Here is a 72089-nt window from a genome sequence, read left to right as displayed (position 1 = left end):
TCTGATGGTCCCCCTTTTCTCATTTCGTAAGCAGTTAGGATTCCATGTAGGTGTGACATGGTAAGGCTCTGTAGATTCTGTTTTTCTTCTATGGCAGAAACTTCTAATTCAAACTTAGAAGACAAAGATCTTAGAACCTTTTCAACCAAAACAACTTCTTTTATTTCTTCACCCAAATTTTTCATACAATTAACAATCTCATCTATACGTAGGAAATAGTTAGCCACACTTTCATCATTGTACATTCTGAGATTTTCATATTGAATTCTGAGAGTTTGTAGTTTTGCTTGTTTTACCTAATCATCTCCTTCATAGCTCAGAACGATCTTGTCCCATATTTCTTTTGTGGTTTTGAGCTGCATAACCTTGACAAATTCTGATTGAGATAGACTCCCTAATAGAGTATTGGTAGCCTTTGCATTTGTTTCATACTGCTTCTTACCAGCCATATCTGTAGGAGTTGCTGATGGAAATGTGTATCATGTTTCCATGATATCCCAGACTTCTGTACCAAAAGATTGAAGATATGCTGTGATTCTTACCTTCCAATAGACAAAGTTGTTCCCATCAAAAATTGGTGTCCTGATCGATGCTTCTTTCTCGTAATTGCTCATGATGATAGATCTTCCTTCAAGCGATCAAGCTTCTTCTGAAGGACCTGCTCTGATACCAATTGTTGGAAATAATACTGAGAGGGGGGGGGTGAATCAGTATTATCTAATCAATAATTTTTTTTATTTCCATATTCAGATTCATATACACTACTTCAATTAAGTAAAACAGCGTGTATACGCAACTGTGTATAATGCAACTAGCGTATATGCAGTAAACTTATAAATCAGTTAGTTGCTTCTTAATGAGTGCATCAGAACATTATTTAACCATATGATTAGTAAACAGGAGTAGTAAAGCAGAGCAAATCATCACACATAATCAACACACATGAACACCAAGATGTAAGGTGGAAACCGAATGTGGGTGAAAACCACCTACTGCAATTTGTCTCTATCTTCTTTTAAATTAGAAACTTGCTTTTACAATGATTCTATACTGGTGTAGTCTTATACTAGTACGCAAGCTGCTACCTGTAGAAGGCTACAACCTTCTTTCGTTCTCCAGCTTCTCCTGGAAAGGAACTACAAACCCCTTTGCTCTTGTACTAGCTGAGGTACTAGTACGTAGGCGCTGACCTACAGAAGGCTACAACCTTCTCTTTTCTTCCAGGGACCACGTTTCATAAATTTTCATACTGGATCCATGAATATCAATCAAACATCAAGTATATATGCATTAACCAAACTCCTTTGTACAAACAAATACTAAATCAACCAATAACTTCTCAGAATGCTGTAACTAGAAAACAACACCAGTAACCAAACACCAATTCTGAACCCAGAACACTGCAGCAATAAACAGAAGCAGCTAAAACATATTTCATGAGATATACGCTACTTCAATATGTGGAAACTGCGTGCATACGCTTCTATATCAAGGCCATCCTGTGTATACGCTGTTTTGAGTTAGTGAACCAGCGTGTATACGCACCTCTGCTCTGCTGAACCTACGTACAGATCTATAAAAGATAATTTATCCTTTTTACTTATTCAGACATTAGTTATACCTAGATTATCATATTTATAGATCACATCATGTGCCAAATATAACAGATAAAAAATTACACAAAGATACTTCTCTTCAAACCGCCTTAAGATCTTGACCCATCAATAGAACTTATCCTTCTCCTTGTGCTCAGGTTCCTCCTTGATTTAGATCTTGTTATGTACCATAACCCAATGACAGTATTCTAGATCTTTTCTCTTCATAAGATATTCAATGCTTCAGTTGATTCCCTTGCCAACTGATCTCCTTTCCTTTTTATAGACTTAGGCCTTACTCAAACCATGGTCCAAAACCATAGAGATCCAATACTAGGGACTCAATACCTGGGTTCAACACTTTGGATGCAATACCAAGGACCAAAACCATAGGTTCAAATATGTCGGACTAAATACCATGGACCAACCATAAGTTTTCCCACATGTACGCGCTTTTCTTTGCATGAAAGTGCGTGCATACGTATACGCACCTTTTGATCGGTACACCTGTGTGTATACACGATTTTGTTAAGAGGAACTTGCGTATACCTCATTTTCTTTCATTTTGAGAGCCTGAACTGTGATCTGCCCTTTGAGTGAGTTGCCATCAAGGACAACACCTGTGCCATAGTGCCAAACCTGTGTCATAATGCCAACAATCTCCCCCTTTGGACTTGATGGCAACCCCAAGTCACTCAAAATCATTCTCCCCCTTTGACATCAAGGGCAAAGGGTTATGCTCCCCCTGAATACATGCTGAAATCTCTGCTCTGCTGTGCTGTCCAAGCTCCCCCTGACTGTAGGCAAGGTCTGCAAGAAGATGTTCTACAAAAGAAACATGACTTTATACATTATAAATGACCTTCCTATCACCAAAGACTCATACATACATCCATCTCCCAACCAAGTGGGGACTGACTCATCTACCCAACCAAGTGGGGATACATCAAGAATTTACACATGATAACAACAAGAACATTACTTCATCCATCCCAGGCATAGTGGGGAAACCAAGATAGGCCATTACATGGCCTTGAAAAGAAAAGAAATACATGACATAGAGACAAAATATCTACAGCAAGACTAGCATCTGTCAATCATCAATCATCATAACCCTCAATCATCATTCAGACCAGCAACCATGCTCTTCCTCATGCACTTGTTCCACCTGAAATTAAAACAACTGTGAATGTAAACCAAGATCTTCTAAGATAATGCCAACAATGCATTATTAGAAGAGTATATGCTCCCCCTGAACCTGTGCCAGATGGTTTCTTCCAGACCTATATCAGACTCTTTTCATCCTGAAGCTGGCCCACTGTTTTTCTTTAAAACAACATATACGCGATTGTATCCTCATAAACTGGCGTATGTACGCAGATCCTCTTCATGAAATTCACGTACAACCACTTTTTTCAGCAGCAAGATGATGCATCAACTACCCCTAGCTTCTGTCTGAGGTATTCAAATGTCTCCCTGGGCAGTGGTTTGGTGAGTATGTCAGCAACTTGTTCCTTAGAGGGAACATACTCCAATTTAACCTTTTGTTCAAGCACTTGTTCAAGGAGAAAATGATACTTGATAGGTATGTGCTTAGTCTTTGAATGCATGACAGGATTCTTTGAAATATTGATTGCACTTGTATTATCACAAAAAATGGAGATAGGTGGAGTACAAGTGATTTGTAGGTTTTGCAATGTTTGCATCATCCAAAGGAGTTGTGTGCAGCAAGATGCAGCAGCTACATATTCTGCTTCAGCTATAGATAATGCAATTGAACTCTGTTTCTTGCTGAACCAAGATACTAATCTAGGACCCATGAAGAATGCACCACCACTAGTGCTTTTTCTGTCATCCACGCTTCATCAACTCTAACTTGCTGTGATACCGTTGTTATGGAAATATATATAGATACATTGAATCTTGAGAAAGCCACCTAACTCAAGGAACAATGCCACCTAACTCAAAGGAACAATGGACCCTCCATGTTACCATGAAATGAAAAATACACACCTCACATGTGTATCTAGTAGATTCAACAACCAACCTAACCGACTCACAATATTTTATATTTATTATACATTTTAGAGTTTTTGGCCGCACATTATTTTCTAAATTTTGTTTTTGTTTTTGTTTTTTTATTAATTTTTTATTATATATGGATTCACTACTCTGAGAAAACACATTTCAATTATGAAAAATTAACAATTTAAACTATATTGAAATATAAATAAATTAAACCAAAAATATATTTAGAAAATATTTCCAAAATTTATATTATTATTATTATTATTATTATTCAATTTTAAAGTCACAGCGAAAGAAGATACCAAATTGATTTGATCTATAAGGTCAATGCGGAAATGAATGGTTCTTTGTTTTCATCCCAGTTACAATCACTGTAACATTCATCTGTCATTCCAGGAATTGGAGGAAGATTGTGTCTGGATTTGTTGGTTAAGTAATAAACAAAAAAACCAAAATATTTATCCCATTAAAGCGAAAGTTTAAAGGGAAGTTGCCCATTAAAGCAGTTGTCCACACGAAACAAATTGTATGTGTCAGCACAGTTTCATATCTCGTAGTCTAACGAGGCGGAGGAGTTGTCCGAAAAGTTATGGAAATTCTGGTCATATTTAGAGAAAAATCCTCAAGGACTTTTGTAAATCCAAGTTATAGTTGTTAAACTTCAAAATTTTAGGTGTCTTAGATGTTTTTGATGGTGCTGAATCCATTTCCACCATCAAAAACACGATTCAAACACTGCATCTACAAGATTTTTTGAATTTTTTTACTGGGTTCGGGCCACTTTTAATCATCCAGGCAATTCTTCTGCCTCGTTAGACGACTCCGTTTCATATTATTAAGAACTCCAGAAAAGAGAGAAGCACCGAGTAAGATTGTCTGTTTCATATTAATAGCTCCAGAAAGAGAGAGACAGTGATGAAGATTGTGTCTGGATTTGTTACTTAACTAACAAACAAAAAGAATCCAAAATATTTCTTCCATTCATTGAACGTCAAGGGTTAAGCTTCAATAGTTTAGAGTGTGTTAAGATTTTTCTACTTAATTTAAATATTAAAATTACCGTATTGGTGATATATAATAAATTTAATTTTAAGTTTATTTTATTATTAAAAATAATCCTAACAAATAGATATTTACTTTTGCAAAATGATTTTTTTAATTTATAAATATAAACTAAATCATATTGTAAAATTTTAAGAAGAATTTGTTTATTTATTCTTTTTAACATGATGGGTAATATAGGAATAGAAACAAAAATATAGGTTACATTCCATATATTCTAATAAAAACAATTCACTTTATTTAATTATGATGAACCGAAATCCTTAAAAAGGATTAATGTATCTTTTTCCATAATGAGCATTTTGGGTGCTTGTGTCATCCTCATCCTCATTCTTTGTATATACCTTTTTCCGAAGTTGAGTTTGGATGTGGTGACTCCTGTATTTGTACAAACTGTGATTTTCGGTAGAAATAAAGGAAGAAATTTTCTGAGCTTTCTAAGTCTTTAAATGGCCTAGTAACAAAAGTGATTTGGTTTGATTAGTTTGGGTTCAATCTGGCGAGCCGCTTGGTTGAGGTAAGGCATTTGTTGGGTGTGCTTGTAGGAGTAGAGCAAATGCGTTGTTTGTTGATTCCATGGCAGTGGTGGTGGACACCCTCGTGTGACTAGAGCCATTGATCTCCAAGGAAAAATTGTCATCGTTGAAGACTCATCCAATCTAAGGCCATTAGGCTCTGGGGATGGGGTCATCCAAGCCCTTGTTTCGCGTATGATGGCACAACGAGGACCATGTCCCACAACCAGTCACAAGTCATCAAACGACAAAAAGGTTGGCTTGGCTAGGAATTTGATGGCGCCTAATGGGTTTTGGAGCATCAATCCTTGGTGTTGGATTCAAGTTGTTGATTGGAGGTATTAGGGAGATGAGCGTTGTGTTAGAGGGAAATCAAATAAGGAAGCGAAGCATTGGGCCTTTAGGAGGAATCGTAATAGTTGGATTATCGAGGGAGATTTAACCAACCTTAAAAGGTGAAGCTTTATGTTTTGGGGGAGTTAGTGGGTGGAGGAGAGACACCAGGGAGAAATTAGTGAGGTGGAAGGGGGTTCGGTTTCTCAACTGCAACAAGTGCTAAAGATGAAATCGTGGAAGAACGATAATTCACTCCTCAAGTTATATTTAATAAAATTATTTTATTTCCTCCTAGATCCATTTCCTTAATAATTTCATTACCCTCGACATAAACTCTTCTAGTCGATCACCACTCCTCTAGTTGGTAGAAAAGGATCCTTCCAAACATAGCAAGAAATGGGTCAAGAGGAAAGTTGAAAAGCCCAGTCTTATTTTGGGTGAAAACATTAAGCTAAATTGCATTTTAAAAATGGAAAATATTGTAGTTTTTTGTCGTTTTGAAAGCAAATGCATGATGATGGTCGTCATGGGGTCTTGGAAAACCAAGTTGTTTTTCCTATACTTGGTTATACCCCTCGTTTTTTGATTCTCTTGAAGGGTTGGATGGGCTGGATCATTGCGTCTAGGGAGGACACCAAAAAACTTCTTCAATATCACTGGTAGTGCGGCTCTCAAGCTTTATACCTTAAAAAATGGACAATATATTTCAATGAAATGATGAAGAAGCTATCTGTGGTTTTGATTTGGGTTTCTCTTCTAGGTCTCCCTCTCCTTTTCTAGTCTATATACGTTTTTTGGGAGATTGGTAATATTCTAGTTTTTTTCTATAAAGGAGACACTTCCTATTAGATCTCAAGAGATATAGCTATGGCCAAGATCCTACTTGGGCTAAATCTACCCTTTGGTCTCCTGAACACTATAACTATTCAGTTTGGAAAACTAGTTCATAGGCAAACTTTCGATTATGAAGGTATTCCTTTCAAATGTGGTCACTGTCAATCATATGGAAACTTGAGAGGGGATTGATTGTTGGGAAAGAAAAACAAGAAATGGGTTTAAAAATATCAATAGGGGGTGGAGAGGGCTTATCCTTAGGCTCAACTACTGCAAGTGGTAGAATTGAGAGTGTTAGGAGCTACGAAGCTTTGAGGAGATTTTGTGGGGGGTAAGAGGAGAAGAGAGAAGACCTATACTACAAAAACATTATATATAATGGCACATCATGGACGTGCTAGAAGATGAGGGGAATGAAGAGAGGTAGACCTGGCTATAATGGAAATGTTGAGAGGGATATCAGACAGGCTTGAAGTTATAGAGACATCACAACGTAGGGGGGTCCATGATGAAGATATTAGTGATGATGAAAAAGAAGTTGAAGCAACAGAAGGAAGAAATCAACCTAAAATTAAACATAGGGATGAAAGGTTCATTCAAGCAATAACTAGAGTAAACACTAGACCCCGCTTTGATCCTCCAACCTATAATGGAAACTTGAATCCAAATGAATTACTATATTGGATCTTTGATATGGATAAATACTTTGACTTTGAAGATATAGAAGAAGACAAAAAGGTAAAGTATGCATATACAAAGTTGAAAGGTCATGCATCCTTGTGGTGGGATCATGTGCAGGTTGATAGAGAATGTGTTGAAAATGGCAACAAGAAATGCTAAAAATAGAGATGCTAAAAATAGCAGTTCGGGTACCAATGTTGGACATAGCAACAAGGAATGAAAAATGGAAGTGCTAAAAATAGCATTGATATAAATAGCATTTCGGGATAGATTCCAATTTTAGTTAGTCCCTGAACTAAAATTGAGAAGTAAAATTCCAATTTGATCTTAGCGGCTGTTTGTAAAGTATGTATAAATTATTTGGTGTTATTATGCCTTTGATCACTGTTTCTCCTATATCAAGCTCACGAATAATACATCCATTTGATCGAAACATTACCTCATTTCCTTGATAACACATTTGACTGACACTTAATAGATTATGCTTTAAACCATCAACATACATAACATTCCCAGCTTTGACCTTTTCTTTCAAAAGAACAGAAACTTTACCTTTTATGAATGCAGGGGTGTCATTTCCAAATGAGACCTTCTTTTCCTTTTCTAAGGCACTATATGATTCAAGTTTTTCTTTATCACCCATCATATGTTTCGAGCATCCACTGTTAATGTACGACTGATTTTCCTGCCCTTCCACATATAAGGCTATGCCACATCTTTCTTGTTGCGGTTCTTTCTTCCTCCATGTTTTGGGGATCAATGAAGCTTGCTCCTTCTGAATTGTTTGCCAAAACCTACTCCCGCATTCAGAATCTTCATGACCAAAGTTGTTACAGATAGAACATTCTATTTCATTTTCAAGAGCAGAAAAGTTATTGTAGGTTCTTTTCATGATTCCAGTCACACTCCTTTGATTTCATGCTTCTCTGGTCATGATGTTCTTGTAGGCGACACATTGAGCTGCTTTATGTCCAAAGTTATGACAAGAAAAACATTGGCCATTGAATAAATTCCTGCGATCATCAAACCTTCCATTTAGACAATTGTAATAGCCATTTGTTCTTGAGGAAAATTGAGAATGATTTACCTGTGGTTTGTTGTAGCTTCTGTTCATCCTTGAAGTAGATTGCCCTCGATTTACTTGGTGATTTCTGTTCATTCTTGAAGTAAATTGTCCCTGATTTACCTGGCGATCTTCATTGTGCCTTTGCTATCGATTGTCAACCTGTTCACTTCTCCTTGCATCTTCAAGATAACTTTTGGAGGTAGATGGCTTCTGTGCTTGAGATGTTTCTTTAGTATACCCAAGACCTGCCTTGATTAGAGGGGAACGCTGCACTTTGATAATCTCATCTAAAGTTTCAGATCCTTTAGAAAATCTAAGATTAAGAGCTTTTGTTTTCTCAATGTCCTTTCTAAGTCCCACAATTTCACATTCTAACTTTTCATTGTGTTTCTCCATTTCAGCAAGTTGAAATGTTAGAGTGTCCATAATCATATTCTTTTCTTCTAAGGAAATTTTGAGTTTAGAAATTTCTTCATAAAGACCTTATTCATCTATGGCATCCAAAAAATCATCATCTTCAAAAGCCATCAAAAGTCTATAATCATTACCTTGTTCATCTTCATCACTATTTGAAAGTCCATCACTGTCTTCATGTGTGTAATAGCTCTTCTTACTTACATTCTATTTTCTGTTCCATCTAACTAGTTCCTTACCTTTGTCAAGCTTATCTTTATGAGGACACTTGGCAGCATAGTGACCGACTCTTCCACAAGAAAAACATTTGAAAGGTAGCTTACCTCTGAATCTTCCAGAACCCCGTTGAAGGTTCTTGACAAAATTTGATTCTTCCTCTTCTTCCGACATATGTCCCGAGTCATTGTAATCTCCTTTTCCTGAGGCTTTGAATGTGGCTTCTCTCTTGTCTGATGGTCCCCCTTTTCTCATTTCGTAAGCGGTTAGGATTCCGTGTAGCTGTGACATGGTAAGGCTCTATAGATTCTGTTTTTCTTCTATGGCAGAAACTTTTGATTCAAACTTAGAAGACAAAGATCTTAGAACCTTTTCAACCAAAACAACTTCTTTTATTTCTTCACCCAATTTTTTCATACAATTAACAATCTCATCTATACGTAGGAAATAGTTAGCCACACTTTCATCATTGTACATTCTGAGATTTTCATATTGAATTCTGAGAGTTTGTAGTTTTGCTCGTTTTACCTGATCATCTCCTTCATAGCTCAAAACGATCTTGTCCCATATTTCTTTTGCGGTTTTGAGCTGCATAACCTTGACGAATTCTGATTGAGATAGACTCCCTAATAGAGTATTGATAGCCTTTGCATTTGTTTCATACTGCTTCTTACCATCCGTATTTGTAGGAGTTGCTGATGGAAATGTGTATCCTGTTTCCATGATATCCCAGACTTCTGTACCAAAAGATTGAAGATATGTTGTGATTCTTACCTTCCAATAGACGAAGTTGCTCCCATAAAAAATTGGTGGCTTGATCGATGCTTCTTTCTCATAATTGCTCATGATGATAGATCTTCCTTCAAGTGATCAAGCTTCTTCTGAAGGACCTGCTCTGATACCAATTGTTGGAAATAATACTGAGAGGGGGGGTGAATCAGTATTATCTAATCAATAATTTTTTTTTATTTCCATATTCAGATTCATATACGCTACTTCAGTTAAGTAAAACACCGTGTATAGGCAACTGTGTATAATGCAACCAGCGTATATGCAGTAAACTTATAAATTAGTTAGTTGCTTCTTAATGAGTGCATCAGAACATTATTTAACCATATGATCAATAAACAGGAGCAGTAAAGCAGAGAAAATCATCACACATAATCAACACACATGAACACCAAGATATAAGGTGGAAACCCAATGTGGGTGAAAACCACCTACTGCAATTTGTCTCTATCTTTTTTTAAATTAGAAACTTCCTTCTACAATGATTCTGTACTGGTGTAGTTTTATACCAGTACGCAAGCTTCTACCTGCAGAAGGCTACAACCTTTTCTCATTCTCTAGCTTCTCCTGGAAAGGAGCTACAACCCCCTTTGCTCTTGTACTAGCTGAGGTACTAGTACGTAGGTGCTGACCTACAGAAGGCTACAACCTTCTCTTTTCTTCTAGGGACCACGTTTCATAAATTTTCAGATTGGATCCATGAATATCAATCAAACATCAAGTATATCTACATTAACCAAACTCCTTTGTAAAAAAAATACTAAATCAACCAATAACTTCTCAGAATGCTATAACCAGAAAACAATACCAGTAACCAAACACCAATTCTGAACCCAGAACACTGCAGCAATAAATAGAAGCAACTAAAACATATTTCATGAGATATATGGTACTTCAGTATGTGGAACCTGCGCACATACACTTCTGTATCAAGGCCATCCTGTGTATACGTTGTTTTAGGTTAGTGAACTAGCATGTATACGCGCCTCTGCTCCGCTGAACCTGCGTGAGTATAGATCTATAAAAGATAATTTATCCTTTTTGCTTATTCAGACATTAGTTATACCCAGATTATCATATTTATAGATCATGTCATGCGCCAAATATAACAGATCAAAAATTACACAAAGATACTTCTCTTCAAACCGCCTTAAGATCTTGACCCATCAATAGAACTTATCCTTCTCCTTGCGCTCAGGTTCCTCCTTGATTCAGATCTAGTTATGCACCATAACCCAGTGACAGTATTATAGATCTTTTCTCTTCATAAGATATTCAATGCTTCAGTTGATTCCCTTGCCAAATGATCTCCTTCCCTTTTTATAGACTTAGGCCTTAGTCAAACCATGGTCCAAAACCATAGAGATCCAGTATTAGGGACTCAATACATGGGTTCAACACTTTGGATGCAATACCAAGGACCAAAACCATAGGTTCAAATATGTCGGACTAAATATCATGGACCAACCATAAGTTTTCCCACATGTACGCACTTTTGTTTGCATGAAAGTGCGTGCATACTTATACGCGCCTTTTGATCGGTACACCCGTGTGTATACGTGATTTTGTTAAGAGGAACTTGCATATACCTCATTTTCTTTCATTCTGAGAGCCTGAACTGTGATCTGCCCTTTGAGTGAGTTGCCATCAAGGACAACAATGTGCATTTTTTCCCAGCACTATCCTCCATGATTGTTTTGCGCATTTCTGAGGGACATTGACTGCTGGCCCAGAAAATTGTGCAATGCAGTCCTTGAGCCTGCAGTCGCTCCTAGTTGGAATTGCGCATTGTGCAATCCCAACAGACATCAATCAGTCTGGATTGTGAATTGTGCAAGTTTAGTAGCTAGTCTTGCCTCCCAAACAACCTAGACTGCCTTTTGCGCAGTTCTGGAAGCCAGTCACCTAGCCTCCCAGAAGAAATTACACAAACTTGCCCATCAGTTTCCTAGGTATGTGTTGTGTCATTCCGGAAATTTGCTTTGGTTTTTGCTAACAACTTTCTTGCCATGCATGTTGCTTGTCTCTAGATATTTAAGGTGTTCATCTGTCTCAATGGCTTCCAAGAGAACAGGATTATTGGACACTGATGGAAATGCAGCTGGAGCAGCAGTTGAGCGAGTGTCCTCTAGTCTACCAATCTATGAAGATTCAAAGCTGTATCTAGACAAGGACATCAAACTGAAGTGGCAAGAGGTCAATGAAATATTTGCATCACTTTTGGGGAAGACCTCGAAGACCGTCATGTATACATAAACATTCAAAAGTCTAGCTTGTACCGAATTGCATGCAGATATCCCGCGTTCCCATTCACGGACATGATACACTGGATCGTCTCTCACACTAATCCCGAGACGATGACCATGAGTAGTGTCAGTGGGACGACGCTTGCGACCTTCTGGGCACGAGATTATGATGAGATGTATCAGATGTCAGAACTCGTGACTGTCATGAAGACTCCATTTAGATTACCCAACAATAGTGCTAACTCCAGAGACATTCTGAAGAGCTTGGTAAAGGAACCAACTCGATTCAGGTTGACATTGACACCTAACTAGATCTACAAGATGAAGATATTGAGGAAGGCGTACCAATTTTTGGTCATATTTGCATGTCGACTGTATGGCCAAGCCAACACAAAAACCTTCCCACAGAGTTGGGTGATCACACTTGACCAAATGGCTAGAGAAGGAAAACCATGCAATTGGTCTGGCATATTGGCTCATCAGCTGAAGGAACAAATAACGAAGGCTCGATAGTCACCTGAAGGTATGCATGCAGAGATTTACATGTCTGCCTATATCTTAGATGTAGTTTGTGCCCGATAGGAGTTCCCAGGCTTGGAGTGGGCATGGTCACCAACGGAGACTGCTGTGAACACGTATTTCAAGTTTTTGTCTGAATGCAACTTCAAAGAGGTAATCACATGTCTGTCCGATCATTTTGTCACCCCTGTGTACAAGATGATATTCGAAAAGGATCCACCCTACATGTCAAAGGAAGCAATGGAGGCATTGATAGGAATTGCAGATTGGTATGCCTCACCGTCTGACACTTTCATCTGAATGTTCAATGCAGAGAAGCCTCCGCATGTTCTGCTGAAGTTTGCCTTGGATGTAGTTGTCATGCAGGAAGTAGCATATCACATCTCGAAGAGATTGACAACTAGATTGCATCGGAAGAAGAAGGCATCTTGGCCCGCTCTTCCGTTGCAGATTGGGTTATATGAGATCTGGAGTATCAATCAAGCGGATGTGGAAGCAGAATTGATGAAGAAGTACCCATTCAACCTCTGAAGCTACAATCCATATGACCTACATTGCATTGTGAAAGATCACTAAACGAGAGTTCAATTCAACTAGATCCACGGGGCATGTAATTGGGCCGAGGACCCATGGAGATATTTCTACAGTTTCTCCAGACCCAATGAACCGATCGGTTTCGTTGTGGAGTGGTTATTGAAGAAACATGAAGCAACATCACGAAGAGCATGAGCATCAACAATAGCAGCAGTGGCAGCAGAGGTAGTAGAGGCAAGCATACCAGTGTGGGACAAAGGTAAGAGGAAGATTGTCAATCACATGGAGGAGGAGAAAAGCTACAAGTTTTGAGCAGATCCACTTGTAGAGATAACAACTATGGCTATAGAGGAAAAGAGGAAGTAGTGCGACAAGCGAATCATGTGAAGGTAGAGGGATAAGAAGAGAATGGAGGAAGCAAAGAAGTAGTTGCATGAGCCAAGGGAGCAATTCCGAAAGGAACAAGAGCTGCGCAAACAGGAGGGGGAAGCGCAATAACAACAAATACAATAGGGGCGCAACATGTGCAAACAGACAAAGCAATGCCCATATAAGTAGTTGATTCATCTGAACAATTGGCATTAAGTGAACATGGTGAACCATTGCAGGGGCAAGACTTCGCTCATGGGATAGAACAATCACTTCAATAGTTGGATGCAGACATGGAGCAACAGGAGTTGGAATGAGACACCTACCTCATGCCTCACCATAAAGAGGTCGACTCAGTCGCTTCAATGCATCCAGATGATGAGCAAGTCTCGAATGACAAAGGAGGCAATGAGATCCTTAGTGATCAGCTGGAAGAAGAGATGCACAACATCTTGTTCAATGAATCTCAACATAGAGTTGTGTATTCTCGTAGAGTATCAACTCCGGAGGATCAAACATATCCCATGCAAGTTGAAGAACCAGTGATCATACTGATGTGCGCAAACATCCAACAGCCTTCGCCGATGCAACCATAGTGTATGATGAAGCCATTAGCTCAAGTGTTCGCTACATAATAGCTAAGAATGTGCAAATGGCAAAGGAATTACAAACGAACAAGCAAGGAGGAGACTTGGTGACAATGTCCACCCGAGCTGAACTGAAGAAGGAAATACTAGATGAAGTATTGTCCCTTGACACAGTTATGCAAGCATTGTACTCCAAGTTTGGTACCGTGCACAAGGCAGTTGTCCATCTCAACGGATGACAACAATGATGTGGTAGAAGAACACGTATCTTGATGAACTTGCATGCTGCTGTTGATGACATGCAAACATGGATGATGAAGTACAAGGGAGCCCCACTTCACTTGCCTAAGATGATGAGGGCCAATGCGGTTGAGTTGAAGGCACATATCCGGAGTCAGATCCGAAATTATGAAGAGCTCCCACAGTTCATCACTAGCATACAGGCTTCCCATGCACGAGTATTCAAGAGTATGGATGTTGTGGTGCGCACACATGTGATCCCATCTATTGGGACTCTCACCCAGGCGAAGACAAAGAAACAGGTCCGACTAGAGCTTGACTCGTACTTCGACGAGTTGATGCGCATTGCCACCAACCCAGACTTGCCCATCAATGCAGACATCATGCACAAGTATGTAGCTAGTCTGGCCACATTGAAGACAATGATGCACATGCTTTCAAATGAGTTGGACAGAGGAACCCGAGCAGTGTACCCAGATGTTATGGAGGCAAGGGTCAAGTTTCGGACAGATGTCACTGCGGAACACACGTACACCATCAAGGACTACAGATCTTGGCATCAATATGTTACTGTTGATCAACATGAGGATGTTGAGGAGTTGGAATTCCATGGTTGTCTAAGTCATAGTGATGTCTAGCATGGCTTGCTAAAGCCATTATGTTCACATGGGTACATGTGCATTGTAATGTTAAGTCATGTCAAGTGTCAATAGTGGATGTAACAGTCATAGAGTAGGTGAAGATTCATGAGGGTAGTTGAATGGTCACAAAGAGGAATGTCAAGGGCCACCCCACCCTTTGCTATAAATAGTCCCTCATAACTCATTGTACAGGTTTTTGGTCAGCCAAGATTCCGATAAGACTATCTTGGAGATAGCTTGGACAGTATTGTAACGCGCCTTGGCTTCTCCACAACACGGAGCTAGTACATCTATTTGGAGGAGTAGGTACAAGTGGCTGTAACATTCCACTGTTGGGGCTAGCGGGTGTACATGGATGTATTGTATGACTAGAACTTACACTTCTTTATATAATAAGAGCCAACACGTTTCATGCATTTGTTGTATTGTATTCCAACTATCTTGTTTACTCGAAATGGCATATGTATTTGCTTTCTTACGCATGCATGTATGGATTGTTCTATATGAGCATGCATGAATCTTTCTGAAATGTGTTGATGGGTTTAACCATCACTTTGGATTCCCAGTTGACTTGCTTTCGAGATTGTGATGCATTTTTGCCCGTGTTTTCCCTTTCCATCCGAGTACTATCACAGGTTGCCAAGGGGCACACTCATCTCAACCCATAGGTGTTAGAACCTCTCATGCACCTTCCTTGACTCATCACAGTGGTCACACCCTTGCTACTAACAGAATTATCTTACTTGCCTCTATGTGAAATCGTGGTGAAGACATTACCATACGACCCACTACTAGGACTCCTACATCAAACAGTTTGAGGTCTAATTGGGACTTCTTATCGGGGATATCCCCTTGACATGTTGGCGGGTCCAACACCATCAACATTATGTTATGATGATAATAGCCATGATGGATGTGTCCCCTATGTTACCTACTTGCATTAATTCTAGTTCACAATGAACAATGATACGAATGACTAGGTGACGTTGATGATGCTATTATGACAATGACTAACACTGAGAAACCTTGTTACTGATGATTATTGAGTATGGAAAGAAACCACCAGAGGCACTCACATATGACGAGTTGACGACACCTAGTTTTATGAAAATTAATATTATTTTATCTTTGAAATTTTAAGTCAATTTTGAAACCTGCTATATATATTTATCTATATTCTAATGATATGTTAGTGGTTGCAGGCACAGATTAGTTCCTTGGCCAAATGACTCACATATGGGTGATGGGGTTGTACAATTGGATGGAATTGCATGGGAGGGGTGCGATAGTGTCCCTGATCTCACCCACTGGCACTCCCAACTTGACTTGGGTTGGAAAGGTTGAAACACCTTCGCCTTGAAAATCACACTGTCATGAGGGCAAGTCCTAAAGTTGGGTCGCTCATGAGGATTTTACTGGGGGGCGTGCATCAAGGCAGATTCCTTGATCCGCGACACCATTAGTCTCACTATAGTAGGAAACATAAGAGATGATAGTGGTCTCTCTCGTTGCACCTATACTTTCCCCTCGTAGTCACTAAATGCTTGAAGGGCAAGTGGCGTGGCACCATTGGAACTTCAAGGGAATTTCTTGAAGGGCACGACCAACTTGGCACCCTTGGCATTACAAATAAATTGTTAGGCGTGACACCCTTGGAACTTCAAGGGAATTTCTTGAAGGGAACGACCAAACTTGGCACCCTTGGAATCATTAAAAATAAATAAATTAATAAATATAACAAAGATATGAAAACCAAGTAAATTCACATCAAGGGTAAATGATATTAGAAACTGAGGTAATTAAATCAAGAATAAAACTTGGGTTAAGAGGATCATAAGAAGAAATAAAATATTTTACCTTAAAAACTATACCTTTCCCATGTTGGAAAATATTAGGTAGATAATGTAGTTTAATTAGGTAAAAAGGGGAAAGAGGGACATAAATGTAAGGATAAATATTAATCCTAAAATAATTAAACCTAATCAAGAGAAGAGGATGGTGAATTAAAATAAGATTAATAAATTAAATTTTAGAGAAATTTATAGAACCTCCATGTGGCAACAACCAACATAAGAATTCCATCTAAGAGATAACTTGAGTTAAATTAGGGAGTAGATAGGGGATCAAATCTTGACTTATCAATTGACTCTAGTAATGAACACAAGTTAAGGAGTAAAAATGGGGATCAAGAGACAACTAGGAGAAGAAATAAGAATCTTGTTGAGGTGAAGAAAAATATTAATTTTAAATTAAAATTTAAGTAAATAATTTTGGAGACCCTTGATGAGAGAGTGACACATGGGTATAGATAACTTGAGTTAAATTAGGTAGTAGATAGGGGATGAAATCTTGGCTTATCAATTGACTTTAGTAATGAACATAAACTAATGAGTAAAAAGGGGGATCAAGAGATAACTAGAAGAAGAAATAGAAATCTTGTTGAGGTGAGGAAAAATATAAGTTTTAAATTAAAATTGAAGTAAATAATTTTGGAGACCCTTGATGAGAGAGTGACACATGGGTATAGATAACTTGAGTTAAATTAGGGAGTAGATAGGGGAACAAATCTTGAATTATCAATTGACTTTAGTAATGAACACAAATTAAGGAGTAAAAAAGGGGATCAAGAGACAACTAGGAGAATAAATAGGAATCTTGTTGAGGTGAGGAAAAATAATAGTTTTAAATTAAAAATTAAGTAAATAATTTTGGAGACCCTTGATGAGAGAGTGACACATGGGAGGGTGAATAATAAAACTATTGAATGATAAAAAATAATTAATTATGCATGAAATTCCAAGTGTCACCTATAAGGACTCCTATAAAATAAGGGGTAGGCCATGGGTGAAGGGAATTTTTTCTTTACCCTATTGTTGGATGGATGAGACTATGTCAGAGTAGTGACTACGAGCTATAATGAGTTTGGTGAGGTAGAGGACTTTAGAGAGGGGGCTCTTGAGCCAATGAGTGATCTCCTCTACCAATTAATACATTCCTCCATTGTACAACCCCATTGCAGTTCGCGGGTTCACAGGGAAGGAGAGTACCCAAGGAGTAGGTTGGGAAGTCAACCGGTGGATCATTGCATTCAGATTAAGCATATCGACATTCACACTTGCAGGTGACTGGCAACAAAGGAGGGCAAATAGTGGCAAGTCAAGTTTGAATCTCGTCTCTTGGTGAACGGTACCTATGTTGTTATAATATTATTTTGTATGGCTTCATTATGGTTTTAGTTAATAACATGTAAATTAGATGATATGTTCAATAAAGTGAAATTTAGGAAAGTTTTATGTAATGCTTAATAATTTTTGAGTCCCAATGCTATTTTCTTATGGTTGTATTTTTAGTATTTAAAAAGAAAAATTATAGGGTTAGTCCTTACACTTGGTATCAAAGCTATGTTGAGCCCTTGAGACCTATGGGCCCATGCATGCATGATTAGTTTTGTTAAATATCTACTACATTTAAATTGGTAAGGGAAGAGTAACACCCTTGCAGGACTCGAAACCGAGACCTCTCATCTACCAACAAAGTCCAACACCAATGCGCCAATTGTGTTTAATATGACAAATTTTCTCCAAAAGTGAAAGTCACTTTACTCAAAATATAAATGGTAAAAACTTTATAATGAAAAGAATTTAATAATGAAACTTTTTCCAATCGATTTCCCAAAGCTAACATATGAGAAAAATTTCTATACTATAATGAAAATGACAAATATAATTAAATGAGAAATTTTTTCACAAATAAGGAAAACGATTTTTCTCAAAGTGAAATACCCTCGGAAATTAACGCTAAAGTTCAATGAGGAAATTCACCTAAATGAACAAGGAAATTTTGACGTAAGCTTGTAGGAAATTAAAATTTTAAAACCCCAAGTCTCAAGAGCTCGATTTATTCAGAATTGCAGTAGGAATTTCACTTGCAACTAAGGATAAAATGTCCAGATTTGAAGACGACTACCCTTCAGAATTTTTCATTAATTTGTTTTTGCAGGACATCCAAGTTGCTTGCACCAACAGAAAGGAGCAACTTTTAGAAGAATGGATTGCTTTGTTCAAAGTAAATTCGACCAAAGGTTATTAATAATCTTAAAAATCTCACGGCTTAAGGAGATTAGGCCCTAGAAAAAAATTGCAATTTAATAGCAAAGCTCTCGAAGTTCAATCTTGGAAGCCTGGAAGAAATGTATGGTTAATCTCTGCAAAAATTTCAGAGTTAGCGTATCAAAACAAAGAATAGTTTCTCAAACCATATTCAACCTTTTTTGGCAAAAGAATTGACCCTTTGAAACATATTTTCTAAAGATAAACTCAAGCGAGTTTCTGAAGAGTTTGAAAGACGAAATTCTACATTTTTCATAGTCGTCTACTTTTTGGGCTCAATTGTTTGAGGGCTGCAAATGCCACAGGGCTGCTCTAGCTTTATACTGAGGGTTTCACAAGTTTTTTTTTTTTTTTTTTTTTTTTTTTTTTTTTTTTTTTAATTTTGTGGCACATTAATATATTCATTAAAGGCTCTTTCTCTCTGGCATATTTATGAGATAGCCGTAGGCCATAGAGAAATTGTTTTTCTCTTATAAAAAAAATCATCTAATCCTGCATGGAAATTTCTTCTAATCGCTTATAAATATTGTGCTCAATCTCTGCAATGCGTCGATGGGCTTCCCAATTACCAAAGGTATTTTCTTATGGTTGTATTTTTAGTATTTTTTTTTATAAGGTTAGTCCTTAGAGCAACCCAGATCTAGATTTCTTTGGAAAGAAATCTACTAAGGTAGTGACTTCCTCTACCTTGGCTTTATCTCCTCAGACATTGTTCTGCACCAACAACAACAATGTCCCACTAGCACCACAGATCGAATCTGCATTGCTTCTCCAGCCCTAACAACTAACTGACCTGAGCCTCTTAGGTTCTGTGCTGGCCCAGAGTGTTGACGCAGTCACTGCGTGAGCTCCTCTGGTGTACTGCGTCACCCTCCATTAGCTTAGAATGCTAACGCAGGGACTGTGTGAGCCTCTGCATCACTCCTCTGGCTTTATGTCACTCCTTCAGCTACTCCTCTAGATCTGAAACAACACCATCACTCGAGACAACTGCTTCTCTGCAACACTTTCGCTGGATCTCCCGTTTGATGGCTTTAGTGTCTTATGATATGCAATGCTTTGATACCATGTGAAAATTTGTGAATCTACACGTCATTAATCATACTGCAATCATTGGTTTATCATCTCCTACTTGATATTACATTCAACAAGTTATTTATAAACAGTGATGAAAAACACTACTGTAGACTACACTGACATACAAATCATAAACTGAAAATATGTGAGACAAACACACAAGGGACACCATTTTTGGAGAACACATCCCCGGAAAAATCCAATGCTGGAAAACCAGTGCAACAGATACAGGGTTTGTATTATTAAGTAAGCATAATATGAGTACAACATATTGCCTCTCACACCGACTAACCTTTTAGAGAAATATTGATAACAGGAAATACATAAGAGTGTTTACCTTGTTCTCTAAGTCACAACTGATCCACTGAGAGGCCTGACTCTGGTAAACACTACGAAATCCTATTGCAATGACTGCTTGGGCTAGCGTCTTGCCTCTAAGAGACTGTGTCACCCCTTCTACCAGATCTATTTGCTGGAGGAACACTATTGTTCAGCCCTCCTAGCTTAGAACCTCGCTTCTCTAGCAAAATCTTGAACTTCTGATGAATATCCTGCATTTCCACTGTAAGAGACCCTCTTGGCTCGCGTCAGTACTGCGTGAGCCCCTTCCTGTGCTGTGTAGGCCTCTGCACTGCCTCTCTACCTGATACCCTTTGGCTCATAACTCCTTTTCAATTCAAATCTTTGCTTCTGCCCCTCTCACTACAACTCAGATCACCTATTCAATTTCTCAGCAAACCTTGCCCTAGAAAAATCGAACTGAATAATCACTTAGTGTATCTCCAACTGACCCTCAAGCCTCCTCTTATACTTTTCCTGTTGATGAATAAACGACCAAGATTAAGTCCCTAATCAATGGCTAAGATTAAAACATACTTAATCCTCATCTCTTAGAAGCTTCTCACGCATATTTTTATTAATACCCATTAATATTTTTATTTTCCTAAGTTTAGACTTAGGAACCCCATTAAAAATATTAATTATTTTAATAACTCACAATCCAGGTGGAATTTCTCCAAACTATTTCTGGATCTTGGAGATCTTATTTATTGTAGCCCTCTACAAAATTTCAGAGCTAGAGCACATCTGATGCTACCCAAAATCAACAACGACGTCACCCGTGATCAATCTATTGCTCAGGAAATTCGATTTTCACCTCCCAGACTCACACCTCGTCTTCTGGCTTCTGCAATCAATTCCTTTAGTTGATTTTCGAATTCCCTCTTGGTTTCTACACTACCTTTGCGTGGCTCTGCGTCAACCTCTCTAGCTCTATGCTGCCACTACTCGATCTCTCTTTTCATTCTCTGCTGAGTATTCTTCGATCGGGAAAGATCTCCCTTCAGATACTATCCCTACCCCTCTATGCAAAAGATCACTATCGAAAATCTCTCTAGCAGCTACTCTGCTTCAAAAAATTGAACTTTTGATCTTCCCTTTGTGTGTTCTTCAAGTGACCCTCAAGTCTCTTCTTATATCTTTCTGCTGGACAACCAACGACCCAAATTAAATTTTAATCAATGACTTAGATCATTTTGGCTTGATCCTTGTCTTTTTCTAGAAGTTACACCCACAATTTAAATTAATACCCATTAATTATTTTAATTTCCTAAGTTTAGACTTAGGGTCCCATTAAAAATAATTAATTATTTTAATAAAATTGTCTCCGGGTGTAATTTCCCAAAACGATTTTTGGGTATTGGAGAATGCATGTGTCTAAGCCTCACTGCAAATTTTGAGATTTGATCACATTCGATGCTACCAGAAATCAACAGGTACATCCTTCAAGAGGCAGTGGCATGTGACAGATAGGTGAATGAAATAGGGGATGTGAAGGGGCATCCCTGGGTCACATGATGGAGTATAAGTGTAGCTAATAAGATGGAAGCCCACACTTGGGTTTATAATGTATAAGAGGAAAAAATTGTGGTACATGAGGTGCCCCGACCTTGATTCTCCACCCTTCTTTATATGCCTTTTGCCTTTTTATGATTTTCTTCAATTAACTGCTCAAGGCTCAAGGTGTGAGAGCATGATGTATAAGATATAGCAGTGAAAAACCCTATTTTAAGGTGTGGCAATTCATTTCCTACCAGGGTTTGGGACACTCATGGGTTCCTATATGATGAAGGAAATTCATAGAACATGTAGGAACCAGGGTGATGGCCATGATGATGGGTAGAGCTCATGTATTGGATTTTTCTCACGTGTTAAATGTGTTTTTCCCGACCATGTTTTGAATTTTGTGGTACATTTTCTATTGAATGTGGCCATATATGATTTTATCTTTCCTTTTCTAGCTGCATCAAACTCTAGGTTCATTCCAAGACATGACCCCAGGTGTGGGCAAGGGGAAGGGGCATGCTAGCTCTATGTGGACCCAATGGAGGAATGTGGACCCAGGTGGGAGAAATTATGAATGGGGTGATAATGAATGGAAAGAGGGTAGTATAAGCAGATAAAGGAGCGGTACCACACAACCAAAATCAGGGCTTCCCATGAAATACCATCCCTAGAGCCAAATGGTCAGTAAAAGAGATCCCACGAGACTAGGATCCAGGGTTAATACCTAAAAGGGGTCTAGGGGACAAGAGCATAAACCTAGCCCATTATTTCCATCAAATCCCCCCATTAATACATGCTCAGAAGTGTCCATGATAAACAAATTACAATACTCAATTTCCAAATGGCAAGGCATACCTTTAGGTTCGGGAGGCCCACCTTCAAACATACGATGAAGGGAGATGGGCGAGGAACCACATGGCTCGTTCAAGTGGAGGAGAAATGGCACAATGAGCTAGCTGGTGGCTGCAAGGCACTGTTGGCTGCCGACTGAGGACCATATTGGAGAAAAAAAATTATCCTAGGGATATTACCCACAAAATGGTGGGTAATATGTATCTCAAAATGCCAAAACATGGTACGATTTATTTGACTTTTGGGAAAAGGAAAGGTTGGAAGCCCAACCATCTTCAAAACTACATAAAGGGTGTGAGAATTTAAAATCTAAGGGAAAATTGATGTTGAAGCCAAGCAAGAGGTAGCCTAAAGGTGAACTATAGTTTTATAGAGAAATTCAACAGATAACAATATATTGTGTGTGGATTGATTTTGTACCAGTAAGGTGAAGAAGGCACAATTGAAAGGAGGAATAGATTATCAATGAATAAACCAAGAGGTTTTGTTGTTATTTTAGAGAATTGTCAAGTTGTAGAGGTCATTAGAGCCATCTCTAAATGTAGTATTTTTTCATTAATGCCATCCTAATCTAAATATATGCTTGAAACTAATTTAAGGCCAAACAAGATTCATTATTTGTTGGATTTCCCAAGATTATGTTCATGATTATTTACCTCTATTCTTTTTCTCCAATTAAATTATAGTTTGCAATTTTGATCACAATCAAATTTAATGCACAACGAAATAACAAGCATTGTTTTACTATTAATTTATCCACATATTTGTGTTGGTTAAACAGACACATCATAAACCTACCATGTTGAAGAAAGTGTAACTAGGTTTAGTCTTCATAAATGTAATTTTGATCTTTGTACTTGTAAAAGAAAAGAATTATTATTTTTTTCATTATCAAGAATGGGTTTCTTGCCCATTTGATAGGTCAATCACATTTTTAAGTGCTTCTAGGAAAGTCAAAGAGTCAATGTAATTGTTGAAGACTCATGTGGGCATGTTACACGATGTAAATCTATGTATTAGAGTCAAAGAAATATGTCAAAAGAGATCCTCCAAATAAAAGGCAAATCTCCTCTTCAAGTCGGATCAAAGAACAAATTTTTGGTGCACTTAAAGTCAAGTCGACCTCACTAGCTCAAGTCGGCCCAAAATGAGGGACAAACTCCTATATATATGACAGTTCGACCTCACCATGATACCATCAAGTGATCTCTAAAATCAGCAAAGAAGAGAGTCAAGAAAGAGGTGTGAACAAGGAGAAGAAAGGTGCTTCTAGGGCAACAAAGAAGGAAAAGGATAAACCGAGTTTAGGAGGACTGTTTTAGGGTCTAAATCTATCACACATGAGAAGAAAGGAGGGAAGTTCTGCAGTCACATCAAATCCACAAGGGAAACAACTTAATAAAGCTTGGTTCGGCTAAGAAGAGATTTAAAATAGGCCTCCATCTCAAGTGAATGAGGTCCCATATCTAGCGAAGAAAGGGATAAAGTAAAAAGGTCTATCTCAAGCCTTAGATCAGCCACACGTGCAAAGGAGATAGGTCAAAAGTAGGGTTAAGAGGTGTTAGCCTCCTGTTGCAACAGGTGTTCATCTTTCATGATTGACAGTTGAAAGTGCCAAATATGTCATACTTTGCATGCTGCAATGCTCCATATTTCCAAAAGAGGCCAAAGAAGAGGCCATGAAAGTGTTCCAGTCTAAATGCCACTGCTGTATTCCAATTTTGATGAGTTATTCCTTTTTGAAGAATTTTCTGTTAACGGAAGGCCAAACAACTTAATCTTGGCTTCCCTAGGTTTCAGTTTCTCGTTCTAGAATGTAGAGAATGAAAATATGTCCAAACACTTTAATCTTGGCAGATTTGTAGGTAGGTAGAGAAACAAAGGAGCCCAACTGCTTAATCTGGGCCCTTGGAAGAAATAAGTGTAGATTTAGATAGGAGGACAACAAAAAGAAAAAAGGATAATCTGGGTCTGCAAGTCCAAGTGCACCCATGCAAAAAGAAGAAAAAATGTTAGGTAAGTAAGCTGGGTAAGTAGTTTTGTGGTTGCAGAATCAAGCTAGGTGACCCATTTCATGCTTTTTAATGCTATAACTATTCAGGTCACAGGTATAAGGCAATTCCCCTTTGGAAGAGCTCAAGTGAGGCATGTCTAATTCCCCTTTCTTATAAATCCCCAAACCACTCACTAACATCCCCTTGAGGACCTTGGGATCTGCCCAACCAGTCCTGTTATTACTTCATTTTTATAAAATACCAAGCCAAGCTTTGACTTTCCTCAAAGAAAAGAAGCCACATTTCTTGTGTAAAATCAGTCCCCCACTCTCATTTACCCCTATGTCTAAGTTTTACTTTTGAAACTTAGCCTTCTGCTCTACTTTCACCTCATAAACTCATATTAACACCTAACTCTACTATATAGCTCCCTATTGACTTTCCCATCCCTACTGCTAATAAAACTATATAAAACCCAAAAATAATAATATCCCCACCCCATTGGAACTATAGCCATATATTCCAAAAGTTTGGGGAAATATTAAGTCCATTTGGGACTTATATTTAACCCTTTCGCATTTGCCCCTTGGAATCAGTTAACCTCTGGTTAAATTGATAGCCATTTGTTTCCCCCCCTCATTAACCATTTTCTATGTCACTCCGCCTTCATATTTCGTGATAGATCGGTTCAAATCATACCCATGCTGTATAAAACCCATAAAAACCCACATTAATAAAGTTTCTCCCCCACTGTATCAAAACACATAATAAAATGTGCATGGGCCCCATCCCTAACCATCTGCCGCCTTATCTGTCCCGTCGGCCGTTAGATCTGGCCCATCCGAGATCTACAGTGGGCGGGTCTTTCCCTGTCCCGATATGCCGAGGGTTAACGTCCAAGGGATGGGCGGTTTCCCCGTCGTACCCCCGCCACGTGTCAACCTCCCGATGTGTTCGGAGGCCCCTCCCCTAATACCACCTATGCGGAAAAGCGGTGCGGGAGAAAACCGGATACCGCCTTCCGCCCTCCTACGTCAGCACCACGTCATCTTGACGTCATCATCCTGCGTCGACCTCCTGCCACCGTGTCCTTGCCACGTTGTTGCCATCATACTGCCATGTCATCACCCCTACCGTATTGCCACGTCACCTGGCCGTATTGTTGACATCACCCTGCCATGTCATCGTCGTACTGGGACCCACCGTTCACGTCATGCTGACATCATCATCAAAAAAGGGCGCGAAGCGCAAAATCTGCACCAACGGATGCTTGGAATGAAAAACAGAGGCAGTTTTTGATGCGCGATTAGCGCTTAGCACTAATCGCACATCGCTAAGGGTAATAGGCCAAAATGGAATCCCTCTCATGGCGTAGCTACCAGCAGGGCCCGAAATTCGCAAATTCACAGGGATTTCTTCACATAGGTTGGGAAAAGGGGCAAAGACAGTTTTAAAGGCAAACACAGGGCCGAGTAACAGCCATAAAATGTCGATGGGACAGTTTAAAGCAGTCAGAAGACAACAAGGAGCCCAGGTTCAGTGAAAGTGTATCAGAGGAAGCGGCGAATATTATCAGTTAGTATTTTTGGTGGAAATCCGTATTTCCAAAGCAGGCAGACATTGAAGGCCCCCAAGCAAAGTCAAAGAAAGCGGTGAAGCTATTTCAAAACTCTCAAATCACAGTTAATGCACCTCAAAACCACTCAAGAGCAGGGGATCAAAACCCAAAGCACAATTATGACTAAATGATCAGCACAGAGCCATAAAGACAACACATTAACTCTTTTTGATACAACTGCCCCCAGCGCAGCTCGAAGATATTTTCTTGCATTTATTTCAGGCATATGTTAGGTTAAAGACACTTATTACATCAGATCTGTCTCAGATCTGATTCTTGTAGATATTTTTCTTATAAAACCACCCTAATTTACTGTTTAGAGGGTTGGTTGGTTGATTTGCTCCACTAGAGACTCGCTCTGTATACTTGATGTTTTCATTAATCAAAGACTGCTGAAAAGCTTGGAGGATGGACTGTCTGCTGTGTTATTAATGTTTTGAAGAATGAATATGGAATTCTTGTGCTGCAACACGACTCAATAAGTGTTTTCTACCTCTGTTTTCCACTGATATATGCTCATATCATACATATGTCACCATCTAAAATAGCAGAAAAAAGGAATAGCTTAGACTTTGTTTAACTGCACTCTATGCTCAATTTCTGCTATTTCTTAATGTTTTCCTCTGAATTGGTAATGAATATGAATTCCCTTTGGCTCATATTTCTCCTAATTCACCCATGTTTGACAGTTATCTAGGGATTCTTTACTGCTCCTAGATAGAGCTCATTCACCTTCCCTCTGTTAAGCTGAAAGAGAGATTCTTAATTGCCTCTCATTCCTTAGCCTTCAATCCATCTCCATTTAGCTTGAAAGTTGTTTCATGTGTAGCTATCTTGCTCCATTTTCCTCTTGTGACCAAGAAAACGCACCAGCAGTCCGACTCCATGACTCCACGCCCAATGGTTTGAACTTATCATACTATGCATTACCTCTCTACTTGAAAGCTTCATCCTTCCCACCAAAACTCAAACAAAACCCCTTGAACTCAATAACTAGCCTAAAATCATCATCAACAAAGCTAAATCATAAAGAGAGAGCCCTCTCTGATTGTAGGTGGGCTAGAACCTGCAGTCCAAAGATTGGTTTGTGGTTACCTCGGCCGTATTCCCTTGGGAGTCAAAGGGAACAACCTGAGTGATAACATAATGGTGACTCCACTGGGGACCAATGAATTTTCTAATTGCTGTATATTCCTTAAAACTACAGATGAAGCCTGAATGTCAGCCAGGTAGCCTTTGAAACTGTTCTTGCTTTGCATTTACAGGAGTAAATAAAAGCTGCTTCAGTCAATCTTCATGCTAGTTTTAAGTTATAGATAGCTATTCCAAAATTTGATCAGTCCCTTGCTAATTCTAAAAACATTCACAGAAAATACCAAAACAAGTTCAGAATCTGGCTCCCAAAAGGAACTCACGTTATACAAGGTCAAATCCAGACCCAAATCCCCCAGCTATTCTTGAAAATCCCAATTTAATACCAAGGAACCTCAGGAAGCTAGAGCAAAGAGAAGATTTTGCTGATTCTAGTCCTAAAACAGTCCAGCCAAGTTGTGTTCCAACCCTTGTCAAAGTTTTATTTCGTTCAACCCCTACTTCCCCTTGTTCATCATCCACCTCTCAAAGCACTCCTTCCACACCTCCATTCACTGCACATACTCCCATTACCACTATTATTACCGCTGTTCCAATCGTTCCATTAATCCCTGCTATTCCACTTATCCCTATGAATATGGCGAATAGATATGCTCCGTTACAGTTGCCTGCTAATCCAGGGGCTATGCCTCAGGATTACCAAACTAAAATCACATATTTTGATGATACTGGTTCTTGCACAGCCCTTCAGCATACCAAGAAAATGCAAGACTATTTTGAGAACTATGAGATTGATGATGATAGCGTGAGAAAGAAGATTTTTGTCCAAAGTTTGACAGGTGATGTCAGGACTTGGTTTAGAGCACTCACAGCCAATTCCATAGCAAACCCAGAAGCCTTATACCAGTTATTTATCAACAAATGGGAGAAAAAGAAAGACCCCTTGCACATATTATCTGAATATGACACCATCAAAAGAGGCTCTCAAGAGTTTGTCTTGGACTATTGTGCAAGATTCAATAATGTTTATAATGCAATACCACAGAACTTAAGACCTCCACCTGATCTTGCTTTGTATAAATTCCCTGATGGTTTTGATACTGACATGGCTTATCAGTTAAGGGAAAGAGCCCCTCAAACCCTTGCAGACATGCAAAATGTTGCTGTTAGCGTAGAGGCAAATCTAATTGCCAAAAGAAACAAAGCTAGAACTGAGAGAAGAACCACCTTTAAGGAAGAACCCTCAGCCTTAGACCAAAAGCTGGATGCTATTATCAGTGGCATGCACAGGCTGGGAGACAGAGTAGAGAGTGTTGAGAGGAAATCATCATGGGAAGGAAAACAACCTAATACCATAAGGAACCCAAATTTCTGGAAAACTCAAAACACAAATGCTGGTAGGTCTAGCCCAGACCATGATGTAAGGCCTCCTTTTCAAGAAAATTATGCTGAAGCATCTACATCTAGTGATCCTACAGAGGACACTCACATGAACTTGGTGGATTTGAAGGCTGAGCAACAAATTTTCCTAACCTAAGCAGACCAAGATGAGCATGACTTTAATCAATTTCAAACTAAGTTTGGTGAGTCTTTTGATTTTAAGCAAGGTTATGATTCAGCTGTTTATGAGGTCCACAAACAGTATAAGCTGAGGACAAGAACCATAGATGTGCCCGAAAAGGTTAAACCAAGTGATACCAAACAGCCTAAGAAGACCAAAGAAAAGGTTGCCCTCATAGAAACTGATGATAAAACAGTTCCAAATCCAAAGGATGTCACCATAGAGGATGTCACAGGCATGCATCCCTCTAATAATCACCCTCTGCCACCTTCTTCCTCAAAAGAAGATTTGAACAGCTATCCTAAAAAACTTTCCAAATCAGAAATAGTTCAAGAAATCAACGAAGAACAAGAGAAAACAGCTGAAAGTACAATTGAAAAGGGAAAATCGGCCAGTCACAATACTAAATCACAGTCAGAAAAACCTTTTGATTTAGAGGCAGAAATAGGTAAACTGAAGATATCCATCCCTTTATCTGAACTTTCCAAACATGATATCTATAGGCAGCAAATCAAAATATCATTGCAAATGCCAGAAAATAGGGATGATGTGAATGTATTAGATGATCAACCTGAGCTCCTTTTCGGTCCTGAAGTCAATGGTAAAATAGGACATGGAGCTGTGTTACCATTTTATGTCAGTTTGCACATTCATGATAAAGTATTGCATAATTCTATGTTTGACTCAGGTGCCTCACACAACCTTATGCCCAAAGCTGTAATGGAGAAACTAAACCTTGATGTTACAAGACCCTACAAAGACTTATTCTCCTTTGACTCAAGTCATGTCAAGTGTTTAGGCTTAATCAAAGACTTATGTGTCTCCTTAGTCCAATATCCCAACAAGACAATCCTCATGGATGTGGTCGTTGCTGACATTCCACCAAAGTATGGCATGCTATTGTCAAGATCTTGGGGAGCAAAACTCCAAGGATCTCTCCAACTAGACCTCTCTTATGCCACTATATTTGTCTTCGGGCAACCAAAGAGACTGTATAGAGAAACACTGATGAAATATGTGGTAACTAGTGAGGACAAGCCCCAAAATTTTCCTATTTATTCAATCCATTCTGATATGGATTCTTTTATTTTATTTAATGAGGAAACAAGTCCTCCCACTAATGATAAGCCGTTGGCTTTAGAACTGGACACACACATCAATGAAGAATCGGTTGCCCATACTGATGAAACTGTCAAAACAATCAAGGCAACCAACATACAACAAGAACCTCCCCAAATAGAAAATTCAAATCTCCCCACTATAAGAATGAATGAAACTCTTGATACTAACCACAAGCAAGAAATCACATGGTATTTAGAGTTTGATGGCTCTGTCAACAAGTTAGGAACACGGGTAGGTGTATGGATTCACAATACACACAACAATCATGCAGAAGGCCATGCCTACAGAGTAAACTTCAAATGCACCAACAACATGGCAGAGTATGAGGCTCTCCTTTTAGGCCTCAAACTGCTCAAAGCTCTAGGAGCTGCAAAAGTATCCATTCTAGGTGACTCTGATTTAGTCATACAACAAATGAAAGGTAACTTTGTTACTAATGACAATAGAATGAGGGCCTATAGGATTGCTGCCACTAATATACTCAATGCATTCACTGAATCCAAGCTTGCCAAGATCTCAAGAGATCATAACATTCATGCACACAACCTAGCCACTTTTGCTAGTACATGCAAGATTCCCTTTGAGCCAAATCACCATTTCAATGCCAAGATAAAACATAGGCCTGCTACCCCAAATAATGTTAAAGATTGGCAAGTGTTTGAAAATGATGCCCATATTAACAATTTTCTCACTCTTGAGCATGAGTTTTCAAATATTAACATTGACATGGATGCTATGATGGATGAACAATAGCAAACAAATGAAAATCAGCAGGCTGTAATAGCTGTAACAGCTAAAAAAATGTTAAACCCAACTGTTTTTGACAATACATACATAGAAGAGCTGAAACAGATGCATTTGGAGGAAATAGCCGAAACAGAGGCCGAGGTCGTTGATCTAAAAGATAACTTTCTCCCTGCTGGCCTCACTCCTTAGAAGATATGTTTGATGCAAATGATGTTCCCAAAAAACCAAAAATGCAGCCCTTAAACACTGCTATAGAAGAACACAACAATGGGATAGCAGAGAAGCCCAAAATGGTCAAACTATCTCAATCTTTGCCACACGATCAAAAGCCCAAATATGTTGATTTGTTTAAAGAATTCCAAGATGTATTTGCTTGGAGTTATGAGGACTTGAAGTCCTATGACACCTCAGTGATCCAACACACCATTCCCTTAAAACCAAATCAAAAGCCCTTCAAACAGAAACTAAGGAGAATCAATCCTGTGCTTCTCCCTTTAATTCAAAAGGAAGTGAAAAGAATGTTTGAAGCAGGTATCATAACACCCATTAGATTTTCTGAATGGGTATCCAATCTTGTTCCCACAAGAAAGAAGACAGGTGAGATTAGGCTATGTGTAGATCTAAGAAATTTAAACCAAGTCTCCCTAAAAGACCACTACCCATTGCCAAAAATGGACCACATCCTACAAAGAGTAGTGGGGTCATCTAGAATCTCTTTGCTAGATGGCTTTTCAGGTTTTAATCAAATACTAGTTCACCCGGATGACCAAGACAAGACAACCTTTACCACACCGTGGGGAACATTTAAATATGTGAAGATGCCTTTCGGACTTAAAAACGCTGGTGCTACCTTTCAAAGGGCCATGGACATTGCATTTTCCAAGGAAATCCATGATTTCTTGGTTGTCTATCTTGATGACCTTACTCCTTTCTCCAAATCTGATCAAGAGCACCTCAAACACCTAAGGCAAATATTCATGACATGTAGGAAATATGGCATTTCCTTGAACCCCAAGAAGTCTCTCTTTGGCCTTGAAGAAGGTAAATTACTAGGCCATATCATCTCAAAAGATGGAATTAGAACTGATCCTGAAAGAATTCAAGCCGTCCTTCAAATCCCATTTCCAAGAAACATAAAAGAGTTGCAAGCATTCCTTGGAAAGATCAATTTCCTAAGGAGATTTATCCCAAATCTAGCCGAGCTGATAAGACTATTAAGAAACATGTTAAAAAAGGATGCCATGGTAAAATGGTCTCTTGAAACCAAGCAAGCCTTTGAGAGTATCAAAGCTGCCTTAACCCAAGCCCCTGTCCTCACAAGTCCAAAATTTGACAAAGATTTTATCATTTTTTCATTTGCATCTGAACACACCATAGCTGCTGCCCTTTTGCAGAAGGATGATCAAGGAGCTGAAAAGCCAATTGCATTTTTTAGCTGAGCCTTAAGAGATGCCCCTTTGAAGTACCAAATCATGGAGAAGCAAGCCTATGCCCTTGTTAAAGCAATCAAAGATTTCCGAGTTTACATTTTATATTCACATGTGATTGCCTATGTCCCAAATGCTGTTGTAAAAGACATGTTAACCCAAGAGGGGTTAGAAGGCAAAAGAGGCAAGTGGATTGCTAACATCCTTGAGTATGACATAGAAATAAAACCAACCAAGCTCATAAAGGGACAAGGTTTAGCCAAACTGATGTCCGAAACAAACTTTCAAGCCTTAGACATTAACCAACTAGACAATGAACAGGAGCTGGCGACTCCACAGATCAGTGAAACCTTTTTGCAATCCCCATGGTATGCTGATATATGCTTTGTTTTGTTAAACCTGTTTGCTCCCCCAGGATTGTCCAGAACCAAGAAAAGATTTTAAAGATGAAAGCTTCCAAGTTTTGTGTCTTAGATGGTGCATTATTTTGGAAAAATCATGAAGGCATATTGCTTAATTGTTTAAACATGAATGAAACTAACAATGTCATGAAAGAATTCCATGCAGGGGACTGTGGAGGACATCTATATTGGAAGTCCACTGCTGATAAAATTTTAAGGGCTGGTTTCTATTGGCCCTCTTTGTTTGTAGATGTAAAGAAGTTTTCTATCTCATGTCATAAATGCCAAATCTTTGAGGGCAAAAGAAAGCTGTTACCTTTGCCTCTTAAGCCCATCTCAACCGAGAAGCCTTTTCAACAATGGGGTCTTGACTTCATTGGAGAAATCCACCCCTCTTCCTCAGGCCAGCATAAGTGGATTCTAACAGCCACCGACTATTTCACTAAATGGATTGAAGCCATCCCATGTAGACAGGCCAATGACTCCATCATTATCCAATTCCTTGAGACCAACATCCTTTCTAGATTTGGATGCCCTGAGAAGATCATTACTGACAACGCCGCTGCCTTCAAATCCAAAAAGATGATCAATTTTTGCCATAAATTTCACATTACCTTGGGCCACTCCACAACCTATTACCCTCAAGGTAATGGCTTGGCCGAATCATCCAACAAAAGCCTTATCAACATCATAAAGAAAGTGCTAGAAGAAAACAAGAAGAACTGGCATAAAAAGCTCACGAATGCCCTATGGACAGACAGACTTTTAACAAAGAAATCCATTGGGATGAGTCCTTATGAGCTGGTGTATGGCATGGAGGCCAGATTTCCATCTTCCTTGGGCATTCCCATCATCAAGCTGTTACAAGAGATCCAAGCTGAACCAAATGATGTTCAAAGAAGAATCAACCAGACCATTCATCTTCAGCAAATAAGAGAGCAGGTCTATAACAGAGCTCAAATTTTGCAATAGAAGCTCAAAAAGATGTTTGATAAGAGAGCTAAGGCTGAAGATTTCTGTGTTGGCAACAAAGTTCTAAGGTGGGACTCACGAAGAGAAGACAAGGGCAAACATGCAAAATTTGATTTTTATGGAAAGGTCCATTTGTTATCAGCGCTGTGCAGGGTAATAACACATATTTCCTCAAATTCGTAGAGGATGGCATAACTGAAGAAGGCCCTGTCAATGGCCGAATGCTAAAGCATTATTATGATCCCTGTTGTTGAACACAACACAACTGTATTATATTTGTACATAAATACTTGTATTTTCAACATTTTGTTTCTTTAGTAGGCCGGATAATGGAACAGTGCAGCAAAGTTTTGTAAAGGAAAAACCAAAGCAAGTCCTCCATTCAGATCTCTGTCATTGCATTAATCTCAACAAAAGAGCAGGCAATTTTTCAGTCAATAGTATTAAAAGAAAGGAGGATTTTCAGTTTACATCAGCACCCTTTTTCAAGACAGAATCAAGGGACGTGCTCCAGTTTTGTTCCCCTATGTTGTGTTTATTTCAAAGGCAGGTTCTCAGGCAGAAGTGCATGTAATAATGGAGCACACAGAAGAAAGAAGGCAGTGCTGCTATTGTATAAGAATTCAGGTTATGAGAATGCTGTGTTCAGCTTTCAAATTTTCAAATCATTTGACAGCCAGCACAAGGGAAGTTTCAGTCTACAGCAATAATAGAAGATCAAGGCAGTCTGACCTGCTGTTCTTGACTTTTCACAAGGAAAAGCCATCCCCAAGTGGAGCCACTGTTAGCCTCCTGTTGCAACAGGTGTTCATCTTTCATTATTGACAGTTGAAAGTGCCAAATATGTCATACTTTGCATGCTGCAATGCTCCATATTTCGAAATGAGGCCAAAGAAGAGGCCATGAAAGTGTGCCAGTCTAAATGCCACTGCTGTATTCCAATTTTGATGAGTTATTCCTTTTTGAAGAATTTTCTATTAAGGGAAGGCCAAACAGCTTAATCTTGGCTTTGCTAGGTTTCAATTTCTTGTTCTAGAATGTAGAGAATGAAAATCTGTCCAAACAGTTTAATCTTGGCAGATTTGTAGGTAGGTAGAGAAACAAAGGAGCCCAACTACTTAATCTGGGCCCTTGGAAGAAATAAGTGTAGATTTATATAGGAGGACAACAAAAAGAAAAAAGGATAATCAGGGTCTGCAAGTCCAAGTGCACCCATGCAAAAAGAAGAAAAAATGTTAGTTAAGTAGGCTGGGTAAGTAGTTTTGTGGTTGCAGAATCAAGCTAAGTGACCCATTTCATGCTTTTTAATGCTATAACTATTCAGGTCACAGGTATAAGGAAATTCCCCTTTGGAAGAGCTCAAGCGAGACATGTCTAATTCCCCTTTCTTCTAAATCCCCAAATCACTCACTAACATCCCCTTGAGGACCTTGGGATCTACCCAACCAGTCCTATTATTACTTCATTTTTGTAAAATACCAAGTCAAGATTTGACTTTCCTCAAAGAAAAGAAGCCACATTTCTTGTGTAAAATCAGTCCCCCACTCTCATTTACCCCTATGTCTAAGTTTTACTTTTGAAACTTAGCCTTCTGCTCTACTTTCACCTCATAAACTCATATTAACTCCTAACTCTACTATATAGCTCCCTATCGACTTTCCCATCCCTATTGCTAATAAAACTATATAAAACCCAAAAATAATAATATCCCCACCCCATTGGCACTATAACCATATATTCCAAAATTTTGGGGAAATATTAAGTCCATTTGGGACTTATATTTAACCCTTCCGCGTTTGCCCCTTGGAATCAGTTAACCTCTGGTTGAATTGATAGCCATTTGTTTCCCCCCCTCATGAACCATTTTCTATGTCACTCCGCCTTCATATTTCGTGATAGATCGGTTCAAATCATACCCATGCTGTATAAAACCCATAAAAACCCACATTAATAAAGTTTCTCCCCCGCCGTATCAAAACACATAATAAAATGTGCGCGGGCCCCATCCCTAACAATCTACCGTCTTAACCGTCCCGTCGGCCGTTAGATCTGGCCCATCCGAGATCTACAGTGGGTGGGTCTTTTCCTGTCCCGATATGCTGAGGGTTAACGTCCGGGGGATGGGCGGTTTCCCTGTCGTACCCCCGCCACTTGTCAGCCTCCCGATGTGTTCAGAGGGCGCTCCCCCAATACCACCTACGCAGAAAAGTGGTGCGGGAGAAAACCGGATATCGTCTTCTGCCCTCCTACATCAGCACCACGTCATCATGATATCATCATCCTGCGTCGGCCTCTTGCCACCGTGTCCTTGCCACGTCGCTGCCATCGTACTGCCACGTCATCACCCCTACCGTACTGCCACATCACCCGGCCGTACTGCTGACGTCACCCTGCCACGTCACCGCCGTACTGGGACCCACCGCTGACGTCATCATCAAAAAGGGCGCGAAGCGCGAAATCTGCACCAACGGATGCCTGGAATGAAAAATCGAGGCAGTTTTTGATGCGCGATTAGCGCTAATCACGCATCGCTAAGGGAAATAGGCCAAAATGGAAGCCCTCTCATGGCGCGGCTACCAGCAGGGCCCGAAATTCGCAAATTCACAGGAATTTCTTCACATAGGTTCGGAAAAGGGGCAAAGACAGTTCTAAAGGCAAACAGAGGGCCGAGCAGCAGCCATAAAATGTCGATGGGACAGTTTAAAGCAGTCAGAAGACAACAAGGAGCCCAGGTTCAGTGAAAGTGTATCAGAGGAAGCGGCGAAGATTATCAGTTAGTATTTTTGGTGGAAATCCGTATTTCCAAAGCAGGCAGACATTGAAGGCCCCCAAGAAAAGTCAAAGAAAGCGGTGAAGCTATTTCAAAACTCTCAAATCACAGTTAATGCACCTCAAAACCACTCAAGAGCAGGGGATCAAAACCCAAAGCACAGTTATGACTAAATGATCAGCACAGAGCCATAAAGACAACACATTAACTCTTTTTGATACAACTGCCCCCAGCGCAGCTCGAAGATATTTTCTTGCATTTATTTCAGGCATATGTTAGGTTAAAGACACTTATTACATCAGATCTGTCTCAGATCTGATTCTTGTAGATATTTTGCTTATAAAACCACCCTAATTTACTGTTTAGAGGGTTGGTTGGTTGATTTTCTCCACTAGAGACTCTCTCTGTATACTTTATGTTTTCATTAATCAAAGACTGCTGAAAAGCTTGGAGGATGGACTGTCTGCTGTGTCATTAATGTTTTGAAGAATGAATATGGAATTCTTGTGTTGCAACACGACTCAATAAGTGTTTTCTACCTCTGTTTTCCATTGATATATGCTCATATCATACATATGTCACCATCTAAAATAGCAGAAAAAAGGAATAGCTTAGACTTTGTTTAACTACACTCTATCCTCAATTTTTGCTGTTTCTTAATGTTTTCCTCTGAATTGGTAATGAATATGAATTCCCTTTGGCTCATATTTCTCCTAATTCACCCATGTTTGACAGTTATCTAGGGATTCTTTACTGCTCCTAGATAGAGCTCATTCACCTTCCCTCTGTTAAGTTGAAAGAGAGATTCTTAATTGCCTCTCATTCCTTAGCCTTCAATCCATCTCCATTTAGCTTGAAAGTTGTTTCATGTGTAGCTATCTTGCTCCATTTTCCTCTTGTGACCAAGAAAACACACCAGCAGTCCGACTCCATGACTCCATGCCCAATGGTTTGAACTTATCATACTATGCATTACCTCTCTACTTGAAAGCTTCATCCTTCCCACCAAAACTAAAAAAAACCCCTTGAACTCAATAACTAGCCTAAAATCATCATCAACAAAGCTAAATCATAAAGAGAGAGCCCTCTCTGATTGCAAGTGGGCTAGAACCTGTAGTCCAAAGATTGGTTTGTGGTTTCCTCGGCTGTATTCCCTTAGGAGTCAAAGGGAACAACCTGAGTGATAACAAGAGGGTTAGCCTCTAACTTAGAGATATACTGGAAGAAAAGCCTCAAATTCTCTAGTCTAAATATCAAGGAGAAGGAAGATTTCCAAGCGAAGGAAAGTAAGGCACCAAAGAAGAGGTTGTTGGCATTATGATTCAAGTGTTGTCCTTGATGGAAACTCACTCAGAGGATGGTACAGGTGCTCAGAGGTTGGTACAGGTGATGGCAACTTAATCAGAAGACAGATCTCAGTACAGCATACCAAGGAAGCTCATACACGCCGTTTCGTTAAGCCCAAGTCGCGTGTACACGCAAGTTCGATTCATAAAAAGCGCGTGTATGTGGAAAGGTTCCTTTGGTCCATGGTGGTTAGTCCTTGGAAGTTGTGCCTATGATTTCGGACCATTGTGTCTCGACGGGCGTGTCGATCCCTAGTTTTGAAGTTGATGGTATTGTGTTACTATGGTTTTGGCTCTTGGTATTGAGCTAGGCCTAAGACTATATAAGGAGAAGAAGATCATTAGGCAAGATCATCTTTCGACAAGGCTTGAATATCTAAGAGAGAAAGAGATCTGATATGCAGGTTCTGGGTTGCTTGATCTAAGTCAAGGAGAGATCACATCGGTTGATGGAAGACTAGATCTAAGGATAGATCGGGATCTAATGGTTTGAAATGCACTATCATGATATGGTTGATTATGCGTATTTCTAGATCTGCATATTGTCGCAATGTTACGTTTTGGATCTAACTAATGTCTGGTACAGCTGCAAATTGAGAAAGTTTATTTTTAGATCTGTACGCAGGTTGGCTTCGGTAAAAGAGCGTGTATACGCGGGTTTTGCTCATTGAAGTAGCGTATATCTTTTGAAGCTTGATTTTGGGTTTACAGTAGGGTCTGACTGTTATTGCAGAGTTCTGTAGTCTGCTCTGTGTTCTGGTAACTGGTGATTGACAGGGTTCAGTGGTTCAGTGATTCAAAGTTTGGTTGTTTTATGCTTCAATGATCTGTTGTGGAAATTGAATGATTTGTGGTCTTCAGATTGTAATGTTGTGCTTCAGGAATATCCAAGTCTGAAAATGTATGAAAAGTGATATCTGAAAGAAGGAAGATTGTAGGTCAGCACCTACGTACTAGTATCTTGGCTAGTACAAGAGCAAAGGGGGTTGGAGCTCCCTTCCAAGGAAGTTTGGAGAACGAGAGAAGGTTGAAGCCTTCTGCAGGTTGTAGCCTGCGTACTGGTATAAGGCTGCACCAGTACAAAAGATTGTAAACTGAAGTTTCATATTAAAGAAAGATAGAGACAACTTGCAGCAGGTGGTTTTCACCCACATTGGGTTTCCACCTTATATCTTGGTGTTCATGTGTGTGGCTTTTTATCTGTTCTGTTTTACTGCACATGTTTACTGTTAATGTGATGAATAATGTCCTGATGCACTTAATTGAAGAATAAGCTAACTAAATTGTGAGTTTTCTTCCTATACGCTGTTTTACTTCGTCACAGTAGCGTGTACACGCTGGTTCACTTAACTGAAGTAGCGTATATGTTTCTGAGCATTTAAAAAGTTTGATTAATCAGATAATACTGATTCACCCCCCCTCTCAGTATTATTTCCAACAATTGGTATCAGAGCAGGTCCTTCAGAGAAGCTTGATCGCTTGAAGGAAGATCATTCATCATGAGCAACTACGAGAAAGAAGCATCAATCAGGCCACCGGTTTTTGATGGAACAAATTTCAATTATTGGAAGGTAAGAGTTACTGCATATCTTCAATCTCTTGGTACAGAAGTTTGGGACATTGTAGAAACAGGCTATGTTTTTCCTTCAGCTACTCCTACAGATCCAGCTGAGAAAAAGGCATATGAAACAAATGCAAAAGCAGTCAGTACTCTATTAGGAAGTATATCTCAAACAGAATTCATGAAGGTCATGCACTTCAAATCAGCAAAAGAGATATGGGACAAAATGATCACTAGCTATGAAGGAGATGAACAGGTAAAGCAAGCTAAACTTCAAACTCTCAGGATTCAATATGAGACCCTCAAGATGTATAATGATGAAAGTGTGGCTAATTATTTTCTTCGGGTAGATGAGATTGTTAATTGTATGAAAAATTTGGGTGAAGAAATAAAAGAGACTATAGTAGTTCAAAAGATTCTAAGATCATTATCCCCCAAGTTTGAATCTAAAGTATCTGCAATAGAAGAAAAGGAAAATCTCAAAGTTCTCACTATGTCTCAGCTACATGGAATTCTAACTGCTTATGAAATGAGAAAGGGAGGTCCATCAGACAGAAGGGAAGCTGCTTTTAAGGCATCAAGAAAAGAAGATTACTATGAAGCAAGCCATGTTCCAGAAGAAGAGGAAGAAGAATCAAATTTTGTCAGAAATCTTCAAAGGGGTGCTGGAAGGTTCAGAGGTAAGCTACCTTTCAAATGCTTTGCTTGTGGAAGAGTAGGTCATTATGCTGCAAAATGTCCTAATAAGGATAAAGGAAAAGAACCTGCTAGATGGAATAAGAAACAAAGTGCAAATAAGAAAAGCTACTACACCCATGAAGATAGTGATGGCTTATCAAACAGTGATGAAGATGAACAAGGTAATAAATATAAGCTATTAATGGCATTTGAAGATGATGATTATGAGGATGCTGTAGATGTGGATAATCTCTATAATGAAATTACTAGACTCAAGAGATGCATAGAAGAAAAGAGTGTGATCATTGATACTTTGCAATTTCAAATTGATGAAAAGGAAAAACATCTTGAAAAACTAGAAGGTGAAATTGTTGGTCTCAGAAAAGAAATTGAGAAAACAAAAACTATTAATCTTAAGTTTGTCAAAGGATCTGAAACTTTGGATGAGATTATCAATGTGCAGCGGTCTCCTCTAAACAAGACAGGTTTGGGCTATAATGGAGAAACCTCTCAAGCATCCACCTCAAAAAGTTATCTTGATGCAGCAAGAAGAAATGAGCAGAAGAACAATGAAGATAATCAGGTAAAGCAGGGACGAATTACAAACAGAAACTATCAGGGACAATCCTTCTTAAGGGTGAACAAAAGCTACAACCAACCACAGGTAAAATCTTCTCAGTTTGGCACAAGAATAGATGAAAATAGAAATTACAATCAGTTGGCTGGTAGATTCAATAACCGCAGAAGCTTCTTCAATGGACAATGCTTTTCTTGCCATAACTTTGGTCACAAAGCAGCTCAATGTGTTGCATATAAAACAATCATGACTAGGGAAGCTCAAAAACAAAGAAGTATGACAGGGATTACAAAGAGGACCTATAACAACTTTTCGGTTCTTGAAAATGAAGTTGAATGTTCTATTTGCAATAATTTTGGTCATAAAGAGTCTGAATGCAGGAGCAGGTTTCAGGAGAAAAAGGAACAAGCCACGAGCACCAAAAAATGGAGAATAAAAGAACCTCAGACAGAAAGATGTGGGATAGCGTTTTATGCAGAAGGACAGGAAAATCTATGGTACATTGACAGTGGATGTTCGAAACATATGACAGGTGATAAAGAAAAACTTGAATCTTATTCTACTTTAGAAAAGGGAAAGAAAGTTTCTTTTGGAAATGATACTCCTGCAACTATAAAAGGAAAAGGTATTGCTCCTTTGAAAGAAAAGGTCAAGGCTGGAAATGTTTTGTATGTTGATGGATTGAAGCATAATCTTCTAAGTGTCAGCCAGATGTGTGATCAAAAAACCGAGGTTATTTTCAGATCGAATGGATGTCTTGTTCGTGATCTTGATACAGGTAAAACAGTTCTCAAAGGCAAAAGAACTCCAAATAATCTGTACATATTTGAAGAAGGACAACAACAATGCTATCTTAGCAAGGATGAAGAGCACTGGTTATGGCATCGAAGGTTGGGACATCTAAGCTTCTCACAAATAAGGAAAGCATGCAAATATCAGGCAGTTCGCGATCTTCCAGATATCAAAATTCCAGACAACACCATATGCAAATCTTGTCAGTTTGGAAAGCAAACCAGAACTAACTTTCCAGAGAAGGAAGGATCAGCTAGCTTGCCTCTTGAGCTAGTCCATACAGATGTATGTGGTCCATTTAGGAAAAGGACACCTCGAGGAGAAGAATATCTGATATTATTCATTGATGATTTCTCAAGGTTTGTTTGGTTAGGGCTTATGAAGCACAAAGATGAAGCATTCGAAAAATTCAAATCCTTCAAAGCATTGGCTGAAAATGAATCAGGACACAAAATTAAGTGCCTCAGATCTGACAGAGGTGGGGAGTTCACATCAAATGAATTTTTCGATTTCTGCGATGAACATGGGATAAGAAGAGAATTCTCTACAGCTAGAACTCCTCAGCAAAATGGGGTTGTGGAAAGAATGAACAGAACTATCCAACAAATGGCTCGTGCTATGCTCGATGAATCAGGTACTCCTGCAACCTTCTGGGGTGAAGCTGCACATGCTGCTGTTATCATTCTTAACAAAACAAATGTCCGAGTAAACAGCACTCAAACACCTCATGAGCTTTGGAGTGGTAAAACTCCTTCCGTGAAGCATTTCAAAATCTTTGGGAGCAAATGTTATATTAAGAATACTGATGAGCAACTTGGCAAACTTGAACCTAGAGCAGATGAGGGCATTCTTCTTGGTTATTCTCCACATAGCAAAGCATACAAGTGCTACAATAAAAGACTTGGCAGAATTGTTGACAGTATTGATATAGTGGTTGATGAGAAGGGATATATTCCTAGGCAAGTTCATCATGAAGACATTGAAGAAGATGAAGGTTACTCTCAAAGGCGAAATGATGAAGAAGAAGAACCTCAAGAAGAAGAAGAATCTCAAGAAGAACCAGAGGAGCAGACAAGAATAGAAGAGAAGACTCCATCCAGATATGTCCAAAAGAATCATCCAGAAACTCAGATTGTGGGGCAGAAAGAAGCAGGAGTACAAACAAGAAGGACACTTGCAGAAGCTTCAAGCTACTTGGCTCTACTCTCCTCCATTGAACCACAAAATGTGAAAGAAGCATGCAAAGATGAATGTTGGGTCAAAGCAATGGATGAAGAACTTGAGCAAATCGAAAGGAACAACACTTGGGAATTAGTTCCTAGACCAAAAGATAAGAATGTAATAGGAACAAAATGGGTCTTCAAGAATAAGTTAAATGAAAATGGAGAAGTAATTAGAAACAAGGCCAGACTTGTTTGTAAAGGGTATGCACAGCAAGAAGGAATAGATTTTGAAGAGACCTTTGCTCCTGTGGCAAGACTAGAGGCCATCCGAATGTTCCTTGCTCTCTCAAGCTTTCAAAACTTCAAGGTATTTCAAATGGACGTGAAATCAGCCTTCCTGAATGGAGACTTAGAAGAAGAAGTATATATTGAGCAGCCAGATGGGTTCATTCTTGGAAATGATCCAAACCTTGTATGCAGATTGAAAAAGGCACTCTATGGGCTCAAACAAGCTCCAAGGGCTTGGTACTATCGGTTGGACAAATATCTTCACCAACAAGGCTTTTCAAAAGGATCAGCAGATAGCAATCTCTATATAAAAGTTGAAAATAACAAATTGCTAATTCTTGTTGTTTATGTAGATGATATTATTTTTGGCAGCAATGAAGAGACCATGAGTCAAAACTTTGCCTTGGTTATGCAGAAAGAATTCGAAATGTCACTTCTTGGAGAATTGACATATTTTCTTGGATTGCAAATCCAACAAAATGAAGGAGGTATCTTCTTGTCTCAAACCAAATACCTCAAGCAGATCTTGAAGAAGTATGGCATGGAAGAGTCAAAGCCAGTATGTACACCCATGGTTACAGGATGCAGCCTCAGTGCAAATGATGAATCAGCAGCAGTTCACCAACCCACTTATAGATCCATGATTGGGAGTTTGCTTTATTTGACAGGTACTCGACCAGATATTACACATGCAGTAGGAATGGTTGGAAGATTTCAAGCCAACCCAAAGGAAACTCATCTTCAGGCAGTCAAAAGAATCTTCAAATATCTTCAAGGGACCCAAAACTATGGCTTATGGTATCCTAGAAATACTGATCTCACTCTTCATGCTTACACAGATGCAGATTGGGCTGGAAGTGTGGATGATAGGAAAAGCACAAGTGGAGGTGCTTTCTTCATGGGTTCCAGATTAGTATCTTGGTTCAGCAAGAAACAAAGTTCGATTGCCTTATCTACAGCTGAAGCAGAATATGTGGCTGCAGCATCTTGTTGCACACAACTTCTTTGGATGATGCAGACCTTGCAGGACTTTCAAATCACTTGCACTCCACCTGTCTCTATCTTATGTGATAATACAAGTGCAATCAGCATTTCAAAGAATCCTGTCATGCACTCAAAGACCAAGCACATACCAATCAAGTACCATTTTCTTCGGGAACAAGTGCTTGAGCAGAAGGTCAAGTTGGAGTATGTTCCTTCTAAAGAGCAAGTTGCTGATATTCTCACAAAACCACTGCCCAGGGAAACTTTTGAATATCTCAGACAAAAGCTGGGAGTAGTTGATGCTTCATCCTGTTGTTGAAGTTTGTTTGTTCTACAGAAAAGTTGGTATACGCAGGTTACGGAAGGGATATGTGTATACACGCGGATTCATGCTGGGTAAGTCGCGTGTATGCTGGACGCTTGTTGCAGAAAGAATATCCGCGTACATACGCTGTTTTGTACAGGATAAAACGCGTATATGAAGTTCTGAACAGCAAGGGAAAACTCTGAAGTTCTGAACAGCAATAGGAATGTCAGAATTCTTCAGGCACAGTTTCAGGGAGTGCAACAGGCACAGGTTCAGGGGGAGCAGCTCAAAAGTCTCATAAAGCATTGTTGGCATTCAGATGTTTTGGTTGTTGGTTTCAGGAGAAGGAGCTCAGAAAAAAATTTGGTTGCTGATCTAACAAGATGTTTATCAGATGCTGCTGGTGTCTTTCCTAAGTCTTGGTCTAGATCTGTTGTCTCTATGTCATGTATCTCTCTTGTCATATCTCTTTTATGGTATCAAGGTCATGTAACGGCCTTTGTTGGTTTCCCCACTATGCCTGGGATGAATGCTGTAATATAATTGGTTGTTTCTGTTATGTCCCCTCTTGGTAGGGAGTATGGATGTATGTATTGAGTCTTTTGGTGATAGGAAGGTCCCTTATGGTGTATAAGTCTTGGTTCTTGTTGAAGAACATCTTTTGCAGATCTGGCCTTCGGTCAGGGGGAGCACAAGTCAGCACAGCCAAACAGAGATATCAGCATGTCCTCAGGGGGAGCACAGCCCTTTGCCCTTGATGTCAAAGGGGGAGAGTGACTTGGTGTGATGGTTGCCATCAAGTCCAAAGGGGGAGATTGTTGGCATTATGATTCAAGTGTTGTCCTTGATGGCAACTCACTCAGAGGATGGTACAGGTGCTCAGAGGTTGGTACAGGTGATGGCAACTTAATCAGAAGACAGATCTCAGTACAGCATACCAAGGAAGCTCATACACGCCGTTTCGTTAAGCCCAAGTCGCGTGTACACGCAAGTTCGATTCATAAAAAGCGCGTGTATGTGGAAAGGTTCCTTTGGTCCATGGTGGTTAGTCCTTGGAAGTTGTGCCTATGATTTCGGACCATTGTGTCTCGACGGGCGTGTCGATCCCTAGTTTTGAAGTTGATGGTATTGTGTTACTATGGTTTTGGCTCTTGGTATTGAGCTAGGCCTAAGACTATATAAGGAGAAGAAGATCATTAGGCAAGATCATCTTTCGACAAGGCTTGAATATCTAAGAGAGAAAGAGATCTGATATGCAGGTTCTGGGTTGCTTGATCTAAGTCAAGGAGAGATCACATCGGTTGATGGAAGACTAGATCTAAGGATAGATCGGGATCTAATGGTTTGAAATGCACTATCATGATATGGTTGATTATGCGTATTTCTAGATCTGCATATTGTCGCAATGTTACGTTTTGGATCTAACTAATGTCTGGTACAGCTGCAAATTGAGAAAGTTTATTTTTAGATCTGTACGCAGGTTGGCTTCGGTAAAAGAGCGTGTATACGCGGGTTTTGCTCATTGAAGTAGCGTATATCTTTTGAAGCTTGATTTTGGGTTTACAGTAGGGTCTCACTGTTATTGCAGAGTTCTGTAGTCTGCTCTGTGTTCTGGTAACTGGTGATTGACAGGGTTCAGTGGTTCAGTGATTCAAAGTTTGGTTGTTTTATGCTTCAATGATCTGTTGTGGAAATTGAATGATTTGTGGTCTTCAGATTGTAATGTTGTGCTTCAGGAATATCCAAGTCTGAAAATGTATGAAAAGTGATATCTGAAAGAAGGAAGATTGTAGGTCAGCACCTACGTACTAGTATCTTGGCTAGTACAAGAGCAAAGGGGGTTGGAGCTCCCTTCCAAGGAAGTTTGGAGAACGAGAGAAGGTTGAAGCCTTCTGCAGGTTGTAGCCTGCGTACTGGTATAAGGCTGCACCAGTACAAAAGATTGTAAACTGAAGTTTCATATTAAAGAAAGATAGAGACAACTTGCAGCAGGTGGTTTTCACCCACATTGGGTTTCCACCTTATATCTTGGTGTTCATGTGTGTGGCTTTTTATCTGTTCTGTTTTACTGCACATGTTTACTGTTAATGTGATGAATAATGTCATGATGCACTTAATTGAAGAATAAGCTAACTAAATTGTGAGTTTTCTTCCTGTACGCTGTTTTACTTCGTCACAGTAGCGTGTACACGCTGGTTCACTTAACTGAAGTAGCGTATATGTTTCTGAGCATTTAAAAAGTTTGATTAATCAGATAATACTGATTCACCCCCCCTCTCAGTATTATTTCCAACAGAGGTCTCTAAGGAGACCTAGGGTCTCTACAGTTACCAGGAAAAAGAGTGAAGGAAAGTTCCATCAGATGCCGGAAGAAGTGAAAAGGAAGAGATCAAGGTGCAGTGCAAAAGAAGGCTTTGATTGAAGATCATAATTAAAGGCACAAGAGAGAGGTTGTGTCTTGTGCTTGGAGGTTCTGCTGGTCAAGGGTTTGTTATTTTTGAATTAAAGCTTCAATAAAAGAAGTTTGCAGAAGGGTTTTCTTCTATAGGAGAGAGACGTTTTTCCCTGGTTGAGAGCCAACATCTTGTGTTCTTGTCTCTTTTGTTTTGGTAACTGTTTGATTAAGTAAGACAAAACCCTCTAATAATAATACGAGAAGATTAGGCTAATAAGAAAAAGTAAAAAGTACCTCACAAATAGTTATCATCGTCAGAAGAATATCATCATATCTAGATTCCCTAGATTCTTCAACATGGTATCAGAGCTAAGGAGACACATCAAGGAAGGACATCTCAAGAGAACATAGAAGATTGAAGCATCAGGATCAAGAAGCAAGGGCACACAAAGGTTGAAGCGTTAGATCTACACGCAAGGTTCTAGATCCATCAAGGACTACCAGCCTGGGAACAAAGAAAGAAGGAAACATTCCATCTAAAGGCTTCTATGAGAAGGTACATCCAAGAATAGTCTCCATCAAAGATCCTTCATCTTCAAATAAAGGCACCCAAGATCTAGGTTCATCATTGAAGATCTCCATATCTACATAGTGAGAAGTTTTCATCACCAAGAAAATCTCTCATAAGGCACCTTGAAGGAAACATATTGAAGAACTCCAAGATCTAAGAAGTTAAATCATCAAATAATCAAGGAAGCAACAAGATCTCTTCACAACAACTTTCTCAAGTAAGTATTTTTATGTCCTCTTCTAAACATATAAAAATGTTTTTTTGCAAGGAAAGCAACAAATTGGTTGGGATTGCTAATTTCCTTGCATGGAAAAAGAGGACTGGTCTACTTCTCAAAGAAAATGAACTTCTGGACTACATCAAAGGGAGTTTCAGTGTTCTCGCTAAGGAACAAACTCAAGACCTAACAAAGTATAATAAGGATGAAACAAGGGCTCAAAGGATTATGATAGAATCCATAAAGGACCCTCTCATTCCTTATGTTTCCAAACTTGAAACATCTAAAGAAATCTATGATAAGTTGGTGGAGCTATTCTCAGTTAGTACAACTGGAGAAGTGATATCGTTGCATAATGAACTATACAGAATGAAGATCTCCAAGGAAGAAGGAATAGCTCCCTAATTCATGAAGGTCTCTGAGATGAGAGACTAGCTGCAAGAACATGGAGAAGTCATGTTAGACAAAGAGATGACAATTGTGGTGCTCAATGAATTACCTGAGGAATGGGGCAACTTCACATCAAGTATATATTCCAAGAAGGAAGCTACTCCGTTGAATGAACTTTGGTCTCTATGCAAAATTGAGGAAACTAGATTCAAAGGCAAGGATGATGTGGGTCGAAGGAGCATGCATTTGCTGCTATGGCTAAGAGAAAAGGGAAATTTGGCAAGTTTGGTCCACAGAGAAAGGGTAAAAGAGATATGTCCAAAGTCCAATGCTTTTGCTTCCAAGATTATGGACACTATAAGAGGGATTGTCCTAAGTTCAAGAAGGACAACAATAAGAGGAAACGAGAAGAAGATCACATTACCAAAGAAGTGAAAGAAGAAGAGAAGAAGCAGAAGAAGGAGGACCCTCTTGATCTCTACTATGACTGAGGTCAACTTCTTCACATAAGTCTTCTTTAAAGTTTTGGGTATCATAGGAACATGTAGCAGTAGGATAGAATGCATGGTTTATGAGAATGGAAACTTCAGGAATATTGGAGCATTATGCAAAGATAGCTCAGATAAAGATATTCATGTAGGAAGGATGTCTCCATTGAATGACCTCATCAATGCATAAAGGAATGATCATGATCAAGAAGAATAATCTTAGAAGGTCACTATCATCAACAGAAAGAAGCATCTACAGGAGGAGGACTACAAGGATCCTCTAGTGGAATATTCAATAGAGGGTTCATGACTTCCAGGAAAAGCAAATGTCTTGATAGGAATTCCACTTATGGGGATTCAAGAAATGATGATATGTAGGCAAGGAAGGAAAGATGTAGCAAAAAAAAGGAGATTGAGGTAATCTCAATCTAGGAATTTGTCATAGGAAGCATAAATGATCAAGGAAAAGAACTAAGATGAGGTATGTATGCATCTATGTCTTTAGTTAAAGTCACGTCATCATTTGTATCAACGAGCACGAGGAATTTCTCTGGTAGCATGGTCAAGAATAGGATAGATCTCTTTCATTGAAGAAAAATGCACGAAGGCATGGTTCAATCACTAATAAAAGTCAACATGAGAAATGACCTCATATAGAGTATGAGGTGGTTGACTAGGAAACCTATAAAGAAGCATGCGAAATAAATAGATCTAGGATAAAAGGACACCATGAAAACTAGGAATCAACATCTGACAAGATTTGTTAAGACATCTCCTGGAGGCAGGCACAAAAATTCTGACAAAGGAAGGAAAAGATCAAAGGACCCTTGACACATGGAAAGGCCTTGGAAATGTGAATATACAGGATGTTGATGATTCAAGCCAACAAGATGTCATGATGAAGAGCCATATCATAAGGTACTGTTTGATTGAATGTTATGCTTTGACATTAGGGGATTTTTGAGATCTAAAATAGTCCTCCTAAGGAAATTATAAAATAATAGTGGAAATAATAAAATAAGATTAGACTACATCATCAAATTTTAGAGGGAAAAAATACAAAACTATTTTTTCAACTTATCTCCCTATGGGTTTACTCAAATTTTGAGAGGGAACACTTGTTGGATGCAAAATTTCATTCCTCATTCAAGGAGTACCATGCTACATATTTTCAATGGACTTTGCTACACGAAAAATGAGAAATACATGAAAAAACGTGATTGCAATCACATGTTTTCATGTATTTCTCATTTTTTGTGTAGTAGGGTCCATCAAAAGTATGCAATATATGTACTACTTGGATGAGGAATTAAAGTTTACATCCTATTGGAAATACTGGGGGGGTGAATCAATATTTCTTTTCAATTGTTATTTTTCCAGTCAAAACATTTATATTCAGAACACAAGATGAACAACAAGAATAAATGCTTTTATTAATATAATCTTTGCAATAAAATAGATACAATATATATATATATATATGGTTCCAATCTGTTGCCAAGCACCAACTTGGAATTTTTTGAGGCTCCAACCTCCAGAGCACCAACTCTGTTTTGTGAAGGCACCAACCTTGGACTTAGGAGCACCAACTCCCAAGTCACCAATCTTTCCAGTTCTAAGGCACCAACCTCAAGGACACCAATCCTTCCAATTCTGAGGCTCCAACCCCAAGGGCTCCAACCCAATCTTGTCCAGGCATGTTTGATAGTGATTCTATGCTCCCAAAACTCTTCTTAACTGAATTCTGTCTGTTTACAGCTTCACTGTAGTCTCCATGCTACATCATCAATGGCATCCAGTTTTCATATGAAGAAGTCTTTACAACTCTTCATACTTTCCACCAAGAGTCTGCAAAAGTTATCTCATGATGATATCAAATAGCCATCATTATCTCTAATAATGTCTCCACATGGCTTTAGTGAGTCTACTATTAGCTACACTAAGCTCTGCACGAGAACCAACTCTCTGTTTCAAGCCTCTGTTCTACCAGTCACAATAAATGATTCAGGCGTGACTGCTTCTCACTGTTCTCTTACTTCCCAGAAACAAAATCACATATGCTTCAACGCCAGTGATGGCTACTGCTCCCTGATCAATTCATCACAGGTTTGAGTCTTTCACAGGGTAACACAATCAATAGAGTTGTTCGTCCTTCGACTGCCTCTTGTGCAGCTAGACCTTCGTCTTCCTTTTGTCCTGTTGGACCTTCAGCCTCTTTCTATTTTGCTGGACCGTCGGCTTCCTTCTTGCTTCCAGTTCGCCAACAATAATTGCATAAAGACAATTCTCTGTTTTCTTATCTTGACACGCCTGACCTTTGGCTTCCCTTTCACTCGCTTGAGCTTCGGCTTCCTCAACGCTCACTTGAACTTCTGGCTTCCCTCCTTCGGTCGCTTTAGCTTCCTCTGCGCTCGCTCGACCATCTATGCTCACTTGACACTTCGACTTCACGATCCATGGCTTCCTCTGTCTATTCGAGTGTTCCAATACTCACAGGACACATTCAGGAGGAAGAGAGGCCGAAATACAAAGAAATGTTGCTTATTAAAAAATATCAGAGAGATCCTTTTTCCTTTAATAATATTCATACATTAGACTTCATTATTTACGGAGGATTTCATTGGAGAGACTGTACCAACAGGGAGGTCCCACATGCCACGTCACAATCACAACTTCAAGGAGGACTTTTATACATCGCCGATGGCCGATTACCGATTGCCCCTACTGGAAGCAATATGATTATAAACTATCCTTAATAACTTTGTTAGGTCCATAGCTCCATCGCAATCGGCGGATTTAACATCCCTTTGTACATTGCGATTACCGCGGATGCAACATTTGATTAAGCCATGCTATAATGGCATAGTCAGTTCCGCAATTATATCGCAATCAGTGGATTTCAATGTGGCAAAAACTTTAAAAAGGGTTGCGATAGACGCGATATTACAATAGGGCCCGCATACGTATCGCAATCGACATTTTAACGTGGCAAGGCTTTAAAGAGGCTTGCGATATGGCGGATGCGATGTAACTTTAAAGTATATTACAATGGAATCCTCAGGCTTGTGTATTGTATCACATCTATATGATATATATATCCTCGTCCGTTCTTAACTTTGGTTAATGCGGACTTAACCCATAACCCTTTATCTCCTTTAATTCTATTATAACCCTCTTTAAATGGGAATATACACAAACACATGGGAACTTGCATTTTGCGCTTTTCCATAGCCTTGGCAAGTTTATCGATGCTTACCTTTATCAGGCTCATTCTCCAGCATAGATTTCCCTCCATCAGATCTGACGATTGATGTTAATTTCGGGTGGATAACTTGCAAGAGGAATACCCACTCGATAAAGCGGTTTCCTCTCTCTAGTCTCCTGCCACACGTCGGTCGGTTAGTGGAACTGGGTGCTCACCCTTCAATACCACTTACCACTTATTTCTCGCCCAATAACTTGCTTTTATTTATAAAACCGCCTTCCTTCGCGACTAACACCTAAGCTTGTTATCTATCCGAATGTGGTACTTAATAGAACCTGCCGATGTGATTTCTCCGATATATATATACTGCTCCACTCTTATCTGCTGTTATCTACTCTTGGCTTGTCGCTCCTATGTCTTCTGATACACTGCTCCAATAGCTCTTCTCTGATATTCCTTCGATACCTCATGATATGGTTCCTATGTTAACTGCTCTTCCACTGGCTTCTCCTCTTGATGTGTGTTCCCCTTTGTTCCTTCTCTTTTGATGACTTCTTCCGCTTTTCGGGACTTCTTGGGCATATAATACATGCGATACTCCCGATATGGCTCCTCTTGCTCCAATAGGTCTTCCTTTGGCTTTGCAATGTCTTTCAATGAACTTCTTTGATACCTTCATACCTTGATGGCTTCTGATATCTTTTCCGATATGCCTCTCTTGCTCTGATATTTTGCAATACTCCTTTGATACTCTGCAATACTCTTAAGCATAAGCGATAGCTTTGATATGCCTCCTTTGTTAACTCCTCTGTTAACAGACTCTTACTCATGGCTTGGCTTTCCTGATGGCCTTGCTCCTTGGCTTCTTGCTCCTGTTTCTTCATGGATCTACTCTGCTTCTCCTTGGCTTCACATCATTGTTTAGTATCCAGAATATTTCCATATTGACATCAATGACAACCTAGATTAACAATCTCCCCCTTTGTTATTGATGGCAATATTCTTCTTCTCTCCCCCTTTGACATAAATGGCAAAGGAGTGCACAAGGACTTCCCCTGTCGAACTGCTACTCTTCTTCATGAGTAGTAGATCTTCATGGGTCTGTTACTCCCCCTGTCATAGTGCTCTTCTTTTTACTCAGATAGAAGGATTGTTGCTTTATCATCAATCAACACATTATCCTCTCTTCATGTCTCAGAACTACTTTATCATGGCTTCAACAATGCTTAAAGATGCTCCACTTCAATGCTTTCAAACATATTGCAAATAGCCACACACCAAGTGTCCAAGTTTTTATGCTTCAATCCATATTCTGTTGTCTCCATAGTTAGAATTAAGAGGCTTTCATAGTTCGAATCAAGAGAAAATGCCACTAAAATTGTCTTTCTTGCTATCTCTCTTTAGATCAGAGTTCATTTGTATTTCTGTGCTTCTCCTTAAGTTACTGAGCTATGTTCGACTGCACAACATTCTCCTTTCTATAGTCTTTTGATGAACCATCTTTTCCTTGTGTTCTTGAAAAAAGATCTCTGCAAGTTATCTCCATGAGCAGATTTTGATATCCAATCTATGACTGTCTTTTAAATTCATTTTACTGATTGGCATCTTTTTGCAATGCTTCAGTTTTATTAAATGCTGCCAACTACTCTTTCTTCATGCTTCATTCCCAGATGTATCTGTTTGTTTGAAGGTTGCCTCTATTTGTGTCCATAATCTACCTGTTCTGACATCAAATCCCTGAGTCGAAACATTTAACATCTGTAATATCAACAACATAGTTATTTTCCCTATTTCTCTAGCATTGGATGGCCTTCTCTGCTGCTCCAATTTCTGCTTAGTGATCAAGTGGAAAGCAGCTTCAACAATAGTCCAAAGAATGGATACAAGATCATGTTCTTCAATGGAGTACTCTTGAGAAATGATCTTTATCAAAGAATGATTGTTAATATAGATCAACAAGGATTTTATAAGGACCATTTCACGAATAGCTTCTGCAATAATGATCAAGAATCACAGGCTCCCCCTAACTGTATGCATCATCTCTTTTGGCAGAGTCTTCCCATCAAATGCTCAGATTGTCGAGATCAGGTCAACACCATGTGTTGTTGGCTGGAGAGTTCAAGGGACTTTCAAATTGTATTTGCTTCTTCTCCATACTTGTGTAACTTTATTCTTTTGCATGGTTCTAGCTTGTGTAAGAGCCCAAGTTAAGTTACAATCACGTGCCATATGACCAATGTTATGACACTTGAAGCATTCTACATTTTTCATGAATAAGAATTCATGATTTCTTCTTGCAAAATTGTTCCTTGGAGATTGTTGGGGACCATAATATATATCTTTATGATATGGTTGGGGACCATAACATCTATCTTTATGATATGCTTTACAATCTTTTTCCATGTGACCAAAGTTTGTACAAGAATAACAATAACCAAGAAATAAACTTTGGTACCTGGGAGATGGAGATTTCCTTGATGTACTTCTAAAGTCTTTCTGTCTTGAGATCCTTTGATGATAACCATTGCTTCTAGCATCCTTGACATTATCTACATTTCTTTTTGGAGTAGGATTTCTTCCATTGTTGGCTTGATTTTTCTCCTTTCCTTTGTTGGAACTGGGAGCATCACCATTTCTTTTTGGCTTCTTCACATCCTTTTTGTTTGAAGCATTATCATTCTTGTTTGAGGATTCACCTGCATACCCGAGACTTGATTTATCAAATGGACACCTTTGATGGCTGAGCATGTCATCCAAGGCTTGAGAGCTCTTCAAGGTTTTGTTCATCCCTTCAACCTTTTTCCTGAAGAAGACAATCTATTCTTCCAATCTTTCACACTCATATTTCTTCTTAGCAAGTTTTCTCATTTTCTTCCTTGATATGAGAAACTTCATTTGCTTCTATTTTAAGGAAGATGATATCTGACTTCATTTTGAAGATTTTTTCATTTTCCTTTGCTAGACTTCTCTCCATTTCTTCCTTGATCCTTGTAGCTTTACATGTTTCGGCCTTGAGAAGTTTGATGTTAGATTTTAATTGGAAGATTTCTTCATCCTTTGCTTTTAGTTGACATATCATGGTGTTTCTCTCCTTTTCTGCTTCATCGACCTGTTCTTCTATGATAGCTAATGCTTCCATTGTCTTCTCAACTCCTTGTGCTAAGTTTCTTGCTTCTTGTAGTTGACTTGACAAGGTATCTTCCTGTTTCTTTACTTTATCCAATTGATTTGTCATGGATATGACTTCTTCATGATGCTTTCTTTTGTTTTGATGAAATTCCTTCTTAAGCTTGACAAGGTCTTCATCCCTCTCCTGTATTTGAAGTTGGACAAGGTCAACTTTCTTCCTTGTTTGGTCTTGGTCACCAGCTAGTGCTTTCTTCTTAAGTTCCTTGTTTTCCTTTTTCAAATTGATAATATCTTCCATGGCAGTTGTAAGTTGAGTGAGGAGATCTTCTACAAAATCTTTTTCATTCTATTCATCTTCTAGGTCTGTTTTAGCCTTGATGTCATCATTCTCATTTTCAGCTTCTATGATGGGTTTTGGATTTCCTTCTTGATTTCCATCATCTTCTTGACTGATGGTCATGGTCAATGCTCCTTTTGAGTGAAGGTCATGAAGTTTGTCCCATATACCCTTTACTGATGCATATTTTCCTAAGTTGTTATTTATAGAATCAGGTAGCCCATTTAATATTGCCTTCATTGCTTTTTCATTGTACTCCTTGGATTCTCCATCCATCATGCTATCAACAATTACCGATTTCCAGATTTCAATGCCTTGAGTCTTTAAGAAATTCCTCATTCTTGCTTTCCATATATTAAAGTTTCCATTGAACCATGGAGCCTCCTCAAATTGATTGTCTTCTATTTTAGTGGCAGAGGGAGACACATCCTTAGGAGGATTGGAGACTTTCTTCCTTGACTTCGCCATTTGTGTTCTAAAGATCAACCTTCAAGTTGTTAGGGTTTGAATGAAGGTACTGGCTCTGATACCAATTGTTGGAAATATTGGGGGGGGGTGAATCAATATTTCTTTTCAATTGTTATTTTTTCTAGTCAAAACATTTATATTCAGAACACAAGATGAACAACGAGAATAAATGCTTTTATTAATATAATCTTTGCAATAAAATAGATACAATATATATGTATATATATATATATATATATGGTTCCAATTTGTTTTCAAGCACTAACTTGGACTTTTGTGAGGCACCAACCTCATGAGCACCAACTCTGTTTTGTCAAGGCACCAACCTTGGACTTAGGAGCACCAACTCCTAGGTCACCAATCCTTCCAGTTCTGAGGCACCAACCTCAAGGACACCAATCCTTCCAATTCTGAGTCTCCAACCCCAAGGGCTCTGACCCAATCTTGTCAAGGCATGTTTGATAGTGATTCTCTGCTCCCAAAACTCTTCTTTATTGAATTCTGTCTATTTACAGCTTCACTATAGTCTCCATGCTATAGCATCAATGGCAACCAATCTTCATATGAAGAAGTATTTACAACTCTTCATACTGTCTACACAGAGTCTGCAAAAGTTATCTCATGATGATATCAAATAGCCATCATGATCTCTGATAATGTCTCCACACAGCTTTAGTGAGTCTACTATTAGTTGCACTAAGCTCTGCACAAGAACCAACTCTCTGTTTCAAGCCTCTGTTCTACCAGTCACAGTAAATGTTTCAGGCATGGCTACTTCTTACTATTCTCTTACTTCCCAGAAACAAAATCACATATGCTTCAATGCCAGTGTTGGCTACTACTCCCTGATTAATTCATCATAGGTCTGAGTCTTTCACAGGGTAACACGATCAATAGAGTTGCTCATCCTTAGACTGCCTCCTGTTCGGCTGGACCTTTGTCATCCTTCTGCCCTATTGGACCTTCGGCCTCTTTCTATGCTACTGGACCGTTGACTTCCTTCTTTCTTCCAGTTCGCCAACAACAACTGCATAAAGACAATTCTCTGTTTTCTTATCTTGATATGCCTGACCTTTGGCTTCCCTTTTGCTCGCTTGAGCTTCGGCTTCCTCAATGCTCACTCGACCTTTTGGCTTCCATCCTCCGGTCACTTTAGCTTCCTTTGTATTTTCTCGACCATCTATGCTCGCTTGACACATCAACTTCTTGATCCATGGCTTCCTCTATTTATTCAAGTGTCCCAATACTCACAGGACACATTCAGGAGGAAGAAAGGCCGAAATACAAATGAATGTTGCTTATTAAAAAATATCAGAGAGGTCCTTTTTCCTTTAATAATATTCATACATTAGACTTCATTATTTATGAAGGATTTCATTGGAGAGACTGTACCAACAGGGAGGTCCCAAATGCCATGTCACAATTGCAATCGCAATTGCAGCTTTCAGGAGGTCTTTTATAAGTCATGTCTATAACATCGCCGATGGCCGATTACCAATTGCCCCTATTGGATGCGATATGATTATAAATTGTTGTTAATAACTCCGTCAGGTCCATAGCTCCATTGCAATCGGCGGATTTAACATCCCTTTGTACATTGTGATTACCGCGGATGCGACATTTGATTAAGCCAGGTCCGCAATTATATTGCAATCGGTGGATTTCAATGTGGCAAAAACTTTAACAAGGGTTGCGATATTGCAATGGACACGATATTACAATAGGGCATGTTATAACGTTGCAGCAGGTCCGCACATGTATCGCAATCGACATTTTAATGTGGCAAGGCTTTAAGGAGGCTTGCGATATGATGGATGCGATGTAACTTTAAAGTGTATCACAATGGAATCCTCGAGCCCGCGTATTGTATCACATCTATATAGTATATTATATACTCCTCCATTCTTAACTATGGTTAATGCGGACTTAACCCATAACCCTTTATCCCCTTTAATTCTATTATAACTCTCGTTCAATGGGAATATGCACAAACACACTGGAACTTGCATTTTCCACTTTTCCAAAGCCTTGGCGTGTTTATCGATGCTTACCTTTATCAGGCTCATTCTCCAGTGTAGATTTCCCTCCATCAGATCTGACGGCTGATGTTAATTTTGGGTGGAAAACTTGCAAGAGGAATACCCGCTCGATAAAGTGGTTTCCTCTCTCCAGTATCCTGCCAAGCATCGGTCAGTTAGTGGAATTGGGTGCTCACCCTTCAATACCACTTACCACTTATTTCTTGCCTGATAACCCGCTTTTGTTTATAAAACCATCTTCCTTCGCGACTAACACTTGAGCTTGTTATCTATCCGAATGTGGTACTTAATAGAACCCGCCGATGTGATTTCTTCAATATATATATACTACTCTGCTCTTATCTGCTCTTGGTTTGTTGCTCCTATGGCTTCTGATACACTACTCCAATAGCTCTTCTTTGATATTCCTTTGATATCTCATGATATGGTTCCTCTGTTAATTTCTCTTCCACTGGCTTCTCCTCCTGATGTGTGTTCCTCTTTGTTCCTTTTCTTTTGATGACTTCTTCCTCTTTGCCGGACTTCTTGGGCATATAATACATGCGATACTCTCGGTATGGCTCCTCTTGCTCCAATAGGTCTTCCTTTGGCTTTGCAATGTCTTTCAATGAACTTCTCTGATACCTTCATACCTTGATGGCTTATGATATCTTTTCCAATATGCCTCTCTTGCTCTGATATTCTGCAATACTCTTAAGCATAAGTGATAGATTTGATATGCCCCCTTTGTTAACTCCTCTGTTAACAGACTCTTACTCATGGCTTGGCTTTCCTGATGGCCTTGCTCTTGTTTCTTCATGGATTTACTCTGCTTCTCCTTGACTTCATATCATTGTTTACTGTCCAGAATATTGCCATATTGACATTAATGAAAACCTAGATTAACACATCCAATGAGTACTCCCGCTCGAAATTTGAGTAAAAACTTTGGGAGATAAGTTGAAAATACGAGTTGAAAAGGTAGTTTTATTATTTTTTAATTTTTGTACTTTTTTACTCCAAAAATGGTGAATCATCCCCCATGGTTGACATCATCATCTTGAATCCTATTGGTTCTTATAAAGTTTATTTTGGTTGTACATTCTTCTTAGGAGGCCTATTTTAGACCTCAAAATTCCCCTAATGGTTTCTTAAATAATATCTTGATGAGTTCATGCAGGGCTAATGGAACAAGGGTCGTAAGTGCATGTACAACAAACATTCATGTGGTGGATGGAAATTCCTGAAAGAAGCATGATGAGAAAGAAGTATCCATATGAAGAAGGTTCTAGATATGTGTCAAGAAGACCACTTTCCATGAAGAAATGACATAAAAAGCCAAGAAGGAAAGTGATCGATGGCTTATGCCCTACAAAGAAGAAGCTCGATTGAATTTCATGACATCAAGGAAAGAAAGCGATCAAGCAACTAAAGGACCCCCAAAAGAAGAAGTTGTTGATGAAAAGGAGAGTCCCTAGTTGAGAGGGAGAGCTAGACACAACATTCTTGTCTTCACTTGGGAAGAAAGAATGGAGGAATGGGTAATCATCTAACATCTGATGCTCTTTGAGGAAGTGTAGGGAATCGAAGATAAGAGCAGGCAAGAGGACTAATATTCTTTGAGGGATGGGAACCCAAGATAAGAATAGTCCCAGAAGGTCTTACTCAGTGAAAAGTCGAGTGGGTATGCACCTTGAGAGACAATGATGGTGTCTATAGTCATTGGTATCGCCAACATTGAGCTCTGATCTAATGAGAGATAGAGCTATCGGTCAAGGCCTTGGTATGGAAACAATGTTTCTCACTCTGATGCTAGAACATATGGATTGCGAATCCAATTTATCTTATGTGAATTCTGTAGATTGAAAATGTCCAAACACCTTGTAAAATGATTCATAATACCTCCCTAGTTAAGAGGGAGTGTTTAAGAAAGTGTAACTAGGTTCAGTCTTCATAAATGTAATTTTGATCTTTGTACTTGTAAAAGAAAAGAATTATTATTTTTTTCATTATCAAGAATGGGTTTCTTGCCCATTTGATAGGTCAAGCACATGTTTAAGTACCTCTAGGAAAGTCAAAGAGTCAATTTAATTGTTGAATACCCATGTGGGCATGTTACACCATGAAAATCTATGTATTAGAGTCAAATAAATATGTCAAAAGAGATCCTCCAAAGCAAAGACAAGTCTCCTCTTCAAGTCGGCTCGAAGAATGAATTTTTGGTGCACTTCAAGTCAAGTCGACCTCACTAGTTGAAGTCGGCCCAGAAGGAGGGACAAACTCCTATATATAGGGAAGTTCAACCTCACCATTATACCATCAAGTGATCTCTCAAATCAGCAAAGAAGAGAGTCAAGAAAGAGGTGTGCAAAAAGGAGAAGAAAGGTGCTTCTAGGGCAACAAAGAAGGAAAAGGAGAAACCGAGTTTGGGAGGACTATTTTAAGGCCTAATTCTGTCACATGTGTGAAGAAAGGAGGGAAATTCTACAGTCACATTAGATCCACAAGGGTAACAACTTAATAGAGTTCGATTCAGCTAGAAGGTCCCACATCCAGCGAAGGAAGGGAGCAAGTAAAAAGGTCTATCTCAAGACCTAGATCAGCCACACGTGCGAAGGAATTAGGTTAGTAGTAGGGTTAAGAGGGTTATCCTCTAACTCAGAGATATACTGGAAGAAGAGCCTCAAATTCTCTATTCTAAATATCAAGGAGGAATAAGATCGCCAAGCGAAGGAAAGTAAGGCACCAAAGAAGAGGTCTCTAAGGAGATGTAGGGTTTTTGCAGTTACCGGAAAAAAGAGTGAAGGAAAGTGCCATCATTTCCTGAAAGAAGTGCGAAGGAAGAGATCAAGGTGCAGTGTAGAAGAAGGCTTTGATTGAAGATCATAAGTAAAGGTACAAAAGAGAGACTATTTCTTATGCTTGGAGGATTTTCTGGTCAAGGGTCTAGGGTTTGACATTTGTCAATTGAATCTTCAATAAGAGAAATTTGCAGAAGGGTTTTACTCTATAGGAGAGAGAGATTTTTCCCTGGCTGAGAGCCAATATCTTGTGTTCTTGTCTCTTTTTTTTTGGTAACTGTTTGATGAAGTAAGAGAACACCCTCTAATAATAATAAGAGAATATTGTGCTAATAAGAAAAAGTAAAAAGTACCTCACAAATAGTTATCATCGTCAGAAGAATCTCATCATACCTAGATGCCCTAGATTCTTTAACATACCATTTATGAATCATATGGGATTATAATCCAAGTTCAAAAACATGTGATGAAACATTTGTGTGGTAAACACTTGTAGTGGATACTATGAATTGTAGAAGCGTCATTGTAAAGTTTATAGAGGAGTATAAGACCATAAATGACCTAGACTTATCATGAAGAACATGACAAGGAAGATCCACAAGCTAGGTTACTCTATTGGAGTAGAACATTGCTACATTGACTGAGATGGTAACACAATTGTTGGTAATGAAGGATAACACTTAGCAGAGACTGATCATGAAGAAGAAAAGTTGACTTAGAAGATTCCAAAGGTTGGAAGCTTGGAGGATTATGAAATAAAAACCCTCTTCCTCCATCTTGTGATATTTTATTTAAGGTTGATGTGAAACTTAAAATACCAACTTATGATGGTCAAGTTAATGTTAATAAGTGGAATAGTTGGTTGAAACAATTTTATTTTGGTCCTTATGAAATAAGAGAATCACAACAAATTTCTTTTCCCTATTTAAAAATGTTTGAATATGTAAATTCTTTGAAACTAAGCAAAATGTCCATGGTTACAAAATGGAAGACGTAACCTACCCAATCCCTTCTATAACTTACTGAGGGTTCGGGGTACCAAAATTTCCTTCACCAATACAACAATAAGATTTGATACTACATTGTAACAACCACACCACAACCAACCTCCTTGGTCACCTTGTGGAGGTGGGCTTATAAAATTTTCACTTTCCTAACTCACCTGGAACCTCATTTCCGAGGCCACCATTGTCCTCTACTCATTGAGAGCTTTCCAACAGTAAAATTTTATCAAAATCTAAGTGCGAACACCAAGTTATGGTCCTATGAAGATTTCATACTTGATGTCACATTAGCCTAGCCATGCAATTGATATGTGGGGGATGATGTGACACCTCGATCCATGTTCCACTTTGAGGGTGATGCTAAGTTAACACTGTTTCCCACCACTAGCGGGTGACCCCTATAGGAGAAATTTTCTCTTATATTTGTCTTTAGCCGATAACCAACAACCCCTTACAACGACCTGATAGCTCGATGTGCCACAATTCTTTTCCACCTGAGCCAACCATTGTGTGCCCGCGCTCATTTGTTATGACCATATGTTTGAAGGTGGGCCATCCAACCCCGAAGGTATGATTTTTCATTATGTAATTGGGTGTTTATGCTTGGTTTTCTTGGGCACATTTGGGCATGGATTAGTTGGGGGATTTTGTGGAAAGAATATGCTTTGGCTTGTACTCTTGTTCCAAGACCTCATCTTGGGAGTTAATCTTGGATCTTAATCCTGTGGGATCTCCTCTATGAGCTATTAGCTTTAGGAGTGATACTACATGGGAAACCTTGATTTTGGTTGCATGGTCCTGCTTACTGACACCATATATCTCACTCCTCTCCACTCATTACAAGCCCTTTTTCACATTTTTCCATTTGGGTCCACATTTGTCCATTGGGTCCACAAGGTGTTAGCCACCCCCTCACCTTGTCCACACCTTGGGTTGGGCCTGGAATGATGCCTCATAGGTTGATGCAGCTAAAAAAGAAAGATAAAAGCATAGCATGGCCACATACAACAAGAAATGTACCAAAAAATGCAAAAGATGGTCGGGAAAAAAGAATTTAGCACGTGGGAAAAAGCCAAACATGAGCTCTACCCGTATCATTATGGCCATCACCCTAGTTCCTAGGGCACCTATGAGTGCCCACTTATATCATTAAGGAACCCATGATTGTCCCAACCCCTGGTGGACGATGAACTGCCCCACCTTAAAGGGGTATTCACTGCTACATCTTACATATCATGCTCTCATCCCCTTGAGCCCTGAGCCGTAAAAAGAAGAAAAATAAATAAAAGGCAAAATACATATGAAGAAGGGTGGAAAAACAAAGGACAAGGTAACTCATGTACCACGATTTCTCCCTCCTACATTCATACACCTAAGGTGTGAGCCTCCTTTATGATAGCTACCCTTGTACCATAGCATGTGGCCTAGAGCCTTCCCTCTTGCCCCACTCTATTCCACCATTAATTCACATGACACCTACCATTTGATGGAGGTACCATGGACCTACCACTCCCTTAGAGGTTGAAACTACCTAATAGGGTCCTTTATTAACTCCCTTGTTAAGAAAGGTAACATTAGTGTTGAAATTTGGTACCGGAGGACAGGTGGTTCCCTTAGGCTTTGATCTTTGGCCTAGGGAAAAGTGTCCAAAAGAATTTAATTTTTCTCCTAAAGTAACTTTATAATTTTTTATAAAGTTAAATCTAATTTAAAAGTGACTTTAAGTGATAAAGTTACTAAGTCTAATTTTAAAGTAACTTTTATAAAGTTAATGAAAAATTAGAAAGGAAAAGTGACTTTGGAAATAAATGACTAAGTGGGTCTTTATTAAAGTGAGGTGAATTAAAAAATAGAAAGTGAGATTTAAATGAGCATTTAATCTCAGCCATTGATCTAAATCTATTTCAGCCATTGGATTTAGAGATCACCCAAAAGTCACTTGGATCACCCAAAAGTCACTTGGAGTTATATTAAAGGAGGAAAAGGAGGAAAAGGTCATTCATTCTTTCATGAGCAGATTGGGAGAAAGAGAGCAAGAGAGCAAGAGAGATTTCTGAGCAGGGAGGAGAAGGAGACAGCAGCTTGGCACACATTCCAAGGCAGCAGTTGAGCAGATTTGTACAGCTGATTCAGCACATAGTGAAAGGCAGATTTTTGCACAAACATCGAGGAGCAGTTTGCTGATTTTTCTGCACACAAAACGGAGGTCGTACAGAATTTATTGCTGTCCTGTTTTCTGTAATTTCCAGATTGCTGTGAGGCACGGGAAAGGAGATAAGTTGTAAATTTGCTTGCTGATTTTTTGCTGAATAATTCTCACTGTAAAAAGGCAATTTTCAGAAATAAAGAAGAGCTCTCAAACTGGTTTTCCCCAAGAGTTGTAGGGGGTTTTTCCAGGGTCAAGTTGACCAAAAATATCAGTGTTTTAATGTGTTTTAATGGCTGTTTTTAATTGCTGATTTTTATTTCTGCAATTTCCATCATTCTGAAAAATTTCCAGAATTTGTGTTTTCAGCCATATTTATTTTTTTCAGTCTGTTAAATGTATGGTTATGGGAATGAGCATTTAACTACATGGGAGAAATAAGGTGAAACTGAAAACCGGGGTGGGAAAACAGAAATTTTTACATGGTATCAGAGCTTGAGTGCTAAAGGGCAGTTTGGGACAGCAAAAGGAAAAATTACAGTTGCTGATTTTTCACTCAGAAAATTCCAGCAAGCTGATTTTTTCATAAACAACAGTTTTATCTTTACTACAGCAGTGCTATTTTTCAGTTTTAGGACATCAGGATGTCATTGGGATTGAGGGTGGAGGATAGGTTGGATGGGCATACAAATTACAGTGTTTGGAAGGAGAGAATGCAGAGTATCTTTGAGGAGGCAGAAGTCTGGGATATCATGGTGCATACCGCACAGAACCCTGTTGTTGTGCCCACTGATGTTACTCAGTTGGCTGAGTATAAAAAGAAGAACAATAAGGGTAAGAGGCTGATTTTAGACGGAATCAAAGACCATTGCATTCCTCATGTGAGAGGAAAGAGCAATGCCCATGAGATGTGGACAGCATTGTCCAATCTCTACCAGAGTACCAATGAGAACCGGAAGATGGTCCTGAAGGAGAAGCTGAAGAACATTAAGATGGGGAATGATAGTGCAGCTGGATATCTCACAAAGATTACCAATGTGAGAGATGAGTTGGCAGCGATTGGAGAGGCCATTCCATCCACTGAGTTGGTGCGTATTGCAGTGAATGGCCTCCCCCGTTCATGGTTGAACTTTGCTGATGGGGTTTGTGCACGTGAGACCCTTCCCACATGGGAGAGGTTTTGGGATGATTGTATTCAAACAGAGATCAGGAAAGGACAGCTTGGGGCAGCCAAGCCAGTTGAGCAGGATGAGGATGTAGCGCTGGTGGCAGGAGGCAAGAAAGGCAAAGGGAAGAAGCAGGCTTCCACAAGCAGTGGTGGGGGCAAAGACAAAGGTAAAGGTAAACAGGGGAACACACAGAAGGACTATTCCAAGGTGAAGTGTTGGAATTGTCAGAAGATGGGACACTATGCAGTTGTGTGTCCGGAGAAGAAGAAGAAGAAGGGGAAGAACCAGGATGTGGCAGCTTCAGCTGAGATTGAGGACTTTGCAGGTCGTTTTGACCGGGAGTTTGCGTTCACTACATGTGAGTCCTCTAGTGCAGGATCACCTGCCACACAGGTTCAGAGGGAGCATGCTTTTCCCTCGATTAGCGGAGCATCTTCAGGTATCTGGTATGTGGACAGTGGGGCTTCACGTCACATGACAGGAGTCCGGGAGTACTTCTCAGAGCTTTCAGAGAGTGGCACTGATATTGAGGTAGTACTCGGTGATGACAGAGTTGTTAGAGCAGTCGGGGTGGGGACAGTGACATTTCAAAGGGAGTCCAAACCTCCCTTGAAGGTGTCAGAGGTTCTTTATGTGCCAGGGATGAGGAAGAACCTCATATCCGTCTCAGCTTTGGAGGACAGAGGATATGAGGTACTGTTCAGGGGAGGACAGGTGTTGATGTATCCCAGGGACGCTCCAGCTGATTCAGCTAGAGTGATAGGTGTACGCCATGCAAAGGTGTACAAGTTTGCATTCCAGCCCCTTTTGGCATTGAGCAGTAGTACCGACAGCAGAGCTAGCAGTTCTGAGCTGTGTGAGATTTGGCACCGCAGGATGGGACACATGTATCACGGAGCCTTGAGGACATTGCGGGAGATCACTACAGGTGTGCCAGATTTCAGTACTGATCACTTTGATACTTGCAGAGGTTGTGTGATGGGCAAGTTTGCCAAATCCCCTTTTCCCAGCAGTGATAGCAGAGCGACGGGGATACTTGATTTGATTCATTCCGATGTGAGCGGTCGGATGTCTCATGTTTCCTTGAGTGGATATGAGTACTATGTGTTATTCATTGATGATCACTCCAGGAGGACCTGGATTTATTTTTTGAAGACCAAGAGTGAGGTCTTCAAGCGGTTTCAGGAGTTCAGAGCTCTTGTGGAGACTCAGGCAGGTCGAAATATCAAGTCCTTGAGGTCGGACAATGGAGGAGAGTACACCCTTGGAGAGTTTGTTGACTATTGTGCGGAGGCAGACATTAGGAGGGAGTTTACTGTTCCTTACAACCCCCAGCAGAACGGAGTTGCAGAGAGGAAGAACAGATCCATCATAGGGGCTGCCAAAGCCATGATACATGATCAGGGGTTGCCATTGTTCTTGTGGGCAGAGGCCTGCAACACAGCTGTTTACTTGCAGAACATGAGTCTGCATCGTGCCTTGGGGCACATGACTCCTGAGGAGGCTTTCTCTAGGAAGAAACCTGATCTTGGTCATCTTCATATCTTTGGATGCATTACATACTCCTATATACCCAAGGAGGAGAGGACCAAACTAGAGCCCACCGCAGAGAAGGGTATCTTTGTGGGCTACAGTGAGACCTCAAAGGCCTTTCGGATTTACATTCCTGCACAGAGGAGAGTTGTTGTCAGACGGGATGTGAAGTTCGAGGAGGATAGGGCCTTTAGGAGGTCACAGGAGTTAGAGTATCTGGATCAGCCAGACCCTCAGCAGCAGTTGAGTCAGTCGCAGGGATCCAGTGGGCAGGGATCAGGAGGATCCGGAGGTACATCTATGAGGATGTCAGGTCCATCAGTGAGCAGTGGCTCGCCGAGCCAGAGGGGTGGTGCTCCGGGCAGCATGCAGAGCAGTTCACAGAGTAGTTCACTAGGGAGTCCACTGATGGACAGTTCACACGGTACCTCAGCTTCTACAGGTTCAGGTGCAGGCAGGAGGACAGCAGACAGACAGTCAGGAGTTCAGGCTACTGATGATGATGAGGAGGAGGAGTTTCATTCTCCGGTGGGAGAAGTGCGCTCAGGGAAGAGGAAGCCCAAGTGGCTTCAGGACACCTTGAGAGATGCCACATCTGTTGCTGAGCCGAAGAGGCCGGTCAGAGAGAGTAGACCACCTGAGAGGTTTTGTAGCTATATGGCGATGGTTACCAGCATCCTTGACTCTGAGCCTTCTAGCTATGAGGAGGCAGCTAGCCAGCAGGTCTGGAGAGAGGCCATGCAGGAGGAGTATTCTTCTATCATGAAGAATGATGTTTGGGAGGTGGTGCCGAGGCCTGAGGGCAAATCCGTGGTTACTTCCAGATGGCTTTACAAGGTAAAGCATGCTGCAGATGGCAGCATTGAGAAATTGAAAGCGAGGTTTGTGGCTAGAGGGTTCTCCTAGGTAGAGAGAGTTGATTATGAGGAGACCTTCGCTCCCGTGGCTCGATATACTTCGATCCGCTCCATTATATCGATAGCAGCAGAGATGGGTTGGAAGATCCACCAGATGGATGTGAAGACCGCATTTCTCAATGGCTTCATACAGGAGGAGGTGTACATTGAGCAGCCACAGGGCTTTGAGGTGCATGGGAAGGAGTCCCATGTGTGCAGATTGAAGAAGGCCCTTTATGGCCTGAAGCAAGCTCCCAGAGCTTGGTACTCCAGGATAGATGCATACTTGCAGGGGATGGGTTTCACAAAGAGTGAGGCAGATCCGAAACTTTACTTTATTGTGATTGGTGAGGAGCCCCTCATTTTGGTGCTGTATGTGGATGACTTGATCATTACAGGTGCAGAGAGACTCATAGAGCACTGCAAGAGAGATCTTGCGGCGGAGTTTGAGATGAAGGACATCGGCTTGATGCATTACTTTTTGGGTTTGGAGGTGTGGCAGGAGGAGGGGCATTTCTTCCTGGGGCAGGGGAAGTATATTGTGGACATCCTTAGCAGATTCCACATGGAGGATTGTAGACCCATGTCGACACCGATGATCACCAACTGGAAGAAGCTTCATGCTTCAGATTCCGAGTTGGTGGATCCCACATTGTACAGGCAGCTGATTGGTTCCTTGATGTATTTGGTCAACACTAGACCAGACATCTGTTTTGCAGTCAACACGATGAGTCAGTTTATGTGTGAGCCTAGGAAGGTTCACTGGGTGGCTGCAAAACACATTTTGCGGTACTTGCAGGGGACAGTGGATTATGGTCTGGACTACAGGCAGAGAGATGGAGTGAGATTGGCAGGATACACTGATTCTGATTGGGCAGGTTGTGCTTCTGATAGGAAGAGCACTTCAGGGTGTTGTTTTGGGTTGGGTTCAGCAGTAGTGTCATGGTTCAGCTGGAAGCAGCAGTCAGTAGCACTGAGTTTAGCAGAAGCAGAGTATATGGCAGCCAGTCTAGCTAGTTGTGAGGCTATCTGGCTTCGCAAGATGTTGTTTGGCTTATTTGGTCATCCGTTGAGACCTTCAGTGATTTACTGTGATAATCAGAGTTGCATTAAACTCACGGAGAATCCAGTGTTTCATGACAGGTCAAAGCATATCGGGATCAGATATCATTTCATCAGAGACTATGTTCAGAAGGGAGTTGTGAAGCTTGAGTATATTTCCACTGATGAGCAGGTTGCAGATATTCTTACCAAAGCCTTATCACGGGGCAAGCATGTCTACTTCAGAGACAAGATGGGTGTGGTGAGGAACACCTTCCTCGGTAAGAGGGAGTGTTGAAATTTGGTACCGGAGGACAGGTGGTTCCCTTAGGCTTTGATCTTTGGCCTAGGGAAAAGTGTCCAAAAGAATTTAATTTTTCTCCTAAAGTAACTTTATAATTTTTTATAAAGTTAAATCTAATTTAAAAGTGACTTTAAGTGATAAAGTTACTAAGTCTAATTTTAAAGTAACTTTTATAAAGTTAATGAAAAATTAGAAAGGAAAAGTGACTTTGGAAATAAATGACTAAGTGGGTCTTTATTAAAGTGAGGTGAATTAAAAAATAGAAAGTGAGATTTAAATGAGCATTTAATCTCAGCCATTGATCTAAATCTATTTCAGCCATTGGATTTAGAGATCACCCAAAAGTCACTTGGAGTTATATTAAAGGAGGAAAAGGAGGAAAAGGTCATTCATTCTTTCATGAGCAGATTGGGAGAAAGAGAGCAAGAGAGCAAGAGAGATTTCTGAGCAGGGAGGAGAAGGAGACAGCAGCTTGGCACACAGTCCAAGGCAGCAGTTGAGCAGATTTGTACAGCTGATTCAGCACATAGTGAAAGGCAGATTTTTGCACAAACATCGAGGAGCAGTTTGCTGATTTTTCTGCACACAAAACGGAGGTCGTACAACATTTATTGCTGTCCTGTTTGCTGTAATTTCCAGATTGCTGTGAGGCACGGGAAAGGAGATAAGTTGTAAATTTGCTTGCTGATTTTTTTGCTGAATAATTCTCACTGTAAAAAGGCAATTTTCAGAAATAAAGAAGAGCTCTCAAACTGGTTTTCCCCAAGAGTTGTAGGGGGTTTTTCCAGGGTCAAGTTGACCAAAAATATCAGTGTTTTAATGTGTTTTAATGGCTGTTTTTAATCGCTGATTTTTATTTCTGCAATTTCCAGCATTCTGAAAAATTTCCAGAATTTGTGTTTTCAGCCATATTTATTTTTTTCAGTCTGTTAAATGTATGGTTATGGGAATGGGCATTTAACTACATGGGAGAAATAAGGTGAAACTGAAAACCGGGGTGGGAAAACAGAAATTTTTACAACATGTCCAAAGGCCATTTGGAAGGGCATGCCACTATGAATTTTCCATCTCTACCCTTGATTAACAAGCTTATTTACTTAATTATACTAATGAATTTTTGTATTGGAATGTGAGGAGACACATTGGATCTTATACAATATTGCAGGTAGGTCTTCGTCTTGGTCTTGGCCTCCCTATATGGGATCCAAGCCCTCCAGAGGGTCATATTGACACTTATATGGTGAGCATTGAGAGCCATGGGCCTCCAAAATTACAAAGCATTGATTGCCACACCATGGCCTTCTTTAGCACCACCACGTTGCTTGTCTGTGCCCCAACCATACAAAGATGATGATGCACTTGGACCATGTTGCTCAGTCGGCCACACATTGCACCTGAAACTTGGTGGCTAATCTAGGACCTGGAGGTTTTGTCTCATATGGAGAGACATGGGAGGGAATGTGTCATCTTCTAGCCTTCATTGATGGAGCATCGACTTGATATGGAGCCATTTAGAGACCCATTTGGAGCCCACAAAGCTCAACTTGGGGTTTTTGAGATGTTTGTAGTATTTGGAGGGCATCCCCCTCTTGACCATTGTTTTTGCGGTCTGTTACCGCTGAAGCTAGTAGGGGTCCTAGGAGGGGGTCCTATAGAGCTACTACTAGGTTAAGTGGCAACAATGGATCGATAAGCCACTGTCACCTTAGCTAAGGCTCCCTTCTCTTTATGAACTTTCACTGATGGGAGGAGATCTAGTATAGGAGGAATCACAAGGGTGAATGGATCAATGAATGGATGGAGAGTGATTCCTAGAGCCAATTCATAAGAGAGACTCAATTAAATGGCTTACTTGTTTGAGAAGCAAGGTAATGGGCTCTCTAGGAAGGGTTAAGACGACACTTCAGCCTAGGTTTGGAGGATATGCCATGATAAGAGGCTTCCTAGACCTAAGAATCCTTTTGGAGAAATGGATTCTGTGCAATCCTTGTGGAATTGGAGCTATAAAGTTGCAGGACCACAAAGAATTAAAGTGGAGCTAAACTAGGTCAAGGATGTGGAGTTGATCAATGTTGGGCGTGAGATACCCTAAGGGAAGTTTTTGGGCTTAAAGCCCAGATTTTGACTAAATCTAATGTAAAGACTCCGCATTTTGTGGGCACGGAGTACGAAATTATAAATGAGTCATAGGGTTGTCCGCCCTCATTTTTGTAATGTATTGTCGGCTTTAGAGATTGTTGAGGGCCCCGAAGTCGGGTCAACAACAAGGGGGATACCCACCCGGTCCGGAACCTGGTTGGCGGCTCCTTGCCCGTTTGGAGTAGCGGGTCCGACTGGGGGTAATGGGACCAGTTTCCCAATGTGAAGGGTGTGCGTGTGTGTGTAGAGTTTGATGATATTAATCTAAAAGGTTTCTCTGAACTAGTCTTAATTCTAACAGCTAAACTACTTCTATACTAGATATCATTTTTGGGATTCAACTGCGTTAAGTAAGTCATTCAAAGTATGACCATTTCCATGAGAGGTAGTCGTAAAGTGACTAATTTCTCATGATTTTTGAATAGTTCAGTTAGCACTCATTGCATCGGGTGATGCTCACAGGGGTGAAGAAGTGCCATACTAATGTGATCTAATGGAGAGAAACAATACATCTAATCTACGCTAACCCAGGGTGTTCTCTTTTGTTATGCGATCTAGAAAGATTTCTAACAACAGCTGGTAATAAAGATCATTCAACTGTTATCAGAATATAAATCGATAAAGATAAACCATTCTGCATAAGAAGTTAGGTAGAGTAGTTGTGAACAACATATCGCATAATCAGTTTTCTATATGTCAAGCATAAATAAAAGACTCCACCGTACAGAAGTGCCAAATGGTAATACAGACATTCATACAGTAACATATAAAGAACTCAGCTGTATATCACTTTAGGGATACTAGCAGAATTTAGTCAAGAGATAAAAGTACCATTTATGACTGATTTCACTAATAAACTTCAAGCAATAATGATTTACTTCTACTTGTTCTAATATCTGTTAAGAGTACAGAAGTGCAACATCAGTAACAGACATTAAAATGCAAACATAAATAAATCTCGATCCATCCATTCATCAAAAACCTCCTCTGAGGGTGCAGAAGTGCATGTTCTGAGGATAAGTTTTTTGACAGATTTCCGGACCCTTCTCCAAATGCCATGAGAAGGGTTAAATACTACTAGCTAATTGATATTAATTACACGAATCTAGGGAATCGGCTTCAAATGACCGCCCTTCACTAAAAGCAAATTTATTTCTAAAACTTTAAATCTAATTTCTGACCGTTTCTGTATATTCTCTTTAGTGCTGTCAACTGTGCAACGCTTTCCTGGGAAGAGTCGGCTGGCTGCCTTCTTCTTTTACTCGGGAGATAAAAGTGGAAATGACAAGAGTTGGCACCTCCTTCTGACAGACCAGAAGATATTTTCGAAAACCTTTCTCTAGCTGGGTGTATTCGTCGCGTGTATACTTAGCACAACCCAGGTTCTTCTCGAACTGATTTTGCTGTTGCTGTTTTGGTTTCCGGTTGCGCGAATGACTGAGTGGGTTAGGAGTCGCGCTGTATGGACAATCCCCTGTTTCGAGAATTGTTTCCGCTCTTTGTTCCAGGCTTTTCTGGAGCGTCCTCCTTCCCTTGCGTTTTTCTTTTTGCTTTACCCAACCTGAGCTTTAAGATCTTTTCTGAACACGCTGCTTTTGTGCGCTTTTGACTCTGAGTCCTAGATAGTCTAATTTCATCAGTGCCGGTTGTCTGATAGTCTAGAATCCGCGGTCCTGCTGCATGCGGCGTTCGTTTGCGGAGACATCTTCTCTCCGCTATTTGATTGGCATTTTCCCCTTTCTTTCAGATGTTTCCTACATATAGATTTATATCAGTTGCGTGCCTTGCAGTCTACGCAAAGAAGAAGGGAAATGAAAAGATTGACATAACAGCATTAAACTCTAATGAATGCATAATCCTGACATGCATCATGACTTGACTCT

Source organism: Pinus tabuliformis, chromosome 9 (genome assembly GCF_031772625.1).
Source record: "Pinus tabuliformis cultivar Carrire ecotype Pingquan chromosome 9, CPIR1, whole genome shotgun sequence".
NCBI classification, from domain to species: Eukaryota; Viridiplantae; Streptophyta; class Pinopsida; order Pinales; family Pinaceae; genus Pinus; species Pinus tabuliformis.
The sequence above is the reverse complement of the archived record's forward strand: the minus strand, read 5'-3'. Positions refer to the sequence as shown.